General features: G+C 38.9%; 1 protein-coding gene across 1 annotated transcript; it reads left to right on the plus strand.

Annotated features, from left to right (window-relative positions):
* Positions 1–15,967: 15,967 nt before the first annotated feature.
* Positions 15,968–47,140, plus strand: RAB32 (RAB32, member RAS oncogene family). Its single transcript, XM_027551776.1, has 3 exons — positions 15,968–16,401; positions 40,393–40,670; positions 46,642–47,140. The coding sequence occupies exons 1-3, from the start codon at positions 16,149–16,151 to the stop codon at positions 46,786–46,788; spliced, it is 678 nt and encodes a 225-aa protein (XP_027407577.1). The 5' UTR covers positions 15,968–16,148; the 3' UTR covers positions 46,789–47,140.
* The last annotated feature ends 15,498 nt before the right edge of the window (positions 47,141–62,638 follow it).

The following is a 62,638-nucleotide window of genomic DNA, read 5'->3' on the forward strand; positions in this document are numbered from 1 at the left end:
TCCTGACTCATAGATCGAACCCTTGTCTCCTGCATTGGCAGGCAACTGCTTTACCACTGAGCCACCAGGGAAGTCCAGAGGCTTCATTACATAGACATAATTGATTGAATCAACTGATGACTGAAATCAATCTCCAGCTTCTTTCTCTCCCAAGAGGTTGGGTTGGAATGGAAAGTTCCAGTCCTCTAATCTTTTGGTTCACTCCCTGGGCAACCAGCCCTCAACCTTAGGAGTTTTCCAAAAGCCATCTCATTAATTTAACAATAGACACTTTTACTGCTCTTATCACTTAAGAAATTCCAAAGGTTTCAGGATGTCTGTGCCAGAAACTGGGAAGAAGACCAAATGTACACATCTTATTATAAATCTCAGTATCACAGGAAGCCAGTCTCCTGAGGACTTTCAGGCACTCAGTGGGGGTGCCTCTGGGGAAATTCAACCCAGAGGCTGTTGTCTGCCTCGAATTACACACCTGTACTTCTTCCCTACCTAAATCATAAAGAAACTGACACTTTCTCCCCTCAGTTTTTCCCCCAAATTTCCACCTCTCTTTAGTAGCATATTGTTTAACCACCATGTATTTTTATGTCTTACAGTTTTATTTTTTTCCTTCAATCTACCTCTCTTTAAACTGCTCTCTTCTTCATAGATTTTATTTTTCCTTTTTACTGTTCTTTCAAATTTTACTTTTGCAAGATTTTTCCAACCAAGTTTGCAGATTGTGCCCTATTTATTGAGCTTCCCAGGTGGCACTAGTGGTAAAGAACCCAGCTGCCAATGCTGGAGATGTAAGAGACGTGGGTCAATCAATCCTCAAGTCAGAAAGGTCCCCCTAGAGTAGGAAATGTCAACTGACTCCAGTATTCTTGCCTGGAGAATTCAATGGACAGAGGAAACTGGCAGGCTAAAGTCCCAACAGTCAGACATGACTGAAGCAACTTAGCACACATGCCCTATTCATTATATATTTTTCTTTAAGGGAGCAAGTGGGGAAACTGGGGAGGTAGTCGGTTAGAGTGAAGAATTATTTACCCTCAACCAACACAAGGAATGCTGTAACTTCCAGTAGTAACCCCAGCATAAAGAGTTGAATGCAAAAAGTGGGGACTAATTTTGATGTCTAAGATCAGAAAAAGTTGTAAGGAGGAGTACGAATTTGTTCAGGATGACAAAACAGGGTATGATTTCAAACTCGGTAACAGGCAGAACATGACTAGAGGGTGGAGTGAGCCTGAGGTGGTGAGATTATACAGGACAGGAAAACAGATTACTCTCTGTTTGCTGGTTGTGAAGGGTGATGGCAGAAGGAGCTCGAGAAGAGTAAAGGCTCAGAGAGAAGTGAGCTGTTTGAAATGGAAGCATAAAGAGCCCTGAGGCCCTAGATGTTTCTGTTTGAGAAAGTAAGCTTTGCACCCTCTCTGCTTTCCCAACAAGGAATTAAAACATGTTTAACTCAGTAACTATCCCCAGTATCACTAGTGGGTGTTCCAAAGAATAAGCGTATTTTCTGTAGCTTATAGTCATTTGTTTGGCCAAATTATGAGATCACACACTGACAGAGAATCAGACTCAGGCTAATAAATATACACATTTAAAAAATATTAGTCTTAAACTGAAAAACAATTGAGACATTTAAATGTTAAGACATAAATCAGAAGGTTAGAACAAGTTCATTCCAAGTGATTACAGCTCTAATCTGGAATGAATGACCTGCCCAATGACCTTCCACGAGGCTTCATTTTTCAGAAATTATATTGCTTGTCATTTATATGAAAGATGCCCTTCTTTAAACCTAATCTTAATCATTCACTTTTTTTTTTCTGCTTCAGAAATGTACTGTTTAAGCTTAATCTTTAAAAAAAAAATTTTTAATGATCTCCTATAGTAGGATTTCTTCTTTGGGTTTGATATTATTCATTTGGATCAGCATTGTAGAAAACCTGCAAGGTGAGGGTGTTCCTGGGTCTTGCAACCATTCAGAGAGCACTTGCCTGCAGGTTGAGGACTTAGCGGCACTTTTTCCCGCCCACAGCTCACAATATTATTTTCTTTCCTCTTGATCTGCTCTGTGCTTCTCTATATTTTAGTTCATTTTTCCCCCACGGTGACTCAAATGAAATTCGGCAGTCTCTGCTCCATAGCTTCCTATTATTCCTTCCTTTCTGTTGCAGGATTTCCATCTCTTTTCTGAGAGTTCAGTAGGGGTAGTACCTCCCTCTGAAGAGCTGTAAGCCCTTCTATCGAGCACTTAGTTTAATTACCACCTATGTAATTTCATATTAAATTGTCTCTTTAACTCAGTAGACTGTGAGTCTCCTGAGAGCAGGAGCCGATCTTTTATTTTTATATCCTCTATAACTGGAACAATGCTGTCACACAGGAGGTTAGCAATGAACGCTTAGGAACATTTATGAATCCAGAGTGAAAGGGCTTTGGTTGAGTCGCCTCCCTTGTGACACGGACAAAGCATTTAGCCTTTTTTCAACTTGTTTGTTCACATTCTCTTGTAGTTATTTTGATTGAGATGAAGTTGTGTAAAGTGCTTTGTATATTGTAAAGCAGCGGTCCCCAACATTTTGTCACCGGGAACTGGTTTTACGGAAGACAAGTTTTCCAAGGACAGGGTGATGGGTGGGTCAGGATGACCCAAGTGTATTACATTTATCGTGCACTTTTATTTCTATTAATATTACATCAGCTCCAGCTCAGACCATCAGGCATTTGTCCGCAGAGGTTGGGGGCCCCTGATGTAAATAAGATATATAAACATGCATGCTACTGCATTAACTCTAGGTTTGATGTTGGGAAAAAAATACAAGGAGTAGTGCAAACCAGTGGTTCCCATAGCAGGGTGGTTTTGCCTTCACAGGGTCACTTGGGAATGTGTGGAGGGATATTTGGTTCTCACTTCTGGCTGAGGGAAGAGTACTGGCTACAGGTACCTAGTGATTAGGAATTGGGGATGCTGCTACACATCATGCAATGCACTGAAAAGCCCCCACGATAAAGAGTCCCCAGGCACAAACTGTTGAAAGGGCCAAGGCTGAGAAACCCTGGGTCAACTTCGGTAAAACACTTTTCTTAATATATCTGCTGCTAGACTATTGCCTGAGTTTTAGCTTTCTTAACGGCAACCCACTCCAGTATTCATGCCTGGAAAATCTCATGGACCAAGGAGCCTGGTGGGCTACAGTCCATGGGGTCACAAAGAGTCGGACACGACTGAGCGACTTCTGTGTGTGTGTATGCATAAATAAGACTCCTCATATTAAAGTGTTTATAACTACTCATAACTATCTTTTATAATATAAATGTGTTTGCTTACTCTTTGTTTAGTCTCCTAGAAACAGTAATCTATATATGGGAGGAACTTTTGGTTTTCTCTTTCTTTAAGCTCACAGTGGGCTTATACTTTCCTTATACATAGACAGGCCTTCCTGACTAGTTTTAACCAATGCTTTGTCAATAGAAGTTATGTGAGTCCCTTAGGGCCAAAGCACTAAACAGCTGTCACAAAACCACCCTGTTCTCTTCTGCTCTGGTCTGGTGATTACAGAAGCAGCCTGGATTCCAGAACCTCACATGGTAGACAGCTGCCTAGAAACTCACCCAGATCCACATCAGATTTTATATGAGCAAAAATAAACCTTTTCTAGGTTAAGCCACCACCATTTGAGGCTTATTTGTTAAAGAAATTTAACTCAGAGACACATGACTACCACACTAATGAAACTGAGAACAGTTTTGGTTGCATCGAGCACTTTATACTCAACTTGAACCATTACTGGAATAGAACTTGACCTCATTCAATATTTTAATGCATAATTGTTGGAAGAAAGAAAAAGAAAATCATTGTCCCACTGTCTTGCTTTTCAGAGTGAAAGTGAAAAGTGAAAGTGTTAGTCACTAGCCGTGTCTGACTCTTTGTGACCCCATGGACTGTAGCCCTCCAGGCTCCTCTGTCCATGAGATTTTCCAGGCAAGAATATTGGCGTGGGTAGCCATTGCCTTCTCCAGGGGATCTTCTCAACCCATGCATCAAACTCAGGTCTCCTGCATTGTAAGCAGATCAGATTCTTTAGCATCTGAGCCACCAGGGAAGCCCCAGTTATGTCCAGTTATGTCAAATACACTGGTTCTAGGTTCATGGTTTGCTTTCAGAGGTCAGAGTCTAGAAATTTGGACTAAGGTATGTTGTGATATGTAATCCTTCAACCACCAACACATATTTAAATAATGTGTAGCAAATCTTGAAAGTCCCTTGAAATTCTCACTAACTGCAGATCCTGGACAATCCACTGCTGAGACTTCAGGGTCTTTTGCTACAAGAAGACTCCTGGATTAATTAGTTATGAGTTCCAGGATGTATTTCTGTCCCTGTTGAGTTGGAAGGAATTCTCAAAGCTTGCTTTCTTACAGCCAAACAGTTTCAGTTGTTATGGGTGATAGAGGATTGTTTACTTGCCCTCTTTAAGCTACTAACTGATGAGGCCTGGCATCTGTAGTACTGAAGTGTGAGTAGCAGGGACTCTGGAATCAGATGTCTGGAACCTACCACCTCTTACCTGTATCATTTAGGGTTTATCCCCTCATCTGTAAAATATGGATAGTAAAAGTGCCCATATTATAGAGCTGGGCAGCTGAATAGTTATTATATGTGTGTGTACTCAGTCATGTCCAACTCTTTGGGACCCCATGGACTGTAGCCCGCCAGGCTCCTCTATCCATGGGATTTCCCAGGCAAGAAATACTGGAGTGGGTTGCCATTTCCTTCTCCAGAGGATCTCTCCAACCCAGGGATTGAACCTGGGTCTCTCGTGCCTCCTTCACTGGCAGGCAGATCCTTTACCCACCTGCACCACCTGGGAAGCTCCAGATAGGTGTGATATGGTTTACAATAATATTTGTCAAGAGCAAATGTTCAATTAAGGTGAACTTACATTATCTACAATGACTTTGAACTAGTATCCACAAATAGTCTCTTCAAAGTGCTTCATGCATTAACTAGACAAGCAATTGCTATTCTCAGGGGGGTTCTATGCTTTACCAACTGAACATTTCAAAATGTTTTCAAAAGATAAAGAGTTTAAAAACATGGCATAATCTGTGTTGAAATGTGCCTTTTCTGTTGTAAAATTTTCTATTAAACCATGAAGACAGGAGAAGGCAAGATTTATATATTCATATTTTCTCAAATGAATGGTTCAGAATATTTAACAAAATGCCAGAAAAGAGGCATTTGATAAATATTCTTTCTCCTATCATTTCCATTTCCTTTTAAAATCTCCAGGCAATTGAATAAAAATTGGAATGACTAGTTTAGACATGAAAATCATACTGAAAATAAAAAGCAGATAAATTGATTTAAAAGTGGCCTTTGGTGGATTCAAAGTAGATATTCAATTCAGTATAAGGATCAGTCATAAAGTTGATGATGGTGCTTTTCCTGGAAGACTGTGTCAACTAAATCAGTGAGGAAATAGTTAAAAGTTTATTCCTGCCCCCACACAACTGTAGGGGCTCCACAAGAGTCTGCAATGTAAAGTACCAGAAATCTTCTACAAACTGAGAAAAGATTATAATTGCATTTGGCTCTATGATCTCATGAATATTAGATTATCCTGCACAATATAGAAACAGAATGCAGTAAGGAGAATTGTCCAAACTAGCTAGAATTTCATTTATATTTTGCCAAGATATTCTACAATAACCATTGAAAATCATATGAAAGGAACATGGAATTAAAATTATAATTGTTACATAGCAGTATATAACCTATGGGAAAATAGTGAAAAATTTCATTGATACACCTAAAATATTTGTTACATTTACAATTACTTAAAATTATGCTAATAATAAGGGCAATTTGTGCTTTTGTTCTAATCATATTATATTACTGTAGACATTTAAGAAAAATGAGAGACTGAGAATTTAAATGGAAGTGCAAACAGAAAAATTGCTTACACACGCACAGCAAAGAAACTGACAAGAAAGGAACACAGTGCCAGCTATTTAATACCTTCTTAAAGTAAAATCTATTTTTAGCAAATTTTATACATTTATCAAATGTACTGCATGTTTATGAATATTATCTTTATATCACGTTGTGCAGAAAGCAGGGCATATATTTTTAACTACACTTAAACCTGAGAGAATATAGACTGAGATGTTGTGATCTTTGAGACCACTTAAGAAGTGACACAACTAGAAATTTCTCTAAATCCTATGTCTTTATTTCTTAAAAGATCACAAATTTAGTCAATGGATAAATCTAAAATGTGAACTCAAGTCTATGAATAGGGTCTAGTCGTCATTCAATATTGACTCATGAAAAAAATTTTATTGCATTATAGTTGATTTATAATGTTGTGTTAGTTTGTGGTATACAGCAATATTCAGTGACACATGCATGTATTCTTTTTCATATGCTTTTCCATTATGTTTATTACAGGATAGTGAATATATTTCGCTGTGCTATACACTAGGACCTTGTTGTTTATCTATTTTATATACTGTAGTTTGTATCTGCTAATCTCAGACTTCTAATTTATACTTCCCCCACCCCCTTTCCCTTTTGGTAACTATAAGGTTTTTTTTTTGTTTTTTTTTTTTTACTATGTCAATGAATTTGTTTCACTTGTATCGTATCTTAGATTCCACCTAGAAGTGATATGGCATTTGTCTTTCTCTTTCTGACTTACTTCATTTAGTAATAATAACCTCTAGGTGCATCCACATTGCTGCAAATGTCATTCCTTTTTTTCTTTTTTTATAGCTGAGCATATATACAGCAGCATATTTTCTACTGTATGTGTATATATATATATGTAAAGGCTCCCAGGTGATGCAGTGGTAAAGACTCCACCTGAAAATGCAGGAGATGCAAGAGACATGAGTTCCGTCCCTGGGCTGAGACAATCCCCTGGAGGAGGAAACGGCAACCCACTCCAGTATTCTTGCCTAAAAAATCCCATGAACAGAGGAACCTGGCAAGCTACAGTCCATGGGTTGCAAAGACAAAACTGAGCATACACACATGTGATATATATTCATCTGTTGATGGACATTTTGGTTGCTTTTATGTGTTGGCTGTTATAAATAGTGCTGCTATGAGCATCGGGGTGCATGTGTTTTTTTCCAGGCACACATTCTTTTTGTCTCTTTTTTTCCAGGTCACACATTCTTGATGTTGGTCCAAGTCCAACATCAATGGAGTGGGAAAATATCCTCCACTTTCCAGGGGGGAAGGAAGACATATTTTCTGAAAATAAAATCGAATTTTTCACACTTATACTATATTTCATTTTTCAGGGGGCTCTTTCTGGGTGATTTTCTATTGCTATTTTTTGCAATCATATTTTTTATTTCCAAGAAATTCTTCTTTGCTTTTTGCTCCATTTTATAACAGAATTTTTTTTTTTTAAATAAAAAGATCTGCCAAGTCCAGCCGACTCCAGTCAAATCTTATGGAGCCCCAGCCAATTACAGCCTAGTGAGCAAGAAAATGAATACTTGTTTTTGTATAACACTGAGCTCTAAAGAAGTTTGTTATGCAGCATTATTGTCACAATAATAACTAATACACGATGAAAATACAAAATTCAAAAGAAACAAAAAAGACTCAGTCTAAGACTTTAAGTAGCCAAATACTAAAAGTCTCACAATGAGAAAACAAAGAAAATAAAGGCAGAGAATTTAGAAAAGAAATAATAACAAGAAAAATTTCCAGAACTGACTGACACAAATTTCCATCTCGAAAGAGCTCAATGATTACAAAAATATTCACACCGGCGCAGATATGGAATTTCAGAAAATCAAGAATAAAGAGGAGGCTAAAACTTTCCATACAAAATAAACAGTTTACATTAGAAAAAAGGTTGAGCAGAAGGGCATTGGATTTGATAAAGCAATGCTGAAAGCAAGAATTCAATGAACAAATGCCTTTGAAATTAAAATGGAGAGGGTAAAAATTCTAATCTAGAATCATAACTATACAACCATTAAATCAAATATCAGAGTAGAATAATAACATTTTCAGGCATGTAAGGACTTAAATATTTACTTTCAAAGGACCTTCTCTCAGAAGTTACTAAAAAACATGCTCCAGTTAAGATGAGGTAGACTTGGGGTCCAAGATGTCAGAGCTCCAACATATAAAAGAAATGAAGGAAGTTTCCAGAATAACAGCAAAGGAAAATTCCAGAACAATAGTTGTGCAGCCAGTCTAAAAGCTTTCAGTCCAAATTAGGGAAAGGATGAATATCCAGCATGAATATCTTCATGGAAAATCATGGAGCTAATAGTTTACCTGATATACTATTTTATGAGAGATTTTACAGGTCTTTTTGAGAGTTTAGGGGAGATGTCAGAATAAAGACAGAACATAGAGAAGAAACAATAAATTATTACTCATAAGGAAAAAAAAACAAGATCGTTTTGAAAGGACTGTATCAGAACTATGTGTTCTAAGTCACTTTAGTCGTGTTGAACTCTTTGCAACCTTATGGACTGTAGGTTCCTCTGTCCATGGGATTCTCCAGGCAAGGTACTGGAGTGGGTTGCCATTTACTCCCCCAGAGGATATTATTCCCCACCCAGGGACTGAACCCACATCTCTTAGGTCCCTTGCACTGGGAGATGGGTTCTTTACCACTAGTGCCACCTGGGAAGCCCATTGGAAATATACTATATTCCATTAAGCATATTTACACACATAATATTTTTACTTCACATTTGAATTATGCATGCCACATGACTTTAGTTTGATTTCTTCAGAAGTTCACTCAAAAATAGTTTCAAGTGTAAGTAGTTTATTTGGAAAGTAAAGGAGACATTGGAATGGGAACAGGAGGTGAGAGGAAAGAAAAGCTCACCAAACAAGGGAAACCAAAAGTAACTGCAAACCGCCTTCTGTATCCCAGAAGGCTTCATATCATCAAAATAACTTTGAAATCAACTGTTTTTACCAATATTTTATAGATTTCTCTGTGTATGCAGGTAGGACTCATTTACTTTATCTCCAGTGAGTTACCCCACTATTTAAACACATCAATCATAGCACATTTTTTCCTTTTTTTTTTTTTTTTTTGTTTTGTTTCTACTTTTTTCCCTCTTACAGTCAAAGATGATGCATTGTACATGATCTTGTGAGCATTTGTAAATAGTTGAGTTTTGTTTTTGGCTTTGGTTTTTGTTTTTAGCATAGACATGGGATTACTAGGTGTGATGGTTTACGTTATGAGTCAACTTGCGGAGGCTACAGTACCCAGATACTGGTCACACATATCTGGATGTTGTTTTGAAGATATTTTTTAGATGAATTTAACAGTTAAATCAGTAAATTTCAAGTAAAGCAGATCACCCTCCATAATGTAGTTGAACTTCATCTAAATAGTTAAAAGCCTTAAGACTGACCTCCCCTGAGAAAGAGGGAATTCTACCAGCAGGCTGCCTCAGGTTTAAGCTGCAGCATCGTCTTTCCAGGTCTCTATCCAACCAGCCTGTCCCACACATTTTGGACTTGCCAACCTCTATAATCATAATATAAGGCAATTTCTTAAAATTAAGGAATCTCTCTCCCTCTTTTTGGAGAAGGCAATGGCACCCCACTCCAGTACTCTTGCCTGGAAAATCCCATGGACAGAGGAGCCTGATGGGCTGCAGTCCATGGGGTCGCAAAGAGTCGGACACGACTGAGCAACTTCACTTTCACTTTTCACTTTCCTGCATTGGAGAAGGAAATGGCAATCCACTCCAGAGTTCTTGCCTGGAGAATCCCAGGGACGGGGGAGCCTGGTGGGCTGCCGTCTATGGGGTCGCACAGAGTCGGACACGACTGAAGCGACTTAGCAGCAGCAGCAGCAGCAGCACCCTCTTTTTATATTTTTAGTGTATGTGAGCTCTAATTGCTCCACATCTTTCCCAGTGATTGGTGTTTGTCAGCACTTTTTAATTTTAGTCAATCTAGAAGGTGTGAAAAGATTTCACATTGGTTTATGGTTTAAATTATCATTTCCCTGATGACTAATGAGGCTAGTCGTATTTGCATATGTTTGTGGGCTATTTGAATCCTCTTTTGTGAAATATCTTTTTTTTTAGTCTTTTTCTCTCATTCTTCTATTTTGTCATATGTATTTTCTTAACAATTTTTATTAATTATATGCTTCAAAACTGAGCTTTTTTAAAATTGCATAGCATATATATTTCCCTATTCTGTTAACCTTCAGTCTCCTAAAGGGAAATTTTTTAAGTTTTATGTAGTCCAACTTAGCCTATTGTCCTTTGCCATGATGGTTTTTGTGAATGCTTTAAAAATCCTAACTTATTCTGAAATCATAAAGATATTTTTCTATGTCATGTTCTATAACAGTGCTGTCTGAAATAGAACTACCATATGGGATACAGGATATCACACACAGATACCTGCATTCCCATATTCACTGCAGCATTATTCACAAGAGCCAAGACTGGAAACAGCCTAAGTGTCCATCAATGGATGAATGGACAAAGATGTGGTATACATACAGCAAACGATTCAGACCCGAGGAAGAAGGAAATCCTGTAATTTGTGATAACATGGATAAACCTTGTGGGCATTATGCTAAGGGAAATAAGTCAGACAGAGAAAGACTGCATGGTGTTACTTACATGTGGAATCTAGAAAGGCCAGACTCATAAAAACTGAATATGATGGTGATTACTGGGGCTGAGGGTGGGGGAAATGGGGAGATGTCAATTGAAGGGTACAAACTCCCAGCTAAGGTGGATAAGTTCTGGGGATCTAATATACAACGTGATGGCTGTAATTAGCAATACTGTAATTATTATTATATTTTTGAAAGTTGCTAAGAGTAAGTCAGATGTTCTCACCACAAAAAAGAAGTGGTAATTATAGGATGTGATGGAAATGTTAGTTAAGGCAATGGTGGTGATTATCATGCAGTGTATGTAAGCGTAATCAAATCAGCACAGTGTGTACCTTAAACTTACACAATGTCAATTTTATCTCAATAAAGCTGGGAAAAAATGAAAGGAATTTCAGCAATGATATAGAAGTTCTTTAGTTGTTTTAACCAATATGGTCACCACTAGACCACATATGGCTACTGAGAACTTAAAATACAGCTGTTGACCAAGGAAATACTTAAAAATTTTTAATTTAATTTAAATTTCTGCTTACGACAAGTGGCTGCCATATTGGATAGAAATTATTCAGTTGTGTTCTCAGACTATAATAGGATTAAACTAGAAATCAGTAACAGAATAGTTGGGAAATCCCAAAATATTTCTGAATTAATATACTTTAAGTAATCTATGGGTCAAAACAAGTCACTCAGTTGTGTCTGACTCTTTGAGACCCCATGGACTGTAGCAAGAATACTGGAGTGGGTTACCATGCCCTCCTCCAGGGGATCTTCCTGACCCAGGGATCAAACTCACGTCTTTTATGTCTCCTGCACTGGCAGGTGGATTCTTTACCATTAACACCCATTAAAGGGAAGCCCATTCTATAAGTCCAGAATTATGGTATTATAAATTCCTGATATTATTATAAATAACTAAATAGATGAATAAATGGGAGAAAAGACAAATCTACATGCAGAAGAATTCAAAATAGTTTATGTAGTGATTCTGCCCTCACATTTCAAACCCCTTTTGTTCAAAGGTCAACTGTACTTAGCCAGTTCAGTTCAGTTCAGTTGCTCAGTCATGTCTGACTTTTTGTGACCCCATGGACCACAGCACGCCAGGCCTCCCTGTTCATCACCAACTCCTGGAGTTTACTCAAACTCACGTCCATTGAGTCAGTGATGCCATCCAACCATCTCATCCTCTGTCATCCCTTTTTCCTCCTGCCTTCAATCTTTCCCAGCATCAGAGTCTTTTCAAATGAGTCAGCTCTTTGCATCAGGTGGCCAAAGTATTGGAGTTTCAGCTTCAACATTAGTCCTTCCAATGAACACCCAGGACTGAGCTCCTTTAGGATAGACTGGTTGGATCTCCTTGCTGTCCAAGGGACTCTCAAGAGTCTTCTTCAACACCACAGTTCAAAAACATCAATTCTTCAGTGCTCAGCTTTCTTTATAGAAGTACTTAGCTAGTACTTCTCAAAATTGTTAAGGCCATCAGAAATGTGAAAAGTCTGAGAAACTATCAGAACCAAAAAGAACCTAAGGAGACATGTTCAATACACATAGTGTGGTATCCAGAATGAGATTCTGTAACAGAAAAAGGGCATTAAGTCAAAACAGAGGACATCTGAATAAAGTATAGACTTTGGTTAATTGTATCAATATCAGTTCATTAGTTGTAACAAACGTACAATATTAACGTAAGATATTAACAACAGGGGAAAGCAGGTATGAGGTACATAAGAACTCGCTGTACTATTTTTGAATTTTTCTGTGACTCTAATGCTATTCTAAAATAAAAAGTTTATTAGAAAACTTAATAGAGATATGTTGAAAACCTCCTCTCAAAAACTGGGTTTTCCTACGCCTCCATTTTTATTCAAAATTTTATTGGCAGCCCTAGTCAGTGAAATAAAATATGAAAAACAATACGTATGATTGAAAAGTAATAAAAAATATGTTTCTATACATAGAAAATGCAATTCTATAAAATTTTAGAATTATCAGGGTCTTTGAACCTAAATTCATTCTACACAAATCAACTTTATTTTTATAAGCCAGCTACACACAAGTTATGACCAACCTAGATAGCATATTGAAAAGCAGAGACATTATTTTGCCAACAAAGGTCCATCTAGTCAAGGCTATGGTTTTTCCAGTGGTCATGTATGGATGTGAGAGTTGGACTGTGAAGAAAGCTGAGCGCCGAAGAATTGATGCTTTTGAACTGTGGTGTTGGAGAAGACTCTTGAGAGTCCCCTGGACTGCAAGGAGATCCAAGCAGTCCATTCCGAAGCAGATCGGCCTTGGGATTTCTTTGGAGGGAATGATGCTGAAGCTGAAACTCCAGTACTTTGGCCACCTCGTGAGAAGAGTTGACTCATTGGAAAAGACTCTGATGCTGGGAGAGATTGGGGGCAGGAGGAGAAGGGGATGACAGAGGATGAGATGGCTGGATGGCATCACTGACTCAATGGATGTGAGTCTGAGTGAACTCCGGGAGTTGGTGATGGACAGGGAGGCCTGGCGTGCTGCGATTCGTGGGGTCGCAAAGAGTCGGACACGACTGAGTGACTGAACTGAACTGAACACACAATTCAAGACCTCTTCATATGACTGAAAGATATTAAGACCTACATAAATGATAGATATACCATGTAAATATTTTTGAAGACTTAGTTTTTAGTTCTCCTCACATTGATTTAGGGACTCAATATAATTCCAATGCAAGTCCCAGCAGGCATGTTTGTGAACAATGAGATGCTGATTCTAAGCTGTATATGGAAATGCAAAGGAACAAGCAGGGCTATAACAAAAAACCTGAAGAAGAATCACAGTATAACTAAGGCAGGTGAGGGCTTCCATGGTGGCTCAGCAGTAAAGAATTCACCTGCAATGCAGGAGACCTGGCTTCGATCCCTGGGTCTGGAAGATCCCCTGGAGAAGCAAACAGCAACCCACTCCATTATTCTTGCCTGGAGGATTCCATGGACAGAGGAGCCTGGTGGGCTGTAGTCCATGGGGTCCCAGAAGAGGTGGACATGATTTAGTGACTAAGCAACAACGACTAAGGCAAGTAATTGGTGTAAGCACAGGCGTAGACTGATGGAAGAGACGAGAGTGCAGAAACAAGCCCAGTGTTACATGACCATTGGAATTAAGACTAGGGCGGCACTGCGGAGGAATGAGAAAAGGATGGTCTTTTCAATAAACAGCCCTGGGTCCACTGGTTATCCCCATGGTAGACAAATGCAACTTGGCATTACTTTCATATTTCCTTTAGAGTAGGCCAGCTAATTAGTGTAGTTTTTGTTGTTCATTCAATGATTACTTGCTAAATGGCATTTTCCTATTTTATTCATAAAATGTATAACTATCTGAATTATTTTACTTATTTGCTTTTTAATTATCTGTCTTGTTTCCAGTATTGCATAAAGTCCTTGAGAAAAAGAATTTTCTCTGTTCTGCTCAAACCAGTGTACTTGGAATATCTAGAACATTGCTTGGCACCATCAGAAGCTTTTTAATAAATAAGTGAATTCATTAACCTGCCAAGGAAATTTGGAATGAAGATAGCAGGTAATACCTTGATCTGGCCCTTGAATGTTGAGACAGAGTTTACTTGGGAGAGCCTGCGTGCTAAGTTGCTTGAGGCATGTCTGACTCTTCACAACCCTATGGACTGTAACTCACCAGGCTCCTTTGTCTATGGAGATTCTCCAGGCAAGAATACTGGAGTGGGCTGCCATGCCCTCGTCCAGGGGATCTTCCGGACATAGGGATTAAACCTACATCTCATGTCTCCTGCATTGGCAGGCAGGTTCTTTACCACTAGCGCCACTTGGATAAACCTTTGGAAGAGCCTGGGGTGGGGTAAAGGTTTGGAATGTATTCCAGATGGGGAGTGTAGTACATACCAAATGTGAGTAAATGTGAGAGGGTATTACAGGGTGACTTTCTAAAGAGGCCATCCCTCTAGGCAGTAAATGGAAATGTTTGTTTAAAACAGAGTTTTATTTATTCAGTCACAAGACTCAGAACCTCTTTGGAGATGGGCCGTGTGTAATCTGTTTTAACAAACCCTGTTCACTTAAGATTGAGAACCACCAGATCAAGCCATTATTCTTCCTTTAGCTGGGACCACTTCAAATTTTAAATCATTTACATGGGCTTTTTTTTTTTTTTTTTAGCACCACAATTCTATTTTTAATGCCAGTGGAAACATAGGAAGGTGAAAGAAAAAAGAAACTCATAAAAATCTATGGCAATCTGTAAGTATGAAACAATATACTGTTCTAAGGCAATAAGGGAGAATTTCTCTTTCCTCAAGCTGAAAGGGCTTTGAAAATTGAAATTTTGAAAGGGCTCTCAGTTGAGTGAACATAAAAGCCGCAAGCCAGCTGGCCATAAAACATCTTGAGAGACATAGCCATGATTTTTCAGTAGCTATTCTATTAAAGATTTTATTCCACCTTGACTTAGAAGTCAATTTTAAACCGCCTCCACTTCCGGAAAACATTTTTCAGTGATTGTCAGAGGATAGGCCGAGTGGCAGGCAGGCTTTAGTTTACTTAAGGAAACTACCAGAAGATTTCAGCCCCAGGTGTTTCTAAATATTATGGGGTGGGGGGAAGGACAACCCTCGACTTTACAAACACAGCAGGCAAGGTAAGGCCTTCTATCTTTCTTCTTTTAAATAAAAACCCTCAATACTGTTTTTCAATCAATTCCTAGCATCTATCTCAGTCTTTACCACGGAAACACTTAAAATTAAGACATTCATGGTTTGTTGGGGAATTAAAATAAGATCGTTTTCGTGGCCATGTGTCTTTTCCCTCAGAGTCATCGAAACAAAAGCGTTTTCAGTCCTTTGTCAAGTTCAGAGTCATCCGTCCACTCTTTTTCACTTCTGAAGTGGACCACTGGCGATTAATCAAAGGCAAGGATCTCCACGTGCTAAACTCCCTCGGGGCAGAGCCAGGGAAGGAGATCGACTCCCAGACCCGCGCCTTCCAGGCTGGGGTCCCTCCTGGACGACCCCCTTCTCGCCCCTCCGCAAGTTCTAAGGGCTTTCACCCCCTGGCTGGGTGGTCTGACCTTGACTCGCCTGGTCCCCCTCGCCGTCGGCGCTCAGCTACCCTCCGCGGCCACCAGGGGGCGGCCGAGCTCGGCGCCGCCGCGAGGAGGGGGGACTGCGGGGAAAGGAAGTGCCGCGAGTTCTGGCCCGGCCCGCGCGAAGCGCAGGCGGCGGCGAGCTGCGGCCTCTCGCCGGGGCCTCCCCCGCCAGGCCAGCCCCCGCCGTGGCCTTTCCCCGCCCCGCGCGGGCTGCCAGCGGCGGCGTGTTCCGGGTCCTGTGACCCGTCAGGCGGTGCGGCAGCGCGGCGGGAAGGGCGGCCGGTCTCGGAGAAGTTTCGACGGCCGGCGGGGCTCCCGGGGCGCCGCAAGGAGGGCGCGGCCGGGCGGGGCCCCGGAGCTCGCCGAGAGCGGCCGGCCGGCGGTGCGGGGTCGGGGGCGCTCATGGCGGGCGGCGGAGCTGGGGACCCGGGCCGGGGGGCGGCCGCCGCCGCGGCGCCGCCGGAGACCAGTGAGCACCTCTTCAAGGTGCTGGTCATCGGCGAACTCGGCGTGGGCAAGACCAGCATCATCAAGCGCTACGTCCACCAGCTCTTCTCCCAGCACTACCGGGCCACCATCGGGGTGGACTTCGCCCTCAAGGTCCTCAACTGGGACAGCAGGACGCTGGTGCGCCTGCAGCTATGGGACATCGCGGGTAAGAGGATGGCGGGAGCCGGGGACGTGCGGTGACCCCGAGGCGGGCGGACGGCGGCCTCCGGGCAGGGGGCGCCCGCGGGGTTTCCCCGCCGTCGGAAGCCTGGCGGGGGCGAGGGCGGCGCTCGGCTGCCCTCGGTCTCCTTGCTTCTTTCTCTGTCCTCTGCCAGAACTTGCCTGCCCGAGTAAGTTTGAAAGTAAGGGACTAAACCACCTGGAAAGATGGAAGGGGATGCTGGACTCCAGGGGGAATCAGCACAGTGGAACAGGCTTTGGTAGTCGAAGAATTTAAAAGCAGAACAAGATAAATAAATGCGTAGAGAAAATAACCCTGGTTAGACGCCTCAGCTCGGGCTTTGAAAAGCTCTGGTGTTTTTAAGAGATAGGAGGCCCTCTTCTTTGGAGCTCTCACCTGACCAGAGGTGAGAAGGCCACGGAGGCTTTTCCCGAGTTTTAATTCTGAATCTTGACGAGGAAGAGGGAGGGGAAGGGGCTGGCTCCTCTCATTCGCTTTAACATATTACAGATAAGAACAGAGGTTCAGAGTGGTTGAACGACTTACCCAAAGTTACACTCCTAGTTAGGGACACCCCCGAGACTAGAAACCAGGGTTTCTTTTCAGAAGGGTTTTCATCATCCACCTTGAGTCTGAGACCCTTCCTTGGGAGTGAAACCCCATTCTTTGTAGCCATCCTCGCATTCCTAGGGCAGGCCACTCAGGCAAAGATTTGGGAAAACTTCTCTTGAAACCTTATGCTCCTCTTCTCCCCCTGAACCAACACCTAGCCCCACTCCTGCTTCTCCACACCCAATATATAATATTATTTCCTGGCATTTGCTTTCCATTGTCATTTTGGAGCAGTTTGAGGAGGGTACAGATTCTCCTTACTCTACTGTATGAAAACTTGAACTCTGGCTGGTGTGGTGGGTTGGATGTGTGCATTTAATAAGCCATTAACTTTGGGAAAGTTGAAATATGAAAGTGGTACCAGGAATTACCTTGTTCAGTCATTGTGAGTGTTAAGCTCAGTCTGCCTTCAAGATGGGGGCATGTTCAGGGTTAAAGAGACCATCCTTCATCCTCCACTTGTATGACTGAAGCCTGTAAAAGGTGTGGTCACCCAACTGGTGAAGAGTCAAGGACCCAGGTCTGTCTGCTGGGTACTGCTCTTTTCATCAACGGCTTATTACATATGAGATGATATTGAAGAAATATCACATATATACTTATTTATTTAAGACTAGGCTTCTCTACCTCTGATAGGAAAATAAAGTGATGTATGTCACCTCTAAGAAAGGGGGAATAGTCAGCCTTTGGGCTCAGCTTGTTTTTTTTTTTGGTTACAGAAAACCAAATGTTCGTTTGAAAAGTTTTGAAAAGTCATCTTTTGAAGCCAGAGGCTTCCTTTCGAAACACTTCCTGCTTTTTCACAGAGCACTTATGATAAGAGTATTTCTCCTTGACAAAGTCATGGATTCTAAAGGTTGCCTTACCATGTGATAATCATTCTACCAAAATCTTCAGTGTAGCCGTGAATTTCCATGAAGATGATTTTAAATCTCTGCCTAGGAGAATAGTTGAGTTTGCTTTATTCTTCATGTAAAATAGTGTGGTGTTTAGCAATTAAATTGTGATTGGGTCCTTCTGCGGGTAAATAAAAGATTTTTTTTATGGCACAGTTGTGTTTTTTTAAGCTTCAAGGAAAAATGTTTATATTTGGAGACTTGGGAAAGCAGAAGCATGAGTTAGAGTTTTCTTCCTCTTTTTCATCCTGCTTAACCAGACCTATTTTACTAGGAGGGGAACGTATTCAGTCTCTACCAGACTCTGGTACATATCGGCCTAGGTGGAATTTTCTTGCAGTTTTGCTTAAATCCAAAGCTTGACCCTTTCCAGGAAGGAGAGCAAACCTTTCAGAATCTCCAAAAGGGATTCTATCCAGCAAGTACACACCAGCAATGAACAAGATTAGAGGTAAACTTATGAGATGATTGGAAATTATAAGGTTCATCTTTTAAATAAGGTTTTCAGTATATAAGGAAACTAAGAGCAAAAAATAATGTGGCTTTAACTTAAGGTTTAGGGAGCTCTATCATTAACTCTGTCATTAACAAACCAAAGTTTGGTTTGAATATTTGAGCTACTAGTGAATCCTGGCTCATACCATTTGAATTAAGTAGTCATGATGTAATGGAGGCAAAGTGAAGGTCACTCCAAATAGTTCCCCATGGCTAAACATATTTGCTTTGTGTAGCAACAAAGTTGAATCATATTTAATTCTCAAAGGGGGGAGGTATTCCTTGATTGCAAAATAGTAGGTGGAGCTGGCCACTCGACATGACTAACTTAAGGTGTGCTGTTTTACTGGTTAGACTTTTGTTGCTGCTCTAGAAGTGGGAAAGGTGTAAATAAATTGTGTCAGGTCTCTGTACTTGAAAGCTCCAGCAAGCATAACAGGCGGGAATTACCCAAATGTTTTCTGTAAATGTAGCCAAGCATTTTAAGCTAAACTCTTCAAATTGAGAACCATAGTGACTCATGGATACAGGCCTTATAAATCCTTATTAAATCAAATGAATGCAGCTTTAAAGTACAGATGCAATTTTACACAATTTTGTGTTAGGCAATTCCTTTCTTTTACTTCATATCTGCTTTGAGACTGCTGCTCAACACATTACTGAAATATACTGAAATATTGAAGTCTTTGATAAGATTTTAAAGAGAGAGTTTAATAAGTGTATATACTAAATTAGGATGCAGTATCTGATCTTCCTTTTAACATGTATTATAGATGAATGAGTATTTGGCTCACTACTTATTATAAGCTTATTAGCAACTGTAGAATTTTCCAAGTAGGCTGAATGGCTGGTCCAGGCTAAATCTTTTTTTTTTTTTAAGCTTGTCCATTTAGATCTAGTATAATTTAGTCTGCATGCATTCATTGCAGTGATTTGCTTTCATAGGGAAGGCAAAATTTTATCTCTACCTTCTTAGAATGTTCAGCTGGTCCAGAGAATTAAATTAATGTAAGATTAATAGCAGAAATTTATTTGAAAGTGAAAGTTGCTCAGTCACGTCCAACTCTTTGTGACCCCTTGGGCTATGTAGTCCATGGCATTCTGCAGGCCAGAATACTGGAGTGGGTAGCCTATCCCTTCTCCAGCAGATCTTCCCAACCTAGGAATTGAACTGGGGTCTCCAGCATTGCAGGCGAATTCTTTACCAACTCAGCTATCAGGGAAGCTTTATGTGACACAAGAGCCCTCATAAGGAAAGGAAGAACCCCCAAAAGTACAAAAATATAAATGCTTTTATACTAGGTTGAACAAAGGCAGCTGTGGAAAAATAACCAAACTCTGTGGGATGCTAAAGGAAGATAAGAGCTATTTTAACAAGATCTGCTTCTGCAGAATTCTCTCAGTTTGATCCTCTCTGGTGATGAGCGCAGTTCCTTCCTTCCTTATGGGGAGGACGTCTTTCACATGGGAGTTTTATCTCCTGATTTAAGGGAGAAGAAGGGGAGGTTGGAATACCCATCTTGCCCTTGGTTTTCAAGTGCCTTTAGTTCAAATAATACTTATGCCACAGTGGAATTAGAGTAGGCAGGGAGCCTATTCTACTGCTTTTCAGTTTTTAGTATCAAAATTTCTTTATAAAAATCTGAGTAATACTCCTTTGGGCCAGAGAACAAATCAGAAACAATGTACTCTGAAATTCATGTAAATATTATTTATTAGAGCATAAAATTCATGCTTGGAAGACCTTATAAGTTATATAAACCATACTTAGATTCACTTTTGAGCCATACTTAGATTCAGTTTCGAGTTTTTTGATTCCCGTCTGAAAATAAAATGTTGATCTTGTCTTCCTTGTTCTCTCTCGCATATTGCCAATTGCTGTAACTAGTGGTCTCTTCTTGATTTCTTTGATAATGCTCCAACTCTTCATGAGCAAGAGTTTTCTTGACCTTCAGAGTGTCTATCGGTCAAGGATTATTAATGTTCAAGTTTTTTCTAAATATGAAGAAGCAGTTCTTTGAGGAATTAGTCTCTGTTATATGTAGTCTCTTAGTCCTACAGTGACTTTCATAGGGCTTATTGTGGGTCAGTTACTTAATAATTCATTTAAAAGGATTGAAATAAACTCTTTTATTACATCTGACTTGTACAGTCTTGCCATCTTCAGCCTTATTCTGGCTCAGTTTTGTGCTGAATTCCAAGCAAAGCCTACTATCCCATTTTACATCTTCAAATCTTCCTTATTTCGTAAGCCCTGAAACACCTTTGGGTTCCCCGGTCTGGACTGTGCTTTCACAAATGCCCAGACAGGAATTTCAACATAACAGCATATCTGTGTAACTGACATGAACAAAATTTACCTGGTAATGTTGTGCCTGTTGCCTTTCCTTCTTTTGAATGTGTTACCATTCTTAATTAGCCTCAGTTAGCCCAGGTACGGTAAAAGTTGCTCAGATTAGAGGTACAGAGAGCCAAGTTCTGATAAGAAGTACTAAAACTTGATTTGGCTGCAAGCCATTTGCCTAATCAGTCTATTGTTTGAATAGGATTAAAGGCTTTTAGAAACCCTATGGTGTAAACGCAGGGAGGTGTGGTGTGGTAAGCTGACCAAGAAAACACAGGTACTCCATGGCACAGGTCTCATGTCTCTAATAGCAGAGTGGATTTTTGGTAACATAAGAGTGACATAAACTTTTGTCTTAATTTGCAAATGTTCTGGTCAGCCCTGTTTTGGAGCATATGACTCATATTTCATACCTCTTGTAATCATTACCATCTCTTTATGTCATCAGTCCAGAATTTCTAGTTCTTACACTTAATTATGAAGCATACTACTTCCAAGGCAGACACTTTTTGATTGGCTGCATCTCTCTCTCTCTCTCTTTTTTTTTTTTTACATTTGGAAAGACTCTTGAAACTGTGGACTTCTCTGAAGTTAATGAAGCTATTTTATTGGTATTTGGTGTAGAGCACACCCTGGAAAACAAGGTAATAATTGCAGCTGTTTGTCTGGACTAGTCTGTGATCTCACAGATTAAACCTGTATGCCATGCATTATTCCAGAGGTGCAGTATTATTTTCAAATACATCTTAGGAATTTCAGCCTTATGTATATGGTATTCTGACCTTCCAAAATGGCAACCCACTCCACTGTTCTTTCCTGGAGAATCCCATGGACAGAGGAGCCTGGCTGGCTACAGTCCATCAGATTGCAAAGAGTTGGGCATGATTTATTGACTAACAGCTGCAGCAGCAGCATCCTGACCTTCCAGCTTTCTTAAGCTTTTGATATGTAAAGTTCAGTGATTCTTCTTCTTTAAAAGATATTTTTATTTTGTATTGTGGTATAGCTGATTAACAAACAATGTTACCATAGATAGCTTCTTATTCCCTTTTAACACGTACTCAAGGTTTTGTTTTTATTCAAGTGAAATGAGATCACCACATCAGGAGACAATTGCCGTTAAAAGAGATAGTTTGTTACTGATAGTTCCCTATAGGAAGGACCATGTCACACCGTGCAGGACCACACAGGGAAGCACCAGGGTCATTTAGGAGGCAGAAGGAGCTGGGAGAAAGCAGAGCAAGGGCTAGAGCCTTTTTTGTGATTTTTGAAGAAAGGAAAGGACCTCGCAGCATAGGCAAGCTGAGCAAGTTTAGATTGGATAGTTTGAAAGATTTCAGTTTGCTAAGATCTATAGGGATGGTCCCTAGTTGTCTCAGACCTAGACTGCAAGAGCCTGACCAAAGAGAGCAAGTAGAGAAGGACTCAGGACTGATTGGTTTGCATATTGAAGACACGCTCTCAGCAAGTTGTTTGCTTTAATAACTAGACAACCCTGGGTGGGGGGCGGGGGGCGCAGTCCAGTCCCTCCCCTGGTCTACAAGGCCCCAAGGTCAAAGTAATCATAAAATATGTTAAAAAAAGAAAAAACCCTGATGAATACATATTTCTAGGCACTTATTAAAATGGACTAAGGAATGAGAAAAAGTAATCTTCCAAAGAAAAAAACTTTGAAGGCCTAAGATTTGAGTCCAAAAATAGCGTATCCTCAAAATAGTGAGGATTTCACACTTAATCAACAATTAAGTAGTAGAGAGTGGGCTCAGTCGACAAGTTTAAGTTGCACTATGGCTGTAGAGACCTTCTCTTGGAGGAAGAGATGGTGAAAAAGTGCTGACTTATGTGAGGAGATTTCTGGAGGTGAGATAAATGATCAAGAAAAAGGTGTTAAGAATTATATTCAATTATATTTTCAAAAGAGCTTTTTGCGCTTTTTACAGTCACAGAGGCTAAAAACATGTGATTTCTCCACTCTTATTTTGAGAGCAACAAACCACTCAAAAATAAATGGATCAGATCAGATCAGTCGCTCAGTCGTGTCCGACTGTTTGCAACCCCATGAATCGCAGCACACCAGGCCTCCCTTGTCCATCACCAACTCCCGGAGTTCACTGAGACTCATGTCCATCAAGTCAGTGATGCCATCCAGCCATCTCATCCTCTGTCATCCCCTTCTCCTCCTGCCCCCAATCCCTCCCAGCATCAGAGTCTTTTCCAATGAGTCAACTCTTCGCATGAGGTGGCCAAAGTACTGGAGTTTCAGCTTTAGCATCATTCCTTCCAAAGAAGTACCAGGGCTGATCTCCTTAAGAATGGACTGGTTGGATCTCCTTGCAGTCCAAGGGACTCTCAAGAGTCTTCTCCAACACCACAGTTCAAAAGCATCAATTCTTCGGCGCTCAGCCTTCTTCACAGTCCAACTCTCACATCCATACATGACCACAGGAAAAACCATAGCCTTGACTAGACGAACCTTTGTTGGCAAAGTAATGTCTCTGCTTTTGAATATGCTATCTAGGTTGGTCATAACTTTCCTTCCAAGGAGTAAGCGTCTTTTAATTTCATGACTGCAGTCACCATCTGCAGTGATTTTGGAGCCCAGAAAAATAAAGTCTGACACTGTTTCCACTGTTTGCCCGTCTATTTCCCATGAAGTTATGGGATGGGATGCGGAGGTTTAGTTTAAGGCTTTGTGTTGGTCTTTCTGACAGGAGATCTTAACATTCTTTTCTTCCTCATTTTTTTCACTCATGTCTATCCAGATATTTTCCTTAAGTATTTTCTGTAGTGATTTTTGATTGCTTTGAAATTAAGCTAAATATATATTGGGTGTTTTGGTGTTGTTTTTTGTTTTTAGTGTGACTGTATGGGACTTGCTCCATCAGACTCATCTGAGGTGCTTAAATGTATCTTCCTTAGCATCAGCTATAAGCAGGCTGGCTTCATCTGTCAAACATGCCCATAAATCATGGTTTAACAAGAAAAAAGTTAAGTCCCTCACCTAGTAAGTCTGTGGTTGAGCAGTTCACAGCTGATGAACAGAATCATTCATTCTTCATGGACCAAAGCTGACATTTCAGCACTCAGCTACTCCCTGGCTGTATTCTTTGCCTTTCTGGTCCAGTCAGACACCCATGCCTTTTTGCAAGGGCAGCTGGGAAATCTAGGGCTTTTTCTGTTTGTTTTCAAACTGGACACACTGCTTCCCCAAATAAAATTCTGTGAAGGGGATACTAAAGAGGCAATTAGCAATATTCCACGCTTAACAAGTCAGAGTTCCTAGGGAGAGGGCCTGGAAGTGTGTAATTTACCAGACACCAGGGGTAATCTTTCCCAGGTGGCACTAGTGGTAAAGACCCCACCTGCCAATGCAGGAGACATAAGAGACACAGGTTCGATCCTGGGTAGGGAAGATCCCCTGGAGGAGGGCACGGCAACCCACACCAGTATTCTTGCCTGGAGAATGCCATGGACAGAGGAGCCTGGTGGGCCACAGTCCATGGGGTCACACAGAGTCGGACACGACTGAGCGACTGAGCACACACAGCGTGGGCGATCTGACTCGCTCAAGTTGAGAACAGAGGTTGTGTCTTGCCTGTGCTGTCCATTGCCAACAGACCCATCCTCTGTTCACTCCACTGAACAAGTCTGCTGCTCCCCGGGTTCCTTGACACCCACCTTTCCTGGCCCCTAAGTTCCTGTCTGTTTTGCATCACCCGCTCCTTATCTCTGTTGCTGTCTCAAGAGGTGATGTAAGGAGACAGGATAAATCACACGACAGAGATGGGTCATGTCTTGCTCTCACTGAATGCTGTACTTAAGAAAGGAAAAAGCCAGTATCTCGAACTTCCAAAACTATTCTGACTTTGGACACAAACCAAAAAAATACTTTGATTTTATTTCTCTCTTTAAATTGATTAAAGTCAGATGTTCTTTTTACAGTCACCACAGAAGATGTAAATAGTTGAATAAAAACAGACCTTACGCTGTGACCTAAATACCACAAAAGCTTGCTCTTCTCTAATTAGCAAAGAGAAAAATCCCGTTCCTGATGTTGCCATCTCAAAAGGAGTTTGTTTTTCTTTTAGTTTAAGGTATTTTTTAACTTTATTTTTCTGTGTTCAGTTTTGTTACTCTCTTGCTTGACAGATGGGTTTGATCTCAACCTCAAATAGTGGTGGCATGGGCACAAACGGTATTTTATACATGAGGTAAATAACAACTTTGCCTCTTCCCCTATAATGCTTTTTTTTCCAAGTGGAAATATATTTCCAGATATAAGCATAGAATCTCAGAGGTAGCAAGTTCTGGTAAAAAACCCTTCATGTAATCACAGTTAACATTTATGAAAAGCTGCTTTCTAGTCACTGTCTCTCAATTTACTTTTTTAAAATTGAAAAGTAATTGCTTTACAACACGGTGTTTGTTTCTGCCATACGGCAGCATGAGTCAGATGAGTTCAGTTCAGTCGCTCAGCCATGGCCTATTCTTCGCAACCCCGTGGACTGCAGCACACCAGATTTCCCTGTCTATCACCAACTCCTGGAGCTTGCTCAAACTCACGCCCAATGAGTTGGTGATGCCATCCAACCATCTCATCCTCTGTCATTCCCTTCTCCCGCCTTCAATATTTCCCAGAATCAGGGTCTTTTCCAATGAGTCAGTTCTTCCCATCAGGTGGCCAAAATATTGGAGTTTCAGCTTCAGCATCATTCCTTCCAGTGAACACCTGGGACTGATCTCCTTTAGAATGGACTGGTTGGATCTCCTTGCAGTCCAAGGGACTCTCAAGAGTCTTCTCCAACACCATAGTTCAAAAGCATCAATTCTTCGGTGCTCAGCTTTCTTCACAATCCAACTCTCACATCCATACATGACCACAGGAAAAACCATAGCCTTGACTAGACGGACCTTTGTTGGCAAAGTCTCTGCTTTTGGATATGCTGTCTAGGTTGGTCATAACTTTCCTTCCAAAGAGTAAGCATCTTTTAATTTCATGGCTGCAATCCCCATGTGCAGTGATTTTGGAGCCCCCAAAAATAAAGTCAGCCACTGTTTCCCCATCTATTTACCATGAAGTGATGGGACTGGATGCCATGATCTTTGTTTTCTGATTTTAGTTCACTGATCCTAAAATGTCAATGTTCTCTCTTGCCATCTCCTGTTTGACCACTTGCAATTTACCTTGATTCATGGACCTAACATTCCACTTTCCTATGCAATATTGTTCTTTATAGCATTGGACTTTACTTCCAATACCAGTAACATCCACAACTGGGCATTGTTTTCACTTCATCTCAGCCCCTTCTTTCTTTCTGGAGCTATTTTTCCACTCTTCTCCATATTGGGCCGCTACCGACCTGGGGAGTTCATCTTTCAGGGTCAGATACATGTACACATATGTCCCCTCCCTCCTGAATCCCCCTCCCGTCTCCCTCCCCCAACCCCACCTTTCTAGGTTGTCACATAGCACTAGACTGAGCTCCCTGTGTCACACAGCAAATCCTACTTGCTATCTGTTTTACATATGTTAATACATATGTTTCTGGGGAAATTACAGTTGAGTAAACTGAGACTCAATAAGGTTAAGGGATTTCCTCAAGGTCTGTATACCTGTAACTTGCAGAGTTAGGGTATGAATCCAGAGATTTCTGATTGCAAAGGTTTTATGGTCATGTTATATTATCTTGTCTTTCTGCTTTACGTATGATAGAAAAGAAAACCAGACAAATGAATGGCGTTGTATGAAATCACATGACTCCTTTTACCTTCTTCATGGTACAGTATTAAAATATGAAATTCAGTTCATTATTGAATCCAGCCTCATATGGTGCTAATTTGATGCATTAGCTTTTAGACCTGTTTTATTTGAGGGTAATACAGTCATTTTTTTATGAAAAATTGTGTAAACAAGTCGGGGGGAATGGGTTTTTAGTTACATTGTTTTATTGGTCAGTATTATGGTAATTTTTTATTTTTTTTAATTTTTAAAACAATTTTTTTTTCTTTGTGCCATTTTTAAAATTTTATTTATTTTTTTTATTTTTTAACTGTACAATATTGGTTTTGCCATATATCAACATGAATCCACCACAGGTATACACATGTTCCCCATCCTGAACCCTCCTCCCTCCTCCCTCTCCATACCATCCCTCTGCGTTGTCCCAGTGCACCAGCCCCAAGCATCCAGTATTTTTTTTTTTTACTTTACAATATTGTATTGGTTTTGCCATACATCAACATGAATCCGCCACGGGTGTACACGTGTTCCCAGTCTTGAACCCCCCTCCCACCTCCCTCCCCATACCATCCCTCTGGGTCATCCCAGTGCACCAGCCCCAAGCTTCCTGTATCCTGCATTGAACGTGGACTGGCGATTCGTTTCTTATATGATATTATACATGTTTTTTAATGTAAGGAATTTTTTTTAATCTTCTAACAATGCCTATACTTTTAGCATGTTAAATATTTAAGTGTGATTCTGGGGCACATTTATAAGGGCTTTATAAAGTAGTAGTATAAAAAGTCATTAAATAGATGCCCTAAAAATGACAAAACCTATGTGACTATGAATTGTAGCTTCTTACGTATAAAACCTAAGACCCATTATGACATCACCATATTATCTATATCAAGCTATAAAATTTTTTAGTGGCTAGATAAATATCTTTCTAGAACCCGTGACTGGACTTATATTTTGGCTAGATCTTGAACTGTTACCCACCAACCACACAAGCATGTTAAAAATGCTTCATCTCTGAAATGCATACTGAACTTTAAGGATATGTTTTTAAAGAACTTTATATGCACTCACTAGAAACTTCATTTTTGCCCAGTCACCTTAAGCAAGAACATGTAGCTCAGTAATTCTTGTTGTTTGTTGTTTAGTTGCTAAGTTGTGTCCGACCCTTTTGCAGCCCCATGGACTGTAGCCCAGGCTCCTCTGTCCATGGGATTTCCCAGGCAAGAATACTGAGTGGGTTGCCTTTTGATTCTCCAGGCAAGAACACTGGATGGGCGGGATGGATGGATCTTCCTGCTCCAGGGATCTAACCTTATGTTCCCTGCATTGGCAGGTGGATTCTTTACCTCTGAGCCACCTGGGAAGCCCAATAATTCTTAATGAGTGGGAAAGGATAAGCATTTATACTTGGAAAGCTAAGCACTGATTATCTTATTGCTCTGATTTATTTTTCATTGTGTGACTTATATTTTGAATTTCAAATAACATTTAGAGATATCTAGATTTTTTGGCAAATGGGCACATGAACATAAAGTTTTGAGACACACATTGAAAAATAGTGATTAAAACCATAGAGAAGGCGTCTCTGGCCTGTATTTCTGATAAAATGTTCAAAATTTTTTTTGCTTTCAAATCTGAGAGCAAATATTTCCCTTTAGAAAATTTGCCTACACTAAAAAGAGAGAAGGCAAGCCATTTTGTGATTTTCTTTTCCTTGATTAGAATACATATTCTTGGAAATGTATCAAGTTGTCTCAACTCCTTCTCAAAGTCATTAGTGTTGGGTACTCCAGATATTGGGGAAGCATTTTAATCCTTTTGCCAACATGTATACCTTACAGGTCATCATCCATTAGAGTATGTATTACCAAGTCGTGCATCTTTAAATGTCTTTGAGCCTAGATGACTAGCACTGTCCGCTTTTTTTCCCTTTCTCATTGCCAACATATCTAGTTATAATCAGGGTTACTTCCGCTAGATAAGGAAGTAACACAGCTTTTTAAAGGATAACACATTTTAGAAGCCATTTGGAATATTCAGGCAATATGCCCACAGCAATATGGTTGAAAAAGCCTGTCCCCAGTATCAGCCTAGCTAGTGAACTCATCAGTGAGGCATGTCCTTAGCTGCTGTGGTCAGCCACTCGGGGACACAGAGCAAGCCTGTAACTTTTGTGGCAGGGCTGTGTGTCCTTGAGGAATGTCTTTCCCAGGCTCATGCTGCTTTGGATCTATTTGGAGACATGGGGCCATGGGGAGCAATGTATACTCCAGAAAATCCTTGGCTACCAGATCAGGCAGCACATTGGATAAGACATCAACCTAAGACACTTGAGTAATGTTGTCTCACTGAGATTTTATTTTCTCATCTTTAAAATAAGGGAGGTTGGATGAGATAATCTGGAGCATCATCTTCTAGTTTATAATCTTGTCTGTTAGAGTATCAGAAAAGCATAAAGTAACCCCTCTCCTTCCTGTAAGAGGAGATTACAGCTCTGGTCTAGGAAGGTGGTGTTTATTGCTCAGAGTTCTCCCCACCGTGTCTGTACTACTACTGCAGACCATGTAAGAGGAAGATCTCCCAGGTTCTGCTGAGTTTACATATTGGTGTACACTTTCACTCCACACACACACACACGCACCATGAAACAAGATACATGCAGCTGTCTTTACATTTAATAACTGCATACTTTCTCCTCTAACCGGTCCGCTTCCATCACAGGACACAAGCCAGGAGCATTCAGCATGCAGCATGGCAGAAATGTCCTGCTTTTATTTATGTACTTGTGGAAAGAAGAGTCCTAGAGAATAATAAAAATTTCTTAGAATAAACTTAAAATGGTTGATTGGCTGCCCTCCAAAATTAAAAAAAAAAAATGTTAAGATTCCATGGATTTCTAATGCAATTCTAGTTAGCATGACAGTCTTACCTATTAGCCCTTATTGATCCTTTAGCCCTTATCTGAAGCTAGGAAGGGCTGGCTTCTGCAGTGCTGTAAAAGGGGAAGTAGAACACCTGTTTCTCCTAGTGATGACTCAGTGCTTCTGGGAAACTGCCTCCAGCAGTTAAAACTTAGCCTTTTAGTCCATGGATGGTGAACAAGGCTCTGACTCGGCTGGCTGCCCCCAGGGGCATGCAAACTGACAGTCACAGCATGAAAGTAAAGAAATAAAGTTTATGAAGATATTGTATTTTCATAGTATAAGCATTTGAAAGGCATTTTTTGATAATGTATCTTTCAAAAAGACTAGTAAGATTAGCGTACCCACTTCAGTGAATGGCATCCCCTTGTTGAATACCATAATATGCTCTTTGTATCTCTGATTACACCTAACACATCATGGCATCACTTGGTTTCTTTCCTCGGATGGACTGGGAGTCTTGGGATCCTATTCATTGTTTCACCAGTGTCTAGCACAGTGCCTGGTACATAGGAGGAACCTAATACATATTTTCTAGTTGAGATCAAACCTAGCTATAAGAGGTAAAAAGATATTTGGGAGTTGTACCAGTCGAGATAGGCTAGGTTGTGGTAGGGTGCCAACAGCCTTAAAATGAGGAAGATCCCCTGGAGGAGGGCGTGGCAACCTACTCCAGTATTCTTGCCTGGAGAATCCTATGGACAGTGGAGCCTGGCGGGCTACAGTCCATGGGGTCGCAAAGAGTCGGATATGACTGAGCGACTGACACACTTTCACACTCTTTCTACATGTCCTTGGGAGGGAGCAGAAGTTGGGGGATGGTGAGGAATGTGAGGGTGGTTTTTCACTGGAGCCCCTTGAAGACCCAGGCTAAAAGAGGCCCTACCATCTGATACCATCACCTCAAAGTAGGGGTAACCTTGCTGCCACCCGACAAGTGATTCTGCTGGGCAGGGACACTTCTGTCCACATTCCATGAATACAGCTGGTTTAGTCGGGGCAGGACAGTATGGTCCTCCATGTATTCAAAAGTGGAGGAAAATGGATTATTCGTGAACATTAGTTGTGGTTTCCACTGGACTCCTTTGTTTTAGATAGTAATAAGGGAATAGCTAAAATTACCCAAGGAGCAGTCATAACAAAGATACAGGCTGCAATTCTTATTCTTGTAGGAAAGTTTACTTTCCTGCTTAACAACCGAAAGAGTTTAGCAACCCTGTGCATTTAAACCTTGAAAACAGCAGAGCTAAATCTAAGTTTCACCTTGTTCAATTTTTGGAGAATAGTTCTGTTAATTTTATGTTAAGATTATTATTCTAGATGAACTTCTTTTATCTTTCTTCAGTCCCTAATTCAATGACACATGTTTTAGAAACTTTTATTTTTCACTTGTCTTTACCAGTTCAGGAAGATCTCTGAAGCACTTTTGAATTTTTTAAAAAAGAGATTATGAACCAAGTACAGTGGAAGTATATTTTTCTTATTCTTTTGGAGAATAAGCTACTCCCATAAATGCATGGGCTTGGCCTTTTGATGGTGGGTCATTTACATTTGATCCCCGTTGCTGTCTTCTGGATTTGGTGATTGCAGAATTGTCAGAAAATCATTATAACATTAAAATTATAGCATAGTTTTCTGATATACAACGTAGAATTCTGATACTCTAAAATATCAGAAGTGAGAGCTTGGAGGAACTTTGATGATCTCTAAAGAATTGATGCTTTTGAACTGTGGTGTTGGAGAAGACTCTTGAGAGTCCCTTGGACTACAAGGAGATCCAACCAGTCCATCCTAAAGGAGCTCAGTCCTGGGTGTTCATTGAAAGGACTGATGCTGAAGCTTAAACTCCAATACTTTGGCCACCTCATGCGAAGAGTTGACTCATTGGAAAAGACCCTGATGCTGGGAGGGATTGGGGGCAGGAGGAGAAGGGGACGACAGAGGATGAGATGGCTGGATGGCATCACCGACTCGATGGACATGAGTTTGAGTGAACTCCGGGAGTTGGTGATGGACAGGGAGGCCTGGTGTGCTGCAATTCATGGAGTCACAAAGAGTCGGACACAACTGAGCGACTGAAATGAACTGAACTGAAAGGTCTCTAAAGACAGTTGGCTGATTTAAACAGACAACATTATTTCCTGGGGTAGCTTGACTGTCGGGTGCTTGATATTTGATTCTGTAGGATGGTTGTACTTTTCTCAGGTTTATTTTTCTTTGCAACCCATTTTCACCACTTTGAGGTAAAACACTTAACTACCTAATAATTTAAGGCTTTGCCATGTGTGAAAGTGAACTCATTAGTTGCTCAGTCGTGTCTAACTCTTTGCACACTATGGACTATAGCCTGCTAGGCTCCTCTGTCCATGGGATTCTCCAGGCAAGAATACTGGAGTGGATTGCCAGTTCCTTCTCCAAGAGATCTTCCTGACCTAGAGATTGAACTCACGTCTTCTGCATTGGCAGGCATATTCCTTACCTCTGAGCCACCAGGGAAGCCCAGTGATAGTACTTAGCTAGTATTTATTCAGTGGTCACTTATGGACCTGGCGTTTTACACTCTTTGAACTTAAAGTATAACCTACAAAGTTAAGGGAGAAGTTAAGGGTGTACCTTCATGAATTTTATATACTACTCCTGGTAAAGGTATAGACTGTCCCTAAACCCTTAGCACAGAAATCATTAAACTATTTTTGTAAAGTTCCTGATAGTAATTATTTTAGGCTTTGTGAGCCATTTACTCTCTATTGCAACAACTCATCTCCACCATTATAGAATGAAATCAGGCATATAATATGTAAATAGATGAGGGTGATATTCCATTCCTATTGATATATGGCAAAACCAATACAATATTGTAAAGTTAAAAAATAAAATAAAAAAAAAAAAGATCTTTATTGAAACTCATCAGGGAATTTGGGCTTTTTGAGCATGAGTTGCCTGTTGTCCTTGCTTGGCCCTTAAAATAAACCCTTCTCTGCTCCAAAAAAAAAAAAAAAAAAAAACCCACAACTTTATTTAGCTAAGTTCTGCCAAACTCAGCCCTAAATATACTCCCAGGCAGGCATTTTACATTTAACTTCCCAGTGACCATATATGAGGTAGGTATTTTTTATAGCTTTATTGTGATATAGTTGACATAGAGTAAACTGTACAATTTTATAAGTTTTACGCTTGGGAAATACCACCATTGTCAAGATTGGAAGCATTTGTTATCATTTGAAATCTAATTTCTCTAATCCATTCCCCGCCCTTGTCCAACATAATCAACTGATCTGCTTTCTCTTACTGTATTAGTGTAGTTTCTAATTTTTTTGGTATTTGATATAAGTAGACTCACAGTATCACCTCCTCCTCCTCTGGCCTGGTTATTTTGACTCAGCATAATTATTTTGAGATCCATCCATGTTGTTACATTTATTCATAATTTGTTCCTTTCCTTTTTATTGTTGAGTTGTGGTCCATTGTATGAATATACCATAGCTTATTCATTACTATATGAATAGACATTTGGGTTGCTTCCAGTTTGGGGCTGTTAAAAATGAAGCTCCTCTGAGCAGTCGTGGGCATGCCTTTGTATAGATGTGTGCCTTCATTTTGTTAGCAAATGCCTAGGAGTGGGATGGCTTGGTTGTATGCTAGATATATGTTTACATTTTTGAGAAAGTATCAAATTGTTTTCCAACATGGTTACACTATTTTTAAGGATTATTCTTACCAGCTGTGTATGAGAGTTCCAGTTGCTCCACAACTTCACCAGCACTTGGTATAGTCAGACTTTTTCATTATAGCCTTTCTTGTGGGTATAAAGGATCAGCTCAGTTGTGGTTTAAACCCAGTGATTAATAATTTTGAGCATCATTTCTTTTGCTTATTTATCATCATATAAATTCTTGGGTTAAGTGTTTTAATATTTTGCTTATTCTATCAAATTGTTTTTTGTTCTCTTATTTTGGAGTTCTGAGAATTCTGTATATTCTAAGTATGTTTTTTAAATCAGATATAATATATATGTACTTTTTTCTCCCAGTTTGTGCCTTTACTTTTCATTTGCTTAACAATGTTGTTGTTTGGCCTTCTGAGTCCTGACTGACTCTTTGCAACCCCATGGACTGCAGTACATCAGGCTTCCCTGTCCTTCACTATCTCCCAGACTTTGCTCAAACTCATGTCCATTGAGTTGGTGTTGCTGTCCAACCATCTCATCCTCTGTTGCCCTCTTCTCCTACTGTCCTCAATTTTTCCCAGCATCAGGGTCTTTTCCAATGAATGGGCTCTTCGGATCAGGTGGCAAAGTACTAGAGTTTCAGCTTCAGCATCAGTCCTTCCAGTGAATATTCAGAGTTGATTTCCTTTAGGATTGACAGGTTTGATCTCCTTGCAGTTCAAGGAAGTCTCAAGTGTCTTCTCTAGTACCACAGTTCGAAAGCATCAATTCTTCGACACTCAGCTTTCTTTATGGTCCAAATCTCACATCTGTACATGACTACTGGTAAGACAAACAAAGGTCTGTCTAGTCAAAGCTATGGTTTTTCCAGTAGTCATGTATGGATGTGAGAATTGGACTACAAAGAAAGCTGAGCACCAAAGAATTGATGCTTTTGAACTGTGGTGTTGGAGAAGACTCATGAGTCTTCTTGGATTGCAAGGAGATCCAACAAGTCCGTCCGTCATAAAGGAAATCAGTCCTGAATATTCATTGGAAGGACTGATGCTGAAGCTGAAACTCCAATACTTTGGCCACCTGACGTGAGGAACTGACTCATTGGACAAGACCCTGATTCTGGGAAAGGTTGAAGGCAGGAGGAGAAGGGGACACCAGAGGATGAGATGGTTGGATGGCATCATCAACTTGATGGACATGAGTTTTAGTTAGCTCTGGGAGTTGGTGATGAACAGGAAAGCCTGGTGTGCTGAGGTCCATGGGGTCGCAAAGAGTCAGACATGACTGAGCAACTGAACTGAACTGGTAAAACCATAACTTTGACTATATGGACCATTGTTGGCAAAATTAATACACTGTCTAGGTTTTTCATAGATTTCTTCCAAGGAGGAAGTGCCTTTTAATTTCATGGCTGCAGTCACTGTCTTCAGTGATTTTGGAGCCCAGGAATATAAAGTCTGTCACTATTTCCACTTTTTCCCCCATCTATTTGCCATGAAGTGATGGGACTGGATCCTATGATCTTAATTTTTTAATATTGAATTTTAAGCCAGCTTTTTCACTTTCCTCTTTCACTTTCATCAAGAGGCTCTTTAGCCCTCTTCTCTTTCTGCCATTAGAGTGGTATCATCTGCGAATCTGAGGTTATTGATATTTCTCCCAGCAATCTTGATTCTAGCTTGTGATTCATCCAGCCTAGCGTTTCACATGATGCACTCTGCATATAAGTTAAAAAAGCAGTGTAACAGTATACAGCCTTGACATACTCCTTTCCCAATGTGGAACCTCTCCATTGTTCCATGTCCAATTCTAACTATTGCTTCTTGTCCGGCATACAGGTTTCTCAAGAGGCAGATAAGGTAGTCTGGTATTCCCATTGCTTTAAGACTTTTCCACAATTTGTGTGATCCACACAGTTAAAGGCTTTAGCGTAGTCAATGAAGCAGATGTTTTTCTGCTTGCTTTTTCTGTGATACAACGGATGTTGGCAATTTGATCTCTGGTTCCTCTGCTTTTTCTAAATCCAACTTGTACACTTAGAATTTCTTGGTTCACATACTGCTGAAGCCCAACTTGAAGGATTTTTAGCATTACCTTGCTAGCATGTGAAATGTGCCCATTTGTACGATAATTGAAACATTCATTGGCATGGCTTTTCTTTGGAATTGGAATGAAAACTGACCTTTTCCAGTCCTGTGGCCACTGCTGAGTTTTCCAAATTTGCTGACATATTGACTGCAGCACTTTGATAGCATCATATTTTAGGATTTGGAATAGCTCAGCTGGAGTTCCATCCTGTCCACCAGCTTTCCTTGTATCTGGGCTTCCCTGGTGTCTCAGTTGGTAAGGAATCTGCCTGCAATGAAGGAGACCCAGATTTGATCTCTGGGTCTGGAAGATCCCTGGGAGAAGGGAATGGCCACCCACTCCAGTATTCTTGCCTGGAGAGTTCCATGGACAGAGGAGCCTGGCAGGCTACAGTCATGGGATCGCAAACAGTCGGACACAACTGAGTGACGAACATTATTCTGTTAGGTCGTTGCTGTTTCTGTCCTTTACGTTGCCCATCTTATCTTTGCATGAAATGCTTAACAGTGTAATTGGCACCGTTTAGACTTGTCATATATGGTGGTGTTAGAAAGCACACTGTCTGCTGTGAGAATGTCAAGGAGGATTGAATCCTGGCCCTGGAACTGGAATGGGTATTTTTTTTAAATTTTATTTTATTTTTAAACTTTACAATATTAGTTTTGCCAAATATCGAAATGAATCCACCACAGGTATACCTGTGTTCCCCATCCTGAACCCTCCTCCCTCCTCCCTCCATACCCTCCCTCTGAGTTGTCCCAGTGCACCAGCCCCAAGCATCCAGTATCGGCATCGAACCTGGACTGGCAACTCGTTTCATACATGATATTATACATGTTTCAATGCCATTCTCCCAAATCTCCCCACCCTCTCCCTCTCCCACAGAGTCCATAAGACTGATCTATACATCGGTGTCTCTTTTGCTGTCTCGTACACAGGGTTATTGTTACCATCTTTCTAAATTCCATATATATGCGTTAGTATACTGTATTGGTGTTTTTCTTTCTGGCTTACTTCACTCTGTATAATAGGTTCCAGTTTCATCCATCTCATTAGAACTGATTCAAATGTATTCTTTTTAATGGCTGAGTAATACTCCATTGTGTATATGTACCACAGCTTTCTTATCCATTCTTCTGCTGATGGGCATCTAGGTTGCTTCCATGTCTTGGCTATTATAAACAGTGCTGCAATGAACATTGGGGTACACGTGTCTCTTTCCCTTCTGGTTTCCTCAGTGTGTATGCCCAGCAGTGGGATTGCTGGATCATAAGGCAGTTCTATTTCCAGTTTTTTTAAGGAATCTCCACACTGTTCTCCATAGTGGCTGTACTAGTTTGCATTCCCACCAACAGTGTAAGAGGGTTCCCTTTTCTCCACACCCTCTCCAGCATTTATTGCTTGTAGACTTTTGGATCGCAGCCATTCTGACTGGTGTGAAATGGTACCTCATAGTGGTTTTGATTTGCATTTCTCTGATAATGAGTGGTGTTGAGCATCTTTTCATGTGTTTGTTAGCCATCTGTATGTCTTCTTTGGAGAAATGTCTATTTAGTTCTTTGGCCCATTTTTTGATTGGGTCATTTATTTTTCTGGAGTTGAGCTGTAGGAGTTGCTTGTATATTTTTGAGATTAGTTGTTTGTCAGTTGCTTCATTTGCTATTATTTTCTCCCATTCTGAAGGCTGCCTTTTCACCTTGCTAATAGTTTCCTTTGTTGTGCAGAAGCTTTTAAGTTTAATTAGTTCCCATTTGTTTATTTTTGCTTTTATTTCCAATATTCTGGGAGGTGGGTCACAGAGGATCCTGCTGTGATGTATGTCAGAGAGTGTTTTGCCTATGTTCTCCTCTAGGAGTTTTATAGTTTCTGGTCTTACGTTGAGATCTTTAGTCCATTTAGAGTTTATTTTTGTGTATGGTGTTAGAAAGTGTTCTAGTTTCATTCTTTTACAAGTGGTTGACCAGTTTTCCCAGCACCACTTGTTAAAGAGATTGTCTTTAATCCATTGTGTATTCTTGCCTCCTTTGTCAAAGATAAGGTGTCCATAGGTGCGTGGATTTATCTCCGGGCTTTCTATTTTGTTCCATTGATCAATATTTCTGTCTTTGTGCCAGTACCATACTGTCTTGATAACTGTGGCTTTGTAATAGAGCCTGAAGTCAGGTAGGTTGATTCCTCCAGTTCCATTCTTCTTTCTCAAGATCGCTTTGGCTATTCGAGGTTTTTTGTATTTCCATACAAATTGTGAAATTATTTGTTCTAGCTCTGTGAAGAATACTGTCAGTAGCTTGATAGGGATTGCATTGAATCTATACATTGCTTTGGGTAGTATACTCATTTTCACTATATTGATTTCTTCCAATCCATGAACATGGTATATTTCTCCATCTATTAGTGTCCTCTTTGATTTCTTTCACCAGTGTTTTATTGTTTTCTATATATAGGTCTTTAGTTTCTTTAGGTAGATATATTCCTAAGTATTTTATTCTTTCCGTTGCAATGGTGAATGGAATTGTTTCCTTAATTTCTCTTTCAGTTTTCTCATTATTAGTGTATAGGAATGCAAGGGATTTCTGTGTGTTGATTTTATATCCTGCAACTTTACTATAACCATTGATTAGTTCTAGTAATTTTCTGGTGGAGTCTTTAGGGTTTTCTATGTAGAGGATCATGTGATCTGCAAATAGTGAGAGTTTTACTTCTTCTTTTCCAATTTGGATTCCTTTTATTTCTTTTTCTGCTCTGATTGCTGTGGCCAGAACTTCCAAAACTATGTTGAATAGTAATGGTGAAAGTGGGCACCCTTGTCTTGTTCCTGACTTTAGAGGAAATGCTTTCAATTTTTCACCATTGAGGATAATGTTTGCTATGGGTTTGTCATATATAGCTTTTATTATGTTGAGGTATGTTCCTTCTATTCCTGCTTTCTGGAGAGTTCTTATCATAAATGGATGTTGAATTTTGTCAAAGGCTTGGGTATTTTAAGTCACAAGATCCTCCTCAAAAATGCCTTGTCTCATACATTTCTTTTTTTCTTATGGTTTAACCAGAAATTTTATATGAATACAAACTTGTATGTTCACTAACACAGCTGGCAAAAAGAAATATTTGGGGAGAGAATTTACAGATGATTCTAGAAACAAAAGTCACTAGAGTGCAATAGTTCTTCATAATTTCTGGATTTCTATATACGTTTGTTAGTTTGGCACCTTACCCTCTTCTAAATTAAAGCGTAGCCCAAAGGAATGTTTTTATAATTATGTAATTATGTTATCTGGACTAAGTTAGCAGTACTCATTTCTCTTATTGCTGTAGTTGTTTCATATAATTAAAATTGAGAAAAATAAAAATCATTGGTATTGTGTGCTCTCTGTTTGGAATTAGGTGCACCTTAATGCATCTGTGCAGTGTTTACAAAATGGTGATACTGACCTTGAATGGTTGGTCTGTTCTCTGCCAGCATGCCTTGTGTGATAATTAAATGCACATTAATAGAAAAGGATACAACATGAGCTTTTTATAAATGTCAGCATTGTGAGCAAATAAACTAAATAGTTGGCTGGTCAGATTTACATCACTAATAATATATGAACATGATAATGACATTTCTCATGTGACTGTTCATTATAACAAAATTTGGAACTCTGAACTGTCACAGTACACCTCAGATAAGCCCCTCTGGGGAGCAGTCATAAACTAGATGAACTCTGTTTATCCATTTAAGTTTGACTGTTGTGTTCTTCTTCAATTATTCCATTAATAATATCTAAAAATGTGTGATGGCATAGAATTTGGAGGAGAAAAATGATTAATTTAGGGGACAGTCTTGCTTTCTTTACTACCAGTAAAATTAGATAAAAGCTTGTTTTTCATTGTATGTTTTAATAGGAAAATGTTCCATCGTAGCACATGTTTTTATCATTAGACAAAGAGTTATAAATCTTAGATTTGTAGTGATCGCAGTCATTTTCCCTTAGCACTATAGTCAGTACTTTGCCCCACTAAAGGTAAGAGCTTTAGAAGTCAGGCAGCTGCAGGATAGGTCAGAATGACGGGCATGTTTCCACACACTTGGGAGTCAGGAGATCCAGCCTTAGTCCCATCTTCTTTAGTTGGAGCTGTTGGAGTCCTGGCCAGGCAGCTTTTGCACGTTTTTCTGTCTGTCAGATGAAGAAAAAATTCTTCCTAAGTCAATACCAGATAGTAAGTGAATGCTTTGCTAAGACCTATATGGTATGTTTAATGGTAGATTTTTTTCCAAAAAAAAAAAAGTGTTTAACATATTAAGCTATTTTAAAAGTACAATGATATCCTAAGAGCTCTATAGTTGATCCTTCTTTTAATAGCACAGTTGTACCATGTTTTACTAAAGTAGTGGTTTTGCACATTTACCTTCTTAGAGGAGAGCAGTCTTGCATTTCGAGTCAAAAGTGAGAAAGTAGCATTTATATATATATACACACACACATACACACATATACACACACATACACACATATACACTATCAGGTGTTAAAAAGATTGCTTGTGGGAACTTGCTGTCTAACATAGGGAGCCCAGCCTGGCACTCTGACTTCCTAGAGAAGTGGGATGGGAGAAGGGAGGGAGGCTCAAGAGGGAAGGAGTATATGTATTCACATTGTTGTACTGCAGATACCAGCACAGAGTTGTGAAGTAATTATCCTCCTTTAAAAAAATTTAAAAAGGAAAAGGAAAGTGGGTTTTGCTGGAGATGTGAAAAAAGAGGAGTTAAGAACATGAGCTCCTTTATCTCAGGTCCAGGCCTAATCTTTTTGACTAGCGTTTTACCCACCACACTTATCTTCTTCCTGCAAGTCTGTTTTCTTCTATTCTTGTCTCTTCCCTCCACACCCAACTTTCTTTTTTTTGCTTTGGTACCTCTCTTAGACCAGGGCGAGTGAGAGGGCCCATGATGGATTCTGTAGCTATAGGAGTGGCATCTTGATATTTGTGGAGAATGTAGTGTACATGCACAGAGGACATAAAACAAGTAACTGTCCTGAGAGCAGGTGAGCAACCACTTCTGCCCTGTGGGTTATGGTTCTGTGTGTGTCCTTAATCCCACCCATCTCTGTTGCTCTGGAATGACAGATGTGTTTACAACATTATTCTTAGGGTTAAAAAGGGTTATATCTAAATATAGCCTCTGACTGAATTTTAAGTTTTTGATGTCTCACTATATTTATTTCTAGGACAGGAGCGTTTTGGCAACATGACCCGAGTATATTACAAAGAAGCTGTTGGTGCCTTCATTGTCTTTGATATTTCGAGAGGTTCCACGTTTGATGCTGTTTTAAAATGGAAAAGTGATCTGGATAGTAAAGTACATCTTCCAAACGGCAGCCCTATTCCTGCTGTCCTTTTAGCTAACAAATGTGACCAGAAAAAGGACAGTGGCCAGACTCCTTCCCAGATGGACCAGTTCTGCAAAGAACATGGCTTCACAGGATGGTTTGAAACCTCTGCGAAGGTGAGCTCTGCTGCGTGTTTGTATCTGCTCTGCAGTTAACTCATACATCTTACCTGTAACTGTAAAGGATTTAGACAGATTTACCCGAGTGTTTTTCAGCAGCCTAGTGAAAGGTGAAACATAGATATGTTACAGCTTATTTCAGTCAGCTACAGGAAGGTTTTCAGAATTGGCTAGTAGGGAGGTGAATAGAAGGGCAGATTTTACATTAAAATAAAAAATATTATTAGAGCAAAGAACAAATGACATTTTCTGTGAGTTTGAGTCCTTAAGGTATTTTTCATGCACCCTGGAGTTTATGGGGTATGAAGTATATTGTCAAGCACAACTAATTTTGATTTTTACAGAAGATTTAACAAAACATAGGGACATAGACATCCTTAGTGAAGATGTAAGTCGTGGGCAGGACTAACAAAGACATTGAAAAGGTCAAAGGGAAGATGTATTTAGATGATGTTGGAGGAATTGTAGATCAAGTGTGTATGAAAAATTTGAGCAAAAGGAAAGCATCAACAATTGTGACATATTTTGTCATGAACAGTAGAGTAAGATGTTGTTCTTTCAACCATGATGGAAAACTGGATAAAATATTTTTTGAAGAAAAATACAGATTGGCTGATGAAAATCTTAATAGTCTACATATACTGGAAACCAAAGGTGAAAATCCCAAGCATAAAATTTTGTGTTGGAGTGTATTTATATGCATTGCAAGTTTCACTTTAGAGGTCCAGTAACAATCAGACATGGAAGAATGATGAAATGTTGGTGAAATTATGTGATGGTGACAAACTCGAAACCAAACTGATATAATTTTAACACAGTTTCAGCTTTTAGTACACTTCAGTGAATTTCTTATGTATAGAGAGGATTTAGATGGATTTACCAGAGTGGTTTATATATATATATATATATATATATATATATATATATATATAAACACATAAAAAATATGTATGTGTGAAGAATATGGATTAAAGATCTAAACGTAAGACCAGAAACTATAAAACTCCTAGAGGAGAACATAGGCAAAACACTCTCCGACATACATCACAGCAGGATCCTCTATGACCCACCTCCCAGAATATTGGAAATAAAAGCAAAAATAAACAAATGGGACCTAATTAACCTTAAAAGCTTCTGCACATCAAAGGAAACTATTAGCAAGGTGAAAAGACAGCCTTCAGAATGGGAGAAAATAATAGCAAATGAAGCAACCGACAAACAACTAATCTCAAAAATATACAAGCAACTCCTACAGCTCAACTCCAGAAAAATAAACGACCCAATCAAAAAATGGGCCAAAGAACCAAATAGACATTTCTCCAAAGAAGACATACAGATGGCTAACAAACACATGAAAAGATGCTCAACATCACTCATTATCAGAGAAATGCAAATCAAAACCACTATGAGGTACCATTTCACACCAGTCAGAATGGCTGCGATCCAAAAGTCTACAAGCAATAAATGCTGGAGAGGGTGTGGAGAAAAGGGAACCCTCTTACACTGTTGGTGGGAATGCAAACTAGTACAGCCACTATGGAGAACAGTGTGGAGATTCTTTAAAAAACTGGAAATAGAACTGCCTTATGATCCAGCAACCCCACTGCTGGGCATACACACTGAGGAAACCAGAAGGGAAAGAGACACGTGTACCCCAATGTTCATCGCAGCACTGTTTATAATAGCCAAGACATGGAAGCAACCTAGATGCCCATCAGCAGATGAATGGATAAGAAAGCTGTGGTACATATACACAATGGAGTATTACTCAGCCATTAAAAAGAATACATTTGAATCAGTTCTAATGAGGTGGATGAAACTGGTGCCTATTATACAGAGTGAAGTAAGCCAGAAGGAAAAACATAAATACAGTATACTAACGCATATATATGGAATTTAGAAAGATGGTAACAATAACCCAGTGTACGAGACAGCAAAAGAGACACTGATGTATAGAACAGTCTTATGGACTCTGTGGGAGAGGGAGAGGGTGGGAAGATTTGGGAGAATGGCAATGAAACATGTAAAATATCATGTAGGAAACGAGTTGCCAGTCCAGGTTCGATGCACGATGCTGGATGCTTGGGGCTGGTGCACTGGGACGGCCCAGAGGGATGGTATGGGGAGGGAGGAGGGAGGAGGGTTCGGGATGGGGAACACATGTATACCTGTGGCAGATTCATTTTGATATTTGGCAAAACTAATACAATTATGTAAAGTTTAAAAATAAAATAAAATTAGAAAAAAAAAACTAAATAAAAAATATGTATGTGTGTGTATGTATATATATGTATGTATATATGTATACATATACATACACACACATACATATTTTTATGTGTGTATACATATACATACACACACATACATATTTTTTTTTCCTCCAAATCACCTACTTAACAGGTTACTTTAGCTTTACTAGAAACCCACCCTAAAAGTGGAAGATTATTTGCTGCCACTGAAGATGAGAATAATGAAAGCAAACCTATGGGAGACTACACAAAATGTGCTCTGAAAATATTGTGATGGAGGGGTCATTGGGAAGAACAGTGTCTGCTAGGGGCAGAAGTGTTTACTTCTAGGCTAAAGGCTATTTATTATATAATAAATCTACTCTATTATAAATTAAAATTTAGTTTCATATTTAAAAAGTAGTGGTGGAACAGAGATGAAGCCCAGAGGTGTACTGCATGAGCACTCAGCCAAACAGGAAGGAAGAGATTGCAGAAGGGACGGCTTTTCATAGAGGTACTTGTTCTGGGAGCCATGCCCTCTTGTCTTCTCTCTGCATCTGTCAAGGGATTTGTTTTACTTCCCAGCTTTGTTGGAAAAAAATTAGTGGTGTGTGTAAATGTTTACTAGAGCAAGAGATTTGACAGAGAAGATGAATGTATTACAGATAAAAATTCCTCTTCTGTTTTTTTTTTTAAATTAATCATTCAGGTAATAAATCCAAATTTCTCCCCAGAATCTAGATGGAAGATTCATAAACAATAGTATCATGTGGCATGTAGCCTGAGACTGTGTAAGTCATCAGCTTCATTATATGTATAGACAGGGTAGCTTGTAGAGGTAAAAAGGAAAATATTCATATGTTCTGTGCCTTCCTACAAATATATTTCCTACAGATTTCCTTAGTGATGAGTATTTCAAGAGAAATATAATATAAAATTTTGGTTAAAATTTTTAGTCAAGGTTTAAAATACTGCCTACATGCCATTAACACCTCTGATTCTGAGCTGGCCAGCAGTTAGCTTCAAACTGATTTCTGCTAGACTTGCAGGGATCACAGCCTGTTCCTTTGGGAACACAGCCAAAAGGCAAGTTTAAATTCATGAGCTTCATCTCTTCACCTTTATGGCAAATAATGGATTTCCAATATGAAAATGTGTGACTAATTACACTATAGCATGGGACTTTCTGTTCTTAATGAGTTACAATTAGATGCAGTTAGAGAATGTTTTAATTATTTGGTATAACGGGGATGGTGGAGACTGAGGGACATTAGGGCATTTAAAGATCAATACTTAATAAGTTTATGCTTACCTTAGGAGTAGAGGTTAAAAAAAATAAAGCTTGTGTTGGTGCTAGAAAAGATACCTGAATAAATAGCAGAGGTCTTTACTCCTCAGACAGAGTTCTCACTGTCTGAGAAAGTTCCAACAAATAAGGGAGAAGCCTAGAATGAACCTTGCGGTATTAGCTTGGAATTGGAAAGGTCCATATGAACTTAACGTTTAACATATATACACATACATATATGTATAAATCCTGTGTTTATGTGTATATTTGTGTGTGTGCATATACACACATGCACACATACACACATATATGTATAAACAGATAAACATAGAGGCAGATACTAATGTATGTATTGTTGTTCGATCACTTAGTTCATGTCTGATTCTTTGAGACCATATGGATGCAGCACGCCAGGCTTCCCTGTCCTTCACTATCTCCTGGAGTTTGCTCAAACTCATGTCCATTGAGTCGATGATGCCATCCAACCATCTCATCCTCTGTCGTCCCCTTCTCTTCTTAGCCTCAGTCTTTCCCAGCATCAGGGTCTTTTTCAGTGAGTGGCTCTTCTCATCAGGTATCCAAAGTATTGGAGCCTCAGCTTCAGCATCAGTCCTTCCAATGAATATTCAGGGTTGATTTCCTTTAGGATGGACTGGTTGGATCTCCTTGCAGTCCAAGGGACTCTTAAGAGTCTTCTCCAGCACCACAGTTCAAAAACATCACATATTTCCTGGGTGTGTCTGCTGAAGAAGCCATAACGACACAGAACTCATGAGTTTACAAGTCCTCAGAATCTGGTTTTTAAATACAGTTATCTAGTAACTAGTGGAACAAGGAAAGTAAAGATGTGCCTGAGGTATTCTGTGATGCCAGAAGCTAAGGAAACAACACAACGATGGAAACATGTCAAAAAGACACAGGCGCCTGCTTGTAAGAGCTCCAAAATTTAAGACAATAGATTGAACAACAAAGTAAATATTTATTGTTATGGATCTAATCCATAGAATAAAGTAATAACCTGTGACATGAACAAACAAGTGACTAAGAGGGAGAGAAGAGAAAAAACTCTTCCTAACTGTAGAATTCCAAATCATAAATGAAGAAGAAATGATGGAGATAGAAAGTCACCATTAAATATAACAGTAATACTTGTTCCAGGGAGAAAATTAATTGATGTCAAAATGAGTAGGGAAAGGTATGGTGAAAAACAGGGTATTTACACACTTGTACTTACTAAGTGCAAAGTGAAAAATAGTCCCTTTTCAGTGGAGAAGCCTGGCAGACATGAACTGAAGCAAGTGTACCTCCTCAGATGCTGAAAAGAGCACATCATGCTTAGTCGCTCAGTCGTGTCTGACTCTTTGCGATCCCTGGCTCCTTTGTGCATGGGGTTTTCCAGACAAGAATAATGGAGTGGGTTGCCATTTCCTCCTCCAGGGAATCTTCCTGGCCCAGGGATGGAACCTGTGTCTTGTATTGCCAGGGAGTTTCTTTACCATGGAGCCACGTGGGAAGTTCATAAGTATATATTTACGTATTTTCCACAATAGCTTTAGAAATGTCTATCAGTTCCTACTACCTCTACTTTATAAATAAGCACAGTTTTTGCTATGTGTTACTTAGTATATATGCAATGACAGCATATGAATCAGTCACACAAATATGATAGCTAGTGATTCCTTAGAGCCTCCTTAACATCTCACCCACAACATTGTTTCAGCTCAGTTTATACACATCAACTAAAAGTCACAATTTGCAGTCAGGGATGGGGAAGTGATATGCTGCATTTATCATATTTTAATGTGGTTTGAACCCTTTAACATTTTTTTCCACAGGGTATCCTGAATACTGGAAGTAGATGTTCAAGAACAGATTATTGAGTTTTGTTTTGATATCTGTAAAATGAAAAGTGAAAGTGAAATGGTTCAGTCGTGTCCGACTCTTTGCAACCCCATGGACTGTAGCCTACCAGGCTGCTCAGTCCATGTGATTTTCCAGGCAAGAGCACCAGAGTGGGTTGCCATTTCCTTCTCCAGGGGATCTTCCTGACCCAGGGATTGAACCTGGGTCTCCTGCATTGCAGGCAGATGCTTTACCCTCTGAGCCACCAGGGAAGCCCTTTTATATCTGTGCTTTCACTTATGTGGCTGGCAACCTAGAGCAGGATGAAGATTCATCTTCAGCCATGGAGACAGTTCATTGAACCTCAGCACCAAAGTTTAAAACATTGAAAAACAAGAACATCAGAAAGAGGGATCCTTTGTAGGAAGACGAGGGTTCTCTAGACCTGTTAGACAATAGTATTGACTCTCAGCAAACAGTTTTAACATTGGAGCAGGAGATGGAGCTGTCCTTATCGTGCCCTCTCTAACACACTTTCCTAGTTCCTAGTAATAATACTCTTAGTGTTTTCCTCTAAGAATTAATCCTTGATTCTGCCCTGTAGGATAATGTCAACATCGATGAAGCAGCCCGGTTCCTGGTGGAGAACATTCTTGCCAACCACCAAAGCTTCCCTAATGAAGAAAACGATGGCAGGATTAAACTGGAAGAGGAGACTGTGAAAAAAGAGAGCAAGACCCAGTGTTGCTGACTTGGCATCTGCTTCTCTCCTGCGGGTGCAGTCTGACTGACTGGAAGCAAGGTCCTGAAACTGGATTGCAGATGGTGGATGCCCAGGGCTGCGCCTGAAAATGAATGATGCCACCCCGGGAGCCTGAGACTTTTTGAAAAGGACCCTGGCGGAGGAGTCCTGCCAATGGCTCCACCCCTTCACCCTGAGCACTTAGGCTTCTGCTGTTGTTGCCATCATATTCAGGATAATGTTGACGTCCTTTTCAACAACTTTTAAAATAACAGTTGCTCAGTATTTGTTAAGACTTACAAGTTGTGACTTTCAGTGTGAAAACTGGGTGGTAATAAACTTTCCCTGCAGCCTCGCTGTAGTTTCATGAGTCTATATTTTTGTCGCATCCTCATATTTGAGAGAGGCTTTTGGACTCTTAGGGCTTCCCCTCATGGCTCAGATGGTAAAGAATCTGCCTGTAATGCAGGAGACCCGGGTTTAACCCCTGGGTCAGGAAGATCCCTTGGAGAAAGGAATGGTTACCCGCTCCAATATTCTTGCCCGGAGAATCCCATGGACAAAGGAGCCTGGTGAGCTACAGTCCATGGGGTCGCAAAGAGTCAGACACGACTGAATGACTATCACTTTCACTATCACTTTAGATTCAGCCATGGAAAGCTGGAAGTTTCTGTTTAGCAATCTATTTTTCTAGCCAGAACTTTGGTACTTCATGTAAAATTGTTATCCTTAAAATATATAATTTAAGTAGCCCTGGCTAGTGTAAGCATGTGGTTATTCCTCTTAAATACCTTAAAATCCCCTCCTAAGGATTCAAGAAACACTCCCACCACCCTGGCTTTCTGATATGGTTGCTACCAGTTGGAAACAACATAAATGAACATCTCTCCTTCATCAGTTCTCTCCTCTCTTCCTTCTGTGTGTTTGTTGATAACTAAGAACTCGATTGATATTATTGTTGCAGTTCTAAGTAGTCCTTTCAAATCTGTAATAATGCTTTAGGAGAGAATTTATTTCTAAGTAAGTGTATACAATTAAGATTTCTACAGCAGATATTGTGAAAGAAATTGGGTCACGTGGTTTTACACAAAGTTTTGAACATTTAAAGTATAGTACATGAGAAACTTAAAAGCAGGGTCACAATATTTGTATTGTCATTTAAAATGAAACTTTTGTTTTAAATTCATGTAGTTCTAGAAAGGTCATTTGGTGTATACTTTTTCTGCCTTAGAAAAGTCTGTGTCTGTTACTTTTGCCTTTATTTTTCTTTTGCCCTTTATTTTTAAGGGAGTTGATATCATATGAAAGGTTCAACTTATCTCTTTCAAAGGAAATTTAAAGGTTATCTGTGACATCCCAAAACCAGTGCACAATGAGGCCTTGTATATTAAGCCTGAGCTCAAATAGGAAAGATCTATACATTTATTTAGCAGGGGGAAAAAAAAAAAGCAAATTGCATTTTCTCTGACAGGCGTATTCTGAGAATAAGTAGTCATTGTTATGAGCAGTAGAATGTAGCTTGCTCTTCCGTGTTAAACCTGAACCTTGGCTAGGAATTACCAATGGATTTATATGTTATATATTTAAGTAAATCAAATCTTTAACCTCTTTGGACAAGTATTCTTTACAGAATCAGATTTTTCTTAGGCCAAGGAATAGAAAGCAGACCCTGATTTAAGTAACACTACTTAGTTAATACAACCCTTAAGTCTTCCTTTTTAGGAAACATACGTGTCATACTTTAAATAATTTTTTTTTCTAGTGTAGGCACAAAGTTAAACTTTTTAAGCTTTCTTAAATTACAGAGTCCAATAGTATAAGTATTATGAAATATTCATGCCAAAACCAAAAGATTAGCAATATAAAACTTATTCTAGACAGTCACTGAAAGACTGAAGTCTGCTTGGAATATTCTTTTTTCATATATTGATTTTTATTTTTTACAGGAAATTCATCATGTTTAAATTGATTTAGCAGTAAATTCAAAACCATGAGTATAGCACTTTCTTTGCCCATTTTCATATTTGTTTTCTTCTTTTAGAATAATTTTAAAGATTCAGACAGTTCAGTTGAGTCCAACTCTTTGAGACCCCATGGACTGCAGCATGCCAGGCTTCCCTCTCCATCACCAACTCTCAGAGCTTGCTCAAACTCATGATCATTGAGTTGGTGATGCCATCCAACCATCTCACCCTCTGTCATCCCCTTCTCCTCCTGCCTTCAGTCTTTCTCAGCATTAGGGTCTTTTCAAATGAGTCAGCTCTTCTCATCAGGTGGCCAAAGTATTGGAGCTTCAGCTTCAACTCAGTCCTTCCAATGAATATTCAGGATTGATTTCCTTTAGGATTGGCTGGTTTGATATCTTTGCTGTCCAAGGGACTCTCAAGAGTCTTCTCCAACATCACAGTTCAAAAGCATCAATTCTTCGGCCCTCAGCTTTCTTTATGGTCCAACTGTCACATCTATGCATGATTACTAGAAAAACGGTAACTGGCTAGATGGACCTAAGTGATGTCTCTGCTTTTGAATATGCTGTCTAGGTTTGTCATAGCTTTTCTTCGAAGGAGCAAGTGTCTTAATTTCATGGCTATAGTCACCATCTGCAGTGATTTTGGAGCCCAAGAAAATAAAGTCTGTCACTGATTCCACTGTTTCCCCATCTATTTTCCATCAGTCTTTTGAAAATTGATAGCACCTTAAAAAATTACTTTTCTGCAAATAATTTCCAAACAAACGCAGGGTTCTGTATGTAAGTGTGAGGTAGTTTTCTATTTATTATTCCATACACTGTAGAAGGAAAACTCCTAAATTCTTAACTGTAATTTGTTTTTGCAGCTTATACATAAAGCTTGAATTTAGGGTGTCAGGGAAATGAAAGGTGTCCTCCACCCTTTCTAGGTTCTTCTGGCTGGTCTAAGAATTAACTGACATGAGACATTAATAAGAAAAAATCAGTTGTATACAAACGACCCCACCGGAAAAGGAAACCCAAGTAAATTGAGGCTTATCTACCATCTGAGAGAAAGGAAAGAGGGTGAGGGTTGTGGCTTCAAAAAGGAGGAAAGCAGTTCACATCGAGGTGGAAAAACAAATGTTTGGTAAAGAAGTGTTGCTTTGCCAGCAGAGAGTGACACACAGAGAACTCTGGTCTCCAGGCCCTGCTGAGTGCCCTGCCACCACACCTGATCCAGGTTCTCTGTAGGTATCTCTGGTGACTGCTCTTTCTGGATCAGACCTTTTATCTAAGTCCTTTTAGGGAGTTAAGGTGGAGGTGAAAAAAAAAAGACTTCCTGAGTCTAGGGTTTCTTAAAAAATAATCAGCCTAACCTAATCCTCATGTCAAAGAGACATATTTTGGGGTAGAAAATTTTGCTCCCCTACAAGGGTAAGCTACATAAACAATTAAAAGAAGAGAATATTTTGAAATTCCTTATTCACTTAATCGCTAATTGAAAATGCCTGCACTCACTTCAGATTTAATTTTCTGAGGATAGCGCTCAGAAATCTTTTTTTTAAAAAAAATGGTGATGTTCATTTTGAAAACCCTATCATTTGGGTAGCAATAGTTGAAGTGTAATTTAGTTTGAAATCTATGGTTTTACATGAACCATGAACTTGCCCAAAATATAACACTTGCATTTCCATTTATAAATTAGTGTTTCTTGAAAGTCTGAACCCCTTAAACAGTGGGCCAGCAAAAGAAAGTCTCTTCATCCACCACAGAAAATGGAGACCTAAGGGTTTTGAAAGGCTGGACTAATCTACAAGTAATGTAGCCATTTGGAAAAAGGAAGTCATATCTCTGTTCCTACCTCTATTACACTGTTCCCTAAAATGATACAATCCGTAAATTAATAACATAAGTGTGAAAACAAGAAATAAAACTACAAAAGCCTTAGCATGTATGAAAAAAATTTGACATTGGGCTAAAGAAAATCCTTAAATCTTCATATTCTTTAAACCAAAGAGGAAAACAGATGTTTTTTTGTTACAGTAGTATATCTTGGATAGCAAATGATGTAAGTAAAATTATATCAAATATAGCAAAGAAAATATTTTCAACTTGGATGAGGATTAATAAACTGGATAATAGTAATAGTAAAAATTCTAGAAAACAATGAGCAAATAATATAAAACTAGCACTTACAGAAGAGACAATTCATGTGTCAAATCTTAGTAACCAGGAAAATTAGCAGAAAATGTATGAGTTTGAGTATATCCCTGATCTGGATGAACATACAGGAATATAGATATTCATAATCCACTGTTAACTGGATTTGATAGACACCTCCAAGTTTTTCTTCCTGGTTGTTGTTCACTTTAGACTCTCAGTCCCACATCTTGCCTAGAAGTGGAACTGCTATTGTTGGGGAAAGAGAATTAAGAACAAAACCTCCTCCCAACCCAGAAAACCCCTCCACAAAGGTAGAACAGAAAGACAGCAGTTATTATTGAATAAGCATGAAACTAGAACATGCTCATCACAGGCAATATGCTAAGTGACGGTAAAGACGGAAAGGAATTTTACCCTTTCATGTAGCCAACAGATCCAACTCATTCCATGGCGTTGTCAAAGTATGCAATAATTAGTCCTCAGGCAAGAGGGCTTATCAGCCTCACTGGTCACACATAGTGAATCCAAAATTCATTTAATAACTAGGATGACCATTTGCATTAGCTAACAGGGTTTATCCAAAGGAAAAATAAGCTTCGTATGTATTTATGGCAGAAAGCAGTTTCACAACTTGATGTGAGGTTCCAACAAAGTTAGGCTTCTCTGCTTCCAGAGAAACTTGGCAATGGAACCCTATATTCCTTGATGATCACATGTCAGAGAGATGGCTCCTGGGTCCTTGAGCAAGCTGATGAGAGTCTTATTATCTTTAAAAATGATTTATATACGTTTCAAAGACACAGAGAACTTAAGTTTTCAAATGTAAATACCAACTCTGGATAAACATTTGCTTATATGCACAGGGAGAATATAGAGGAGCCTGTTCACTGCGGCACTAATTGGTTTGTTGCTGTTGTTCTTTAGTCGCTAAGTAGTGTCTGACTCTTTCTGACCCCATGGACTGTGGCCCCACCAGGCTTCTCTGTCCATGGGATTTCCCAGGCAAGTATACTGGAGTGGGTTGCCATTTCCTTCTCCAGGGGATCTTCCCAACCCAGAGACTGAACCTGCATCTCCTGCATTATAGGGGAGTTCTTTACCACTGACACACCTGAGAAGCCCAGCACTGACTGTATACACAGGCAAAAAAAAAAAAAAAAGTAATCTAAATGCTTATCTATAGGGGAAAAATGATATGGATGAATGAATACCCATACAGGGAGATACTGTACAGCCATATAGTAACAAAGTGAAAGTGTTAATTGCTCAGTCCTGTCCAATTCTTTGCGACACCATGGACTGTAACCTCCCAGGATTCTGTGCATAGAATTCTCCAGGCAAGAATACTGCAGTGGGTTGCCATTACCTTCTCCAGGGAATCTTTTCCAACACAGTGATTGAATCCTGGTCTCCCACATTGCGTGCAGATTCTTTACAGTAACAATTATACAAAAAGATGTATTAAGAATTTAAAGACTGCACAGCTAAATGCCAAATTCCTGATTATAATTGCCTCAGGCAAGTGTTAGAATTGGGGAATTTGGTCAAGGCTGACTTGAGCTTTTCAGATAATATTTACATTTTTATGGTACAGTTCATTTTACATTGGTCAGTATGTTTCCTATGCAACTACTAAAATGGAATATTTCCATTTGAACCATAATACTTAAAAAAATACTGCTTTGAATTACCTTTGAAATATTTATTTTTTACTACATTTAATAATATCCTTTATGATTTGGCCCTTCTTGGATCTTACACATACTAATTTACTTACTAAACCAGTTAATTTTCCTAAGATTAATAGCTGGACTTATTCAGCTCAGAGTTTAAAATGTAGATCAACATTTGCATGGAGTGAAATTTTATTGCTCCCTCTAGCCAGTGTCCAAGAATAAACAATTTGTGAAATTTAAAGAACAGGCTTTATCTGTACGTGAAATCATAAGAACCACCTACTTCTTTTCCAAAACAGGATTTTTTTTTGAAATATGAATATAGAAAATCATCAGTCTTTTTATTTCTGATTCTCCAAGTTGTTTATGTGTCGTGGGATGAGGAGGTAAAATGTAGGTGATTTGGTTAGAGTTACGTATTAGATACTGCTAGAAGTATATATAGATTAGTAGATCAATCTATTGCCTCTGAAAAGTCCCCTGAATACCACTGGCATTGTCCTGCTAGTTGATCAACATTTCCCAATCAAACCATTATCTTTCGATCTTCTACTCACTGCCAAACCTGCTCTAGAGGTTTGCTTGTACATATGTTATAAATTTTATGTTCACTCTAAGTTAACATGTAATGCTATTTTTTAGTGGTAGGATTATTTTGCTGATTTTTTTTTGAACTGCACTAAATTTATACCTGCCATTTCCCTCCCTTTAAGAAAACCTTGCTTTTGAGTTTTTAGTATAGCTTAAGTCATGCTGTTAAATTGTAATTTGAGAGCCTACAGCACTTTAAAGAAATACAATAATGGCTTTAAGTGAAGCCATAATAATACTGGTTGAAACTGGCTTCAATTTCAATTCAACATACCAGGTCACTGTCTGTGACTAAAAGATGAAATTCTGAGGATTTGTTTTATTGATTACAAACTGAAATACTCTCCAATTTTTTTTCTCTTATGGAAATTTAGTACTGTAAAATATTACAGTATTTTCTAGCCAATGTGATTCAGAATGACTATAATAGCTGGAAGTAGAATCTAATTTTCATACCATAACAGCTTTAAAATTGTATATATATACTCTAGATATATTTTTGTGTGTTACTAACTGAGCATGTTTCTTTTCAATTCTGTCTAATAAGATGACTAATGATAAATTCATTGCATGTTGCAACTGATATGTAATATGTATAACAGTTGTCTCTCCACAGAAATGAATTACAAGTAAAATAGGAACTGATGACAGACAGGATGGATGTACAAGCACTCCTCAAATACATGCAAAGCTAAGCATATTATATTCTAAAGTAATGGTCATTGTTAAACAAAAATCCACTTGTATTCAAACATTTAAAGACCCATTTCGGTAGAAGATGAAGATTGGTTAAGTCAGTGTTAAGTGTAAAATACTACGTTATGTTTTGAATTTATATATTATAATATTTCAATGTTTTCTCACCATACATTTTTGTTTAAACTGTAAGGGGAACGTGAAATGAATACTTCTTTCTGTAGTAGACTTTTAAGGCATTTCATGACTAAATGAAGAACTACAAAGAAGAATTTACTTCATTAAATTTTAAGATAGCTCTAGGATGAACCATACTAATCTGAATCAAGAGTATATGAAATCGACTCCTGTACCCAGCTCTAACTCATTGTTACGTAAGACTATCTTGAATTGTGGGTGCCAGGCATAATCCAGTGTGATAACTAAGACATTATTCAAGTCAATGGTCATGCATGAGCATGTGCTACCATTGGAATGTCAGCATCAGATCCTCTACTTATAATTCAAAGGAGACAAGTAAAGGTTTTCTGCTCTCCTTTAATTCCTTATGTAATATATTAAATCAACAGGTAAAGTAGGGAAACCGGTATTTATTTTCTTCTTAATGAGTTGGACAATCTTCCAAATGACTACTTCTAGCAGTGATATTTTTGGAACTGCACATTATGAAAGAGTTAGTCTGTCTTTTTAACCTTACTAAATGACATATTTGTAAGTACATTTTTGAAGACTTCTTGTACTTTTCAAACCAGAGTTAATGGTGAACTTAAAAGAGAAAATGAAACATGTCTGTCAAATGGAATTACCTATGAGCTTCTCCACCCACTCAGTCTGCTTACATTAGAAAGGAAATTTAGCCAAATCCTGCTGGGTCCTTATATAATTTTTCTTTCTTTTCCTAGTTCTCATGTTTTAAATAAAATATCTAGTATGTCATGGCTGGTTAACTCTGTTCTAATATTCATTTTGAAGTCACTTTAAAGTGGTGGAGTTCATTATTTCTAAAGCAGTATTAGTATATAGGAAATTACCTTAAATCTGAAAAAAGTATCTGAAATAAAAATGAGGTATTATATGCTGAATTCAAAATTACTTTCCTATTTAATAATTTAATGATTGCTTCTTAAAAAGCATTTTGATGTACAAGATAAGTTGATATCTTTAAGAAAAATTACTTCATTAAGTATGCCACAGCTTTATAACCAGATCAGAATTTATACAAAGATATAGGGGAAAAAAAGATAGGAATGGGACCCAAGAGTGAAAATTTACCAAGGACCATCTATATAACCAACCATATTTCCAAGGTTTTTTTTAAAAAAGCAAGAGATGAATCAGAATTAGGAACTTAGGGCAGATTGCATCCTGTCACCCATTTAATTCTGTCTCCCTCAAGAGATATGTTGAAGTCCTAACCCCCAGCACCCGAGAATGTGACCATATTTGGAAACAAGATGGTTGCAGATATAAATTGTTCAGATGAGGTACTAGCGTAGGATGGTCTCCCAATAAAATGTGGCTGGTGTCTTCATAAGAAGAGGGACATGTGAAGACATAGGAAGAATGTCGTGTGAAGACAGAGGATTGGAGTTCCTTGACATCCACAAGCTGAGGAACACCAGAGACTGCCAGAAAAATCACCAGAAACTAGGATAAGGGAAGGATTCGTCTATAGATTTTAGAGGGAGCATGGTACTGCTGGAACTTTGATTCTGGACTTTCAGCCTCCAGAACTATAGATGATGAGTTTTTGTTATTTAAAGCCACCCAACTTGGGGTACTTTGTTAGAGTAACCTTAGGAAATGAATATACACTCTAATACCAGCTGTACTTACTTCATGGGTCAGAGAAATTACTGAAAGTGGGAAAAATCAGAAAAATGAAGGTCAAGCTGGAAGCAATACAAAGAACAAAATGCTGAAAACATGGTAAGGGGTATAGAATTCAACAAGGCCAAAAGAAATTGAAATAAATTTGTTTTAAAAGCCAGAGAAAAGGAATGGAAATGGACAACAGAGCTCTAGCAATTGGCATGCTCATAATATGCCAAAGTAAAGTGATAAACAGTTTGAAAATAATAAGATGTTAAAGACATGATAAGGCAAAGCAAACAAACCAAAAAAAAAAAAAAAGGCACAAATATCAATCAAGGTGAGTGTTGGGCAAATGCTCCAAATGAAACATAAGAGAACATTTTATTACAGAGAGGAATCCATAATGGGAATCTAACAATGATAAATATGTTTAACATCAACACTCAAAACAAATTCTAGGAAGTATTCAGGGGAAAAAATGAAGTACAAAAATTCAGTTAAACTTTCCTCAATCAATTATGAAGTAATATAAGATAGATTCTCTGCAAACACACATACTGCCCACTCCCACAAAAGGATATATGTTATTTTCCAGTAATCATGGAAAAATCAATCACAAAAATCACTGGACTACCCATAAAGAAACTTCAAATTCTCAAAAAAAGAGTTGACAACATTCATCACAAAGCAATTAGATCAGAAAACAGCAGAAGGCCACACCAACTAAACAACTCAGCTAAACAAAAATTAACCTGGACATATATCTCAGACCAAGGAGCAAATCAAACCTATTATTATAGGCTGTCTAGAAAATAACTATGATGAAGACACCATATATAGCAACCACCAAACTTCAGATAACAATTCCAAAATCAAAATGCTTACCTTGTAATTCTTGTATTCTTTAATAAAAGTGAATGGAATAAACATTCAATACAAGAATTTAGAAGAGGAGTCAAGGAAGAAAATAATACTGATAGCAGATGTTTGTTTACTAGAAAACAATTTTTGTAAGAAAAATTTTTTGAAGGGGGAGGGTAAAAATATATAAGCCTAAAAATTATAGAGAAAGAAAATAATGGAATTTAAATGAGAAAGTAAAAGATCCCAATTGAAAATTTTGTTCAACCCTATGCAAGTGAATTAAAAGGAAAAAAATTTCTTAAACTTCCTCAAGGAGAAAAATAATCCAATTTTTGTATTTGAGAAATAAATGGTCAAAATCTAACTTACCAAGGCATCCTTCTTTGTAACTATTATCACCAAAAACTGCACCAAGTCTAGAATATATCATGGGGAACTCAATGAAACTTTTAAGGAACTTGTCTTTCCAATACCATTTAAACTGTTCCAAAGTGTAGAACAAAGAAAACTCTTTATTTTAAAGGAAATTAGCTTTGAAAGCATGAAAAATACCTTGTTGCTGACTAAAGTTGAGCAAGTGATGACACTAACTTACCAGCCAGTTTGTGGATGGTTTCTACCAGACTGTAACTAGAAAATGACTAGTTACTAGTGATTAAGAAATCTGAGAAGTACTGCAAGGTAATTTTGGCAATGCAAAGTGTGTCCCTTGGGCCCTGAGGATCACTGACCTCCTGCACGCCCACACTTACCGTATAATGTCAGAATCAGAAGTAATGGGCTTTCTAGAAATGGAAGGGGGTGAGACAGAAGGGGCTTCCCCAGTGGCTCCGTGATAAAGAATCTGCCTGCAATGCAGGAGACCAGTGTTCCATGCCTGGGTGGGAAAGAGACCCTGGAGGAGGGCATGACAACCCATTCCAGTATTCTTATCTAGAGAATTCCAAGGACAGAGGATCCTGGGGATACAGTTCACAGGATCGCAAAGAATCAGACATGACTGAGTGACAGCATGCACACAAGACAGAGGAACAAACTCTATGACTTCCAATTCAATCTTGCAGGTGTTTTATTATAATTCCAATTTACTATTAAGAATGAAACAGCCCACTGTTGTGAATTGATGATTACATAAATATCAAAACTCTCAAACATCAAGAAATGTAATTTGTTAGAACGAAAGCCCTTTATAATAAAAATGATCAAACCATTTTTTCCAGGATTAAATATACATATAAATGAAGTTAGCATGATATTTATACTGAACTTGACAAGGGTGCATGAAAGTAGCAAACTAGCTACCAACCTTAAAGTGAGGCAAAAACCCTTTATAAATAATTAACAAATGAAACAACAGGACAATAAAGACCAACATAAGACGCCCAGGATGGGTTTATACAATTGTTTACTATTAGAATTATTAGGAAAGCTATTAATGATATGTAATATGGAAAAAATCAAAATATTATGTTATTTTTCTGTAAATGTTGAAAAAGATTGTCTAAGAGTTAAGTGTAATTAATCTTTCATTCAATAAAAAACTCAGAGGCAACTTTAAAAAATAGTAATAAGTAGATACTTCCTGAATATGGCTTTTTAAACTACTGTGCCCTAAAGTTAACACCTGGGCAAATGTTTACACTGGTGGGATCCAAAATACTAGAGATGCAGATAAAAATTGAGATAATTTTATTATTTTGAAAAATGATATTTTTCCTGAAGTTGATAGATTAAATGTTTGTTAGAGCAAATATCATGTAAGACATGTTATGCACTCTCAAGAATATTAGTTTGGTTACTTCTTCAGCAGGTTCCAACTAACTGATTATATTGTCTGCAAGCAAATATTGACTTTTAGGAAAATGTACTTTACTTAATAGTTAAGGCTTTTTTGGTGGTTTTCATTCAACTTCCCTTGGGAGCAGGTACTAGCTTCTGTCCTGTTTAAACATCTCATACCTAGTTTCTGTGGAAACACTTTTATGGACAAAACATTTATAAATAAATGTCCTTAAAATATAGAAATAGATTGACGATCGAGACCAATATCAAAAGACTATATTATACAAAAATCTGTGTCCTTTTTAAAGTACTGTGTTTATAAAAAATGTAATATGAGGCAGCATACTTATTAATGTAATACTTGTAAAAAATTAATATGACTGCATAGACTTTTAGAAGCAAAAGGTTAACACTGGTTTGGTAGCCTTTTTTCTGGCCTTGATAACACCTGGTAACTTTCAGTTCAGTTCAGTCGCTCAGTCGTGTCCTACTCTTTGTGACCCCATGGACTGCAGCATGCCAGGCCTCCCTTTCCATCACCAACTCCCGGAGTTTACCCAAACTCATGTCCATGGAGTTGGTGATGTCATTCAACTATTTCATCTTCTGTCATCCCCTTCTCCTCCTACCTTTAATCTTTCCGTGCATTGGGGTCTTTTCAAATGAGTCAGCTCTTCGCACTGAGTGGCCGAAGTATTGGAATTTCAGCTTCAGCATCAGTCCTTCCAATGAATACTCAGGACTGATCTCCTTTAGGATGGACTGGTTGGATCTCCTTGCAGTCCAAGGGACTCTCAAAAATCTTCTCCAACACCACAGTTCAAAAGCATCAATTCTTTGGTGCTCAGCTTTCTTTATAGTCCAACTCTCACATCCATACATGACTACTGGAAAAACCATAGCCTTGACTAGACGCACTTTTGTTGACAAAGTAATGTCTCTGCTTTTTAATATGCTGTCTATGTTGGTCATAACTTTCCTTCCAAGGAGTAAGCGTCTTTTAATTTCATGGCTGCAGTTTCCATCTGCAGTGATTTTGGAGCCTAAATAAATAAATAAAGTCAGCCATTGTTTCCACTGTTTCCCAATCTATTTGCATTGAAGTGATGGGACCAGATGCCATGATCTTAGTTTTCTGAATGTTGAGTTTAAGGCAACTTTTTCCTTCTCTTTCATTTTCATCAAGAAGCTCTTTACTTCCTCTTCACTTTCTGCCATAAGGGTGGTATCATCTGCATATCTGAGGTTATTGATATTTCTCCTGGCAATTTTGATTCCAGCTTGTGCTGCTTCTAGCCCAGCGTTTTTCATGATGTACTCTGCATAGAAGTTAAATAAGCAGGGTGACAATATACAGCCTTGACGTACTCCTTTTCCTATTTGGAACCAGTCTGTTGTTCCATGTCCAGTTCTAACTGTTGCTTCCTGACCTGCATACAGATTTCTCAAGAGGCAGTTCAGGTGGTTTGGTATTCCCATCTCTTTCAGAATTTTCCAGAGTTTATTGTGATTCACACAGTCAAAGGCTTTGGCATGGTCAATAAAGCAAAAGTAGATGTTTTTCTGAAACTCTCTTGCTTTTTCAATGATCCAGCAGATGTTGGCAATTTGACCTCTGGTTCCTCTGCCTTTTCTAAACTAGTTGGAACATCTGGAAGTTCACGGTTCATGTATTGCTAAAGCCTGACTTGGAGAATTTTGAACATTACCCTTTGTCAAATCCTCCTTGAAACACTAACTCAAGGAACTGGTGAAGAGTATGCCTACAGTAGAGCCAAGATAAATCAGACTTTGTTCAAGAACCATGTAGGAGACCAAGCTATTGGGCTTCATTGTCAGTATTCTTTATAAAGAGTAACCAGTACTGATGAAATAGCCTCATGAAGGTGTAGGTTCATGTAACTACAGAGTGGGTGGCAGGACTAGAATTAAGATACCTAAATTGGAAAGTAAAATTATCTCTATTTGTAGAAAACTTGATATTATATTTGGAAAACCCTAAAGAATTCACTAAAACACTAGTTCTTGTTATTTAGCCACTAAGTCATATACAACTCTTTGGGACTGTATGGACTATCACCTGCCAGACTCCCTTATCCATGGGATTCTCCAGGCAAGAATACTGGAATGGGTTGCCATTTCCTACTCTAGGAGATCTTCCCAGCCCAGGGATTGAAACTTTGTCTCCTGCATTGGCAGGTGGATTCTTTACTGGTGACCTCCCAAGGAAGCCCCAAATACTAGTAGCTTTAGTTTTTTGTAAACTAGCTCAGCAAAGTGGCTTTAATACGATCAATTCACAACATAAAAAAAATAGTTATATTTCTCTACAGTAGTGATGAGCAATCTGAAAATGAAATTAACAAAGCAGTTCCATTCACAATACCATTAAAAAGAACAAAGTACTTAGGAATAAATTTAACCAAGGAAGTATACAATCTGTAAGCTAAAAACAACAAAACATTATTTTAATAAATGAAAAGTGAAAGTTAGTTGCACAGTCATGTCTAATCTTTGCAATCCCTTGGACTGTAGCCGGCCAGGCTCCTCTCTCTTTGAAATTCTCCAGGCAAAAGTACTGGAGTGGGTTGCCATTTCCTTCTCCAGGGGATCTTCTGACCCCAGGATTGAACCCAGGTCTCCTACATTGCAGGCAGATTTTTTACCAACTTAACTACTAGGGAAACCTTTTTTTTTTTTAATAAATGAAAGATCTAAATAAATAGAAAGACACCTGTATTCATGGATTGAAATTTTTAATATTCTTAAAGTGACGGTAGTTCCCAGGTTAAATGCAATCCCTATGAAATGCCTGATTGCCCTTTTTTTTTTTTTTTCTGCCGAAAGAGATAAGTTAATCCTATAATTCATATGGAAATGCAAGAGACATCAAATAGCCAAACCAATCTTGAAGGAGAAAAAATTAGGAGGACTTACACCTTCTGATTTTAAAACTCACTCCATAGCTACAGCAATCAAGACAGTTATAGGTTCAGTACAGAGTCATAGAGTAGGTGCCAGGTCATATGATAAGTGTCTCTACACTAAACACAATAACAGTTTGACAGACATTTTAAAATTGAATTTCCCAATATGAGGTAAATGTTATTGCAAAGAAAAACACTAAATCTTTAATTTAGAATTATCATTTATGACTTTGTATATTGAACTTTCTCACACATGAACATACCTGCTCTGACACTCGAAGTACTCATTTTTGTAAAAAAGAAAAGAACATTATATTTGTGCAGAGCTCAGTATTAAGCTGTAAGACATTAGCTTCTCTCTGTTGCTATGGGCAAGTTACTTGAATGACTTCCACAGATTCTTAAACTGAACAAATTGCTTCCCACTCAGTTATAATTTTACCATGCAGAGGCTAGAAATTGGGAATAAATAATGAAGGAGGTCATCCAGGTTCACATTTAATGCTCTGTGTGGGATGTCGCTGGTGGAGAGGGGAAACACAACCTAGGGGTAGAGAGATCTTGCTTTATGATCTGAAAGAAACTCTGGTAGCTCTGACTTTACTTTCATGAAAGTAAATGGGGAAAGCAAGGCACAACTGTGGTTGCTAAAGTTGTGCTTTTAAAGTTATACTACACAGAAATAATTAAACAATCTCCAATTTTTTAAAAAAACATAAAATGTGAACTATAGGTTGATTATGAATGTGGTACTATTTGCTCTGTATTTGTTATATTATTGAGATAAAGATTGAAGAAATGGAAAACGTAAGCAATGTTTTTCCTCAAACCACCTTTTGTGTAATCCATAACTTTATTGAGGGTCTTCCCTGATAGTTCAGACAGTAAAGAGCCTGCCTGCAATGCAGGAGATCCGGGTTCTATCCCTGGATGGAGAAGATCCCCTGCAGAACAGAATGGCAATCCACTCCAGTATTCTTTCCTGGAGAACTCCACGGACAGAGGAGCCTGGTGGGCTATAGTTAATGCAGTCACAAAGGGTCAGGCACAACTGAGTGGCTAACACTAATAGCTTTATTGACAAAAGATTTGCTGGTGGCTCAGACAAGAATCTCCCGGCAATGTGGGAGACCCAGGTTCTATCCCTGGGTCAGAAAGATCCCCCTGGAGAAGGGAATGGCCAACCACTCCAGCATTCTTGCCTGGAGAATTCCATGAACAGAGGAGCCTGATGGACTACAGTCCATGGGGTCGCAGAGTCAGACATGATTGAGCAACTAGCATTTTCCCTTTCTTTTGGTGGATTAAAGATGGCCACAAGTTCTTTATACTCTTCCTTTAGGAAGTAGATTTTATTTTCTCCCAACCTGAATCTAGTCTTATCCCATGGCTGC

The sequence above is a fragment of the Bos indicus x Bos taurus genome, chromosome 9, assembly GCF_003369695.1.
Source record: "Bos indicus x Bos taurus breed Angus x Brahman F1 hybrid chromosome 9, Bos_hybrid_MaternalHap_v2.0, whole genome shotgun sequence".
Lineage (NCBI taxonomy): Eukaryota > Metazoa > Chordata > Mammalia > Artiodactyla > Bovidae > Bos > Bos indicus x Bos taurus.

Excerpts from the sequence above, each read along its gene's own strand:
- RAB32 (XM_027551776.1), top strand. The coding sequence starts at position 16,149 with ATGGCGGGCGGCGGAGCTGGGGACCCGGGCCGGGGGGCGGCCGCCGCC. Across the intron at positions 16,402-40,392 it reads GCAGCTATGGGACATCGCGG|GACAGGAGCGTTTTGGCAAC; the intron begins GTAAGAGGATGG and ends ATTTATTTCTAG. Across the intron at positions 40,671-46,641 it reads GGTTTGAAACCTCTGCGAAG|GATAATGTCAACATCGATGA; the intron begins GTGAGCTCTGCT and ends TCTGCCCTGTAG.